The sequence below is a fragment of the Amblyraja radiata genome, chromosome 4 (genome assembly GCF_010909765.2).
Source record: "Amblyraja radiata isolate CabotCenter1 chromosome 4, sAmbRad1.1.pri, whole genome shotgun sequence".
Taxonomy (NCBI): domain Eukaryota; kingdom Metazoa; phylum Chordata; class Chondrichthyes; order Rajiformes; family Rajidae; genus Amblyraja; species Amblyraja radiata.
The window spans coordinates 31,219,736-31,291,824 of record NC_045959.1 but is presented as its reverse complement, the minus strand read 5'-3'; the positions used below and the strand labels follow the sequence as shown (position 1 = coordinate 31,291,824).

The 72,089-nt window shown below is 43.2% G+C and overlaps 1 protein-coding gene across 1 annotated transcript; it reads left to right on the top strand.

Annotated features, from left to right (window-relative positions):
* The first annotated feature begins 20,182 nt into the window (after nt 1–20,182).
* On the top strand, nt 20,183–56,484 carry mal2 (mal, T cell differentiation protein 2). The gene is made up of 4 exons (XM_033019199.1): nt 20,183–20,557; nt 20,686–20,856; nt 52,973–53,143; nt 55,287–56,484. The coding sequence occupies exons 1-4, from the start codon at nt 20,195–20,197 to the stop codon at nt 55,356–55,358; spliced, it is 777 nt and encodes a 258-aa protein (XP_032875090.1). The 5' UTR covers nt 20,183–20,194; the 3' UTR covers nt 55,359–56,484.
* Nucleotides 56,485–72,089: the final 15,605 nt, after the last annotated feature.

Genomic DNA, 72,089 nt, shown 5'->3' with positions numbered 1-72,089 from the left:
ACTCTGATAAATATTTATGCACCAAATTTTGATAACCCCCAATTTTTAAAGAAAATTACGGATATAATAGATGAGTATAATTACCAAAATGTAATATTTGGGGGGGATTTTAATTGTGTTATAGATACATATTTAGATAAATCAATAAAAGTAAGGAAGAGTAAGGAAGAGTAAGGTTAAATCTAAAACTAGTGAATTTTTAAACATATATATAAAAAACACTAATATAACAGACGTATGGAGAATAGTCAACCCTACGGGAAGGGAATACTCATTTTACTCAGCGGTACATAAAACGTATTCGAGAATTTATTAATTTTTAGTGGACACAAAATTAATTCCTTATATGATTAACCCTAAATATCACAATAGTATTATTTCTGATCACTCACCATTGACCTTTACTTTAAAACTAGAGGGAACGCCAGGTATAAAATCGTTTTGGCGTTTTAATACACAGTTAATTAATAATCCACAAGGTTATGAGTATTTAAAACAACAAATGAAATTCTTTTTTGATACAAATGAGACACCAGGCATTTCACCATCTTTATTATGGGAAACTTTTAAGGCATTTATACGTGGAGTTATAATCTCATATCAAAGTTACCAAAATAAAAAGAACTCCATAGAACAAGAGACTTTAGAAAAGGAAATTAAAATATTAGAATTAGATAACGCAAAAGACCCAACTATAGATAATCATAATAAGATCACATTATTGAAATTTAAACTTAATCGAATATTATCGGCAAGAGTAATAAGATTATTTCAGATCACAAAACAGGCACAGTTTGAATTTGGTGATAAACCACATAAACTTCTGGCTAGACAATTGAAGAAACAGGAGAAGGAAAAGACGATTACTAAAATCAAATCAGAGAATGGGGAACTATTAACGTTACCCCAGGAAATTAATAAAAGGTTTGCCCAATTTTATCAAAACTTGTATACGTCTAAAACTAAAATAGAAGACAATATAATTATAGATTTTTTAGATAATTGTAATCTGCCAAAATTGGATATTTTGGAACAAGAGGAATTAGGAGCACAGATCACAAGGGAAGAAATAAGTGAAACAATAAAAGAGCTGAAAAATGGGAAAACGCCAGGACCAGATGGGTTTTAATAATGAATTCTATAAAGGTGTCCAGGAGTTAATGGTACCACGGTTATTTAAGTTATATAAATATGCCTTTACCGAAAATAAATTACCAGAAACATTAGCTCCTAAATACAGATCAGAAAATTTTAGCATGAACTTTAGCAAGAAGATTGAGTAAATACATTAATAAATTGATAAATCCGGACCAAACGGGGTTTATACCTAAAAGACAATCATCTAACAATTTGAGATGCCTTTTTAATATAATGTATTCATACAAAACGGAAAAGGAAGACTTGTCAGTTATATCTATGGATGCAGAGAAAGCATTTGATCAGGTAGAATGGCAGTATTTATACAAAGTACTCCAAAAATTTAATATGGGAGAGAATTTTATCAGATGGGTTAAATTACTATATGATAAACCAATGGCAAGAATACTAACTAATAATATATTATCTTCAAAATTTCAATTATCGAGGGGCAATAGGCAGGGCTGTGTTTTATCACCCCTGCTATTTGCACTTATGATAGAGCCGCTTGCTGAAAGGATAAGAAGACATTCGGATATTCAGGGATATAATACTAAGGATACTATTAATAAAATATCACTATATGCAGATGATATACTTTTATATATTACAAACACCCAAACGAGCATCCCGAATTTATTAAATCTAATAGAGGAATTTGGCTCTTTCTCCAGTTATAGAATAAATTGGAATAAAAGTGAAATTATGTCATTAAAACCCCAGAAAGCGAATCACCTATTAAAATTTCCATTTAAAATCGCAACGGAAAAATATAAGTATTTGGGTATTCAAGTTACTAGAAGATATAAATCATTATTTAATGCTAATTTTACTTCGGAGTCACGTGAGTGACTACGTGAAGAACCCGCTCAGTGCGCAGGCGCGGCATTACGCCAGCAGTGCAACAGCGGCTGCCACGGGAGTTAGGCTCTCCCGTTACAGATGAACCGGACCGTCAGGTGAGTACCCTGAGGTCGGGTTTTCTTTTACAGGTGAGCCTTTTTCTGCTTGTGTTTTTTACAGGCAGAGAAAAAGGCTCTGGAACAAAACTGTCCCCCGTTTTCCCGTTGGGGAGGGGGGCAGCAACAGGCGGCAGGAGCGTTACCCGGTGTTCCGTAATTCCCCGACACCGTGCCGAGGCCAGCCCGCTAGTACCTGAAGCAGCGGGCTGGACGCATAGCCACTCGAGAGGCATCCGGCAGGTGTTCCCGATGTCGGACGGGACGTCTCTCCACCCGCACGGGGGGAGAGAGAGCCGCCTGAGCCGCTGGAGCGGCTCACGGAGCAGGTGCCTGCGAGACGCGCTGCTTGAGGGGCGCTCTCGCTACTACAAGGCACAAAAGCTCCAGAAGAACCTGTCCCCCGCTCGACTCCAGCGGAGGAGCGTTCCATTGCAGGGGGGGCAGCAACAGGCGGTAGGAACAATTACCGGGCGCTCCTCTATCCCCATCACCGCGCCGAGCCCAGTCCCGCTAGTGCCTGAACTGCGGGCTGGATGTCTAGCCATCCGAACAGGCATCCGGCCGGTGGCGTCCGATTCGTCGGACGGGGACATGTCTCCACCTAAATGGAGGAGAGACAGCCGCCTGAGCTGCATCCAACAGCAATTGGAGCAGCTCCAGCGAGATGCGCAGAAAGAGCGCTCTCGCGGAGGGAGGTCAGGCACCCCCTCCACAGTGTTTCATGCACTGCCCTCTGCTCCCTCATTACTGGAGGCTAGCATTGGTGACCAGGGCTGGGCTGGTCTGGAACAGGGGCAGGCGGACAAATTCGGGAGTATGCCAGGGGTGCAGGAACATGAAGAGCTGTTGGGTGTGATGGACCGCTTGTAGCAACCCCACGGGCTGGAGCATCGCTGGAACCAAGAATGGCGGCCAGCATCAACCATTACTGGAAAAGGTGCTCGCTGAGGTGCTGAAACACAGCACCAGAAAACGGTGAGGCCCTCAAAGTAAAAAGTGTCAACAGCCAAATCTGGGGGCATGTGGGTCACACATCCGGACCCAAGAACTCAAGCTACAGCGGATCCTAAGGCTCCTGACGTCGGCCATCACAGCCTTTGCTCGTTCCGTGGAGACCACGGAGATGGATACCTGCCAGCAGGATGTGCTGGCATTAATGTGTACCACACAATTTGAGATCAACAATCTCCGGAGGGAAACATAAGACCTGCCCTCAATCCCAAATTTGCTGGCTTGTGTAAAGCCCCAGCTGCGGAGACGGACGCGCTGCTATTTGGGAAAGATTTCAATAAAAAACTGAAGGAGATGCAGGAAGCATCAAAAACCTTCGGCCTAATGAGGGCAGGCCCCGGGACGAGCAAACCAAGACCTCCAATACCCAAGCGGCAGCACCCCACGGCATCCACCAGTCGACGTCCGCAATATGGGACTGGTGAACGCTTGGGGTCCGCACATTATCCCCAAAGATCTTTTAGATCAGGGCCCGCAGCGGACCCTCTGGAAAATGCGCCTCCCCCCAACATCGCCAGCACGTCAGAACAAAATCTTCAGGAAAATGAAGAAACAGAATCGCCAATAACCATGGAGGTAGGTGGGTCTGGTCCCTACCAGCATATAGAGAATAAGGGTGCTTTATTAACAGGGGGGAGATTACACTTGTTTAAAGAAGCATGGGGTATGGTCACGAGTGACAAGTATATACTCAACAACATTACAGGATATAAAATACAATTCATGTCAGAAAAAACGCCGCCAGTTCAACAATGGCCCCAAAGGGTATTTCTCCCTCCATCAAAGAGAAACGTGAGGGACAATCTGAACTGGTGAGACTTATCACAAAGGGGGTCATCGAAAAGACCAAACATGAACCTTTGGAACTTGTATCGAATATATTCACTAAAACCAAAAAAGATGGTGTCTGTCGCATCATCATTGACTTAACATCACTAAACAAATTTGTTAAGTATATACATTTCAAAATGGAGACATATGTTACTGCCAAACAACTGAATTCCAAAGGACACTTCATGGCAAGCATTTATCTTAAAGATGCTTACTATCTAGTACCCATATACAAGGATCATCGCAGATACCTAAAATTTATCTGGATGGTACAAAGCATTGCCCTATGGGCGAACTTCAGCCCAAGATTATTCACCAAAATATTGAACCCAGCCATGGCAATACTAAGAAAACAAAAACATATTGTCATGGCATATCTGGAGGATATTCTGATAGTAGGGAAAACGATGGAATTGGCTGTGGCAGCAGTATCAGCTACAAAACAGCTCATCGAAACTCTGGGGTTCGTCCTACATCCAGATAAATCTAAGTTGAAGCCATCCACTATCATGGACTACCTGGGCTTCACAATTAACTCAGTCCATATGACTGTTACCTTGCCAAAGGCAAAAATGGTTGAATTAGCACAATCATGCAACAAACTAATGGTCAACGAGCGACCAACTATTCGACAAGTAGCAAGAGTAATTGGGGAAATGGTAGCAGCATTTCCGGCTACACAATTCGGACCTTTGCACTATCAAAAAATTTACAGAGAGCAAAGGTACGGGCAATAAAACGACATACAGGTCACTATGATCGTGTCATGAACTTACCCACTGAAGCAATATCAGAGCTACAGTGGTGGGCAGAAAACGTTTGGCATAGTTTCAGCCCTATCTTTATCACTAACCCTACTTTAGTTATTCAAACAGATGCCAGTGCTCAAGGCTGGGGAGCGACTAACTCCATATCCAGCACAAGTGGTAGATGGACTAAACTAGAGTCATCATTACTACTTACACTGGGCATTAACTATCTAGAGATGTTGGGCGCCTTTTATGGTTTAAAAGCATATGTGTCTAATATGCAGCACTTGCATGTTCGGTTACAAATTGATAAATACTACGGTGATGGCTTATATTAACCATATGGGTGGCATAAAATCATTATCATGCGACAAATTGGTCAACATGATTTGGCAATGGTATGTCGAAAGACATATTTGGCTATCAGCTACTTACCTACCAGGTAAGCTAAACACCCATGCCATGAGAAAATTAAACGCCTGGGTTGCAAGTTTGAACAGACCTTACCTGGAACTGGGATTGTCCAAACAAACCATCACCACCATGTCGGCATCCCTTCGAACATCCACCAAGAGGCAGTACTTAACCAGCATCAAAAAAGGGAGAAGTACTGCCAGGAAACATGGACAACATACGCAACAGCTACAGCCACCAACATACTGGAGTTCCTGGCCATCTACACCACGATGTAGGGATCAGCTACAGTGCCATCAACACAGCGCAGAGTGCTCTTTCTGCTTATCTCAAACCAGCGCCAGGACAACAGGCGATGGGATCCCATCCACTGGTGGTAAAACTGATGAAGGGCATTTACAATATCATGCCCTAAGCCCAGGTATACCCATATTTGGGATATCAGTGTGGTCCTGACATATCTCAGGGAATGGCCACCAGCCAGATCCCCCGGCCTCGAGCAAGCTACACTAAAGACGCTCATGTTGATGGCACTTGTATCCGCTCAGAGGGTCCAGTCACTACACCTATTGCGACTGGACAACATGATCACAGCTCCAGACCAGATCTGTCGTTATCCAACGACTGGTCAAACAGAGCAGACCAGGAACACCTAATCCAGTCGTGGCTTACCCACCAGAACCACGGTTATGTGCCATGACCCACCTACTATCCTACATAGACACAACCAGAATATTCGAGGGAGATGAAAAGCCTTGTGGGTCAGTCACAAAAACCTTATGGTGGGGTACGAGCCAAACCATTGCGAGATGGCTCAAGCAGGTGCTAGAAACTGCTGGGATAAACACTAACATGTACAAATTTTATTCCACCAGGGCAGCATCCATGTCGACGGCTAAAGAATGGACATGCCTATAGACCACATCCTGGCTACAGCAGGATGGTGGGAAGGGAAAAGACCGTTCAGAAATTTTATAATAAGCCGTTGGCAAAACCTGGTTTATTTGCAGTAAAGATTTACGAACTGCAAATATTTAATTTAAGCCCAGGGGAGCAACTTAATTCTTTGTTGTTATTGTTTAAAAAATACCATTGTGTTTTTCTACAAATAGACTCATTGGTTCATTACGATAACACTTCCTCCCTCAAGAACTTCGGCAGTGAGTGAAATGAAACTGTTACACGGTTTGAAATCACAGAGCTTTGAAATCTTCACGTAGTCACTCACGTGACTCCGAAGTAAAATAGTAAGATTAAACGAGAACTTACCAGTTTGAAGTTTGATCTGTATTTTATGAGGAGTTACGATGAGGGATTACGTGCCCTCCGCTCCCACCCTCATTATATGGATCAAACTAATAAATTGATGTCTCCTTATCTTTACTATGTTTACTTCAAAATAACTGTGTCTATCTGTGATTCCACACCGCTGCTTGGAAGTATGCCGCGCCTGCGCACTGAGCGGGTTCTTCACGTAATCCCTCATCGTAACTCCTCATAAAATACAGATCAAACTTCAAACTGGTAAGTTCTCGTTTAATCTTACTATTTTATACCATTATTAAATACATTTGATTCACTGATTAAATTTTGGAGAACGCTCCCACTGTCACTAATCGGCAGAATAAACTCTATAAAAATGATAGCGCTACCACAAATAATATATTTATTCCAATCTATACCGATATATATACCAAAACACTTTTTTTTTTAAATTAGACTCGAATATTTTTAATTTTCTTTGGGATTATAAAGCACATAGAATTAAAAGAAATCACTTGTGCAAACCCAAAGAGGTGGGGGGGTTTGCATTACCTAATTTTCTATACTATTATTGGGCAGTACATATCAAAAATATAATTTATTGGTTGGACAGTTCTGCTCAACAGTTGGAATGGATATGAATGGAGAAAGAGGATTGCGCCCCCTACGATCTAGGAGCGATCATTTTTTCCCCAATAAAGCTGAATAATATGATATAAAAGAAGAATCCAATTATACAAAATACAATACGAATCTGGAAACAAATAAAATTAACTTTAAAATTAAGAAATTTATCAGTGTTAACACCAATAGTGAATAACCCAGTATTTAAACCATCTGGTATGGATAAAACATATAAACAATGGGAAAAAGTGGGAATTAAAAAGGTAGGTGATTTGTATGAATTGGGAAATTTATTATAATTTCAACAACTAAAATCAAAATTTAAATTGAATAACTATCAATATTTTAAATACCTACAGGTGTGTGACTTTATGAAGAAATATATACCAAGATTCCAAAGTATAATTTTAGACCCACTGGAAGAAGTAATGAATATCAAAGCGGAGTCAACAAAATTAATATCATACTTGTATAACAGTATTTTAAACATAGAATTACCATCAACAGAGGCAATTAAAGAAGACTGGGAAAAATAATTAATTATAAAAATCTCAAAAGAAACATGGGAAAAATATTTGATACATATACATAAATGTTCGATCAATGCTAGACATAACTTAATTCAATTTAAAATATTACATAGATTATATTATTCCAAAACTAGGTTGAATAAATTTTATCCAAATATTTCTACCATTTGTGATAAATGTCTTTCTCAAAATGCCAATATTACGCACTCATTTGTCTCTTGTTCAAAACTTTATAAATTTTGGTGTGATATATTTGATATATTCTCAAAGCTATTTAAGACAAAAATGGAACCTAACACTGAAATGATTATATTTGGAGTAAGTGGAGATGGGAACAAATTAAATACACACCAAAACTCATTTTTCAATTATGGGTTAATAACAGCAAAAAACCTATACTTAAATTTTGGAAAAATGCTAATATACCAACATTTAAAATGTGGATCAGTAATATGCTGGACACAGCACATTTGGAAGAAATGAGACTCCTCCTAATAGACAAACAAGACCTATTCTTAAGGAGTTGGTCCCCATTTATTGATTTCTTGGATTCATGAAAACCAAGTTTCAGGTATGGGTGAAAGATGATTTAGAATATTAAAAAAAACATCTCACTGTGGCAATGGAATAATCTCCCTCCTGCTTTCCTTCTTCACTTATTCCTTCTCTTTCACTTTTTCTTTATTGGTTTTTCACCCACGCTCACTAATCTATTCTTCACTTTTCACAACCTCTTTTTCTTCTCTCCTTTCTCACTTCTCTCTTTAAAAAAAAAAGGGAAGTTGTACAGAGAATGTAATATGTTAACATCGTTTTTATACCAATGCATTGTACTCACTTCTAATAAATAAAATATAAAAAAAAAAAAAAAAGAAGTTGCAAAGGGACTCGGGAGTGCTGGTGCAGAATTCCCAAAAAGTCGAATCGGTAGTAAGGAAGGGGAATGCAAGAGGGGAATTTTGAGAGGGCTAGAATACATAAATAGGGATGTAATGCACTTGATGAGGCACTGGTCAGACCCCATTTGGAGTATTGTGAGCAGTTTTGGACCCCATATCTGAGGATGGGTGTGCTAGCGTTGGAGAGTAGTTTTACGAGAATGATCCCAGGAATGATTAGGATGCATGTCTGGGGTTATGAGGAGAAGGCAGGAGAATGGGGTTGAGTGGGAAAGATAGAATGGCGGAGTAGACTTGATGGGCCGATTGGCATAATTCTAGAACTTATAAACCAAGATTAAGGAGAATCCAAAGAGATTTTATGTATATTGAGGGAAAAGGAATAACTAGTGAGAGGACAGTACCTTCAAGGACCAAAGAGAACATCCATGTATGGAGCCACAGGAGATTAGCAAGGTCCTCAGTAAGCCTAAAGGGCCTGTTCCACTTTCACGACCTTTTTTACTCGTGGACATTTTTTATCATGCTAGAAAAACGCCCCGACCTACTTGATGCCACGAGTACCTACGACTAGCATCACGGCCTGCTACGACCTGCCTACAACCATGCTGCGAGTACGAGTCAAGGGCAAACTCGGCAGGTCGTGAACTAGGTCGTGAAAGTGGGACAGGCCCTTAACATCTGTAATTGATAAGGTACTCAAGTTGATTCTGAAGGATGAAAGACTGGAATAGTCAGCATTATTTTGTATGCAGGAGATCATGTCACATGAATTTGACAGATTTTTTTAAAGAAATAAGACGATCTATAAAGGCAAGATGATAGACATGGTCTCTGCCGACTTCAGCAAGGCCTTAGATAAGGATTTGCATCATAGACTGCTCTGGAAGGTTCAATCCTAAGGGATCTGGTGAGATCCAGTTAATTTGATACATAAGATAGACAAAAAAGCTGGAGTAACTCAGCAGGACACGCTGCATTTCTGTAGAGGGGTGGGTGACGTTTCGGGTCGAGACCCTTCTTCAGTCTGAAACATCACCCATTCCTTCTCTCCAGAGATACTGCCCGTCACACTGAGCTACTCCAGCTTTTTGTTTAAACCAGCATCTGCAGTTCCTTCCGACATAATTTGATACATAATTGGCTTGATGTTAGGAAGCAGAGGGTGATGGTACAAGGTTGTTTTTGAAAACTTTAAATTGTGACAGGTGGTGTGCCTGAAGGACACATTTGAAGCTGGTTTACTGAAATAAAATGTGAATTCCCATGAAAGTGTTTTCGCCGTTTCTGTTTTGAATGCATAATAAATGATTTTGACACCAGACATGTTTAGTTTGCAATATTTGTTTGTAGTAAAACAGTAAAACAGTTGGCATTTTGACAAAGAACAGACAAGTCTTGTCCAGGAGCTTCTCTAATCCCAGGTCTGTTCCGCCAAGTTACACGTCACAAGTTAGCTGAACATTTAATTAGACTGCTCCAACCAGTGCCACAACGCCATCTGCTAATAACACACAGGCACTGTTCCCCAGGTACTGTTTCACACCAGTTTGCTGTGATGTAGTCGCACAGGGATTATGAAGGCTTCTATCAAGATTTCAAATCTTTGCATCAGAAAACTAGCATTAAATGTTTGGTGATGAATCAGTGATTGACTGTTTTGCTGCCTGCTGTTGGACAGCATTAAGAAGAATATGGGACTGCCCTGAGCAAAGGGGGCAATCGGGCAGATGCTGATTGACACAGCACAGCGGTTAGCTATTTGAAATTCTTACTTTGGGCTTTGTAAAGAATTGAAAACTATGGTTCCATCTTGAATTTAGAATTTGGGCAACTAACTGTGTTTGATCTGAACCTTAAGCAAATTATATTTATTTGAAACCCAGAGATTTGTGAATTTGTGGAATTCTCTGCCACAGAAGGCTGCGGAGGCCAATTCACTGGATGTTTTTAAGGAGAGTTAGATATAGCTCTTACGGTGGAGCAGCGGTAGAGTTGCTGCCTTACAGTGAATGCAGCGCCGGAGACCTGGGTTCGATCCCAACTACGGGTGCTGCCTGCACAGAGTTTGAACGTTCTCCCCGTGACCACATGGGTTTTCTCCAAGATCTTCGGTTTCCTCCCACACTCCAAAGACGTACAGGCTTGTAGGTTAATTGGCTTGGTAAATGTAAAAATTGGCCCTAGGAGATGTAGGATAGTGTTAAAGTGCGGGGATCGCTGGTCGGCGCAGTCCCAGTGGGCCAAAGGGCCTGTTTCTGTATCTCTAAACGAAACTAAGCTAAACTTAGCGCTAACAGAATCAAGGGAGAAAGCAGGGATGGGGTACTGATTTTGAATGATCAACTTAAATCAATTCATATTGAATGGCGGTACTGGCTGAAAGGGCCAAATGGCCTACTCCTGCACTTATTTTCTCTGTTTCTAAAAATTCACAAAAATGTAAGTGTGAGGGGTTTAAATGAAAATGTTGCTGCCTACAGTGTTCTGACAGAGCTGATCTTGCAGCCATTGTGGAACATACCCAATTGTCATTGAGTTGATGAGCATGGACTAGGTTGTGTGATGATCACATAATTCACTCTCCCAGGTCATCTCCCAGGCACCAAGGTGAAAACCTTCCTTCCTTGCTTCATTGAAAGCAGTTGATGGCTGACCTACAAAAGCACATTCCAGTCCACAAGGCCCAAAAGAATAATTAATAGCAAATACCGAAAAATATTAATGATTAACTGAAAACAAATAGTGAACAGCCAGCAAGGTTTACTTATTTCTTTACTCTTTGAAAAGAGCTATCTCTGGACAATGATAAATCATTCCTCCTTGCATACAATATGCCATGTTGCTAACTGACAGTTCAAAAAATGCTTGAAGGATCAGAAGGTGTAACTGTACCTTAGGCCCAGTGTACTTTCAACATGATGATCTCAGCAGAATTAGCCCACACTAATAATGTATTCAATGCTAAAAGGGCTTGGTGCTGTGTCATCTTAATGTGTCTTAATGCTAAAAGGGCTTGGTGCTGTGTCATGGAGCAAATTCCACATAGAAACATAGAAAATAGGTGCAGGAGTAGGCCATTCGGTCCTTCGAGCCTGCACCGCCATTCAATATGATCATGGCTGATCATCCAAATCAATATCCCATACCTGCCTTCTCTCCATACCCTTTAGCCACAAGGGCCACATCTAACTCCCTCTTAAATCCAGCCAATGAACTGGCCTCAACTACCTTCTGTGGCAGAGAATTCCACAGATTCACCACTCTCTGTGTAAAAAATGATTTTCTCATCTCGGTCCTAAAAGACTTCCCTCTTATCCTTAAACTGTGACCCCTTGTTCTGGACTTCCCCAAAATCGGGAATAATCTTCCTGCATCTAGCTTGTCCAACCCCTTAAGAATTTTGTAAGTTTCTATAAGATCCCCCCTCAATCTTCTAAATTCTAGCGAGTACAAGCCGAGTCTATCCAGTCTTTCTTCATATGAAAGTCCTGCCATCCCAGGAATCAGTCTGGTGAACCTTCTCTGTACTCCCTCTATGGCAAGCATAGAAAGCATAGGTAAAGCAATGTTCATGTAAAAAAGCTGGAGGAACTCACTATTGTCACCTATTCCTTTTCTCCAGAGAAGCTGTCTGACCCGCTGAGTTGCTCCAGCTTTTTGTGTCTATCTTCAGTTTAAACCAGCTTCTGCAGTTCATTCCTGCACAAAATTCATTTAAAGTCACTTTTAAGTCAAAGTTTAGCATTTTGCAATGCTTAGCTAAAAAGTATTTGTTATAGTTTAATTGCTGTTTCTTGTATAAGTAATTTGGTCCATTTACCCACCATCACTCTCACTCCCCACCCCACTAATGAGTATGCTTTAGTCACCAAGACATTATGTTTCTCAATTCATTATGTCACTCCACACCAAAGATCCTATAGCGGAGCTGCTATAAGATCTTTGCTCCACACCCCATTACCCGTTTTAAAACCAATCTTCAAATTTGACTCTAATGGGCCTGTTCCACTTAGGCGATTTTTCAGCAGACTGCCAATCAAAGATCTTATAGCGGAGGATCTTTGCTGCCAATGACTGTCAGTTGCCTGAAAAAACGAGAACTGGAACGGCGACTGTCAGAGTGGAGCACACACACATCGTAAAGGCAGGGGCCAGGGCAAGCGGGGAGAGGGGGGGGGAAGAAGGAGTGGAGTCATCTTTTAAGAAGCCAGACAACATTTAATAAACCAGAGATACACAACTGTGAAGTTCGTCGGACATTTAACATTACCGGTCGGTTATCCTTAGTTCTGAAAACTGCTTACGTTTTATTTCCCCAATGAGCCAATGAAAATGGCCAATCAGCAAAGGCGATTAAATAAAACTACCTACGACTACCTACAACTACATGGCGACCCCATTACAACTGCACCTACGACTAGCGGGCAAAACAATCAGACGTGATGATAGGTTTAAGAGAGCTGGCAGCGAGGTGGAGCCAGATATGAGATGGAGCCGAACGTCACAGCTGATGTGGAATCTGATGATACAATGCAGATGATATGAAGATAGGTGGAGGGGCAGGTACTGTAGAGGAAGCAGGGAGTCAGCAGAAGGAATTGGATAGTTTGGGAGAGCTGGCACAGAAGAGGCAGATGGAATACAGCATAACAAGGTGTGCGGTCATGCACATTGGTAGTAGGAATAAATGTATAGACTATTTTCTAAATAGGGAGAGAATTCAGAAATCAGACGTGCAAAGAGACTTGGGAGTGTTGGTGCAGGATTCCCAAAAGGTTAATTTGCAGGTTGAATTGGTAGTAAGGAAGGCAAATGCAATGTAGGCATTCATTTCAAGAGGACTAGTAAAATATAAAAACAAGGATGTAATGTTGAGGATTCATAAGGCACCGGCCATTTGAAGTATTGTGAGCAGTTTCGGGCTCAATATCTGCGGAGGGATGTGTTGGCATTGGACAGAACCCAGAGGTAGTTTATAAGAAGGTAGACACAAAATGCTGGAATAACTCAGCGGGGCTGGCAGTATTTCAGGAGAGAAGGAAAGGGTAACATTTCGAGTCAACACCATTCCACAAGAATGATTCCAGGGATTATTGGGTTTGATGAAACTTTGATGGCTGGGCCTGTATTCGCTGGAGTTTACAAGGATTAATGTTGGGGGGGGAATCTAATTGAAAGCTACCATACAATGAAAGGCCTAGATAGAGCAGATGTGGAGAGAATGTTTCCACTAGTGGGTGAGTCTAAGACCAGAGAACACAGCCTCAGAATAAAAGGATGTACCTTTTGAAAGGAGACAAGGAGGAATTTCTGCAGCCAGAGTGAATCCATAAAATCCATCCGTGGAGGCCAAGACTTTGGGTATTTTTGATTCTTGATGAGTAAAGGTGCCAAAGGTTACGCGGAGAAGGCAAAATAATGGGATTGAGAGGGAACGATAGATTGGCAGAATGGACTCAATGGTCTAATTCTGCTCCTATGAATTGTAAATTGGAAGGCTCTGTCTGGAGAGCTTTAAGAAACTTCAAAGTTCGGGTATAGGAAGATAGGCCATTACTGGATACTTTCCTACTTTGTAGATAAATTAAATGGCACAAAGTAAATAAATCACACCCATCAGAACAATGTGATTCCTTAACTGTGTGTACACTAGAGCAAACTTCAATCACACAGTTTATTAATATAAGCATATTTACATATTTTTCAATATCACGTTTTTCAACAGGTCTATTTCAAGTTGTTTCTGAATAACATATCTATGCCTTAATATTTTACCATTATTTTGAATCCATGACTCAGATTGTATCCATAAACAGGCAAAGCTCAGGAGCTATTCAGTTTAAGAAATATTTAACTCTTGAAGCAACTTGTTCCTTCATCCCAGAATCGACCTTTATACTACTAAAGGGACTCCTGCCCCACTTTCACGACCTAATTCACAACCTTTTTTACTCGTGGACATTTTTCATCATGCTAGAAAAAAAGCCCCGACCTACTTGATGCCACGAGTACCTACGACTAGCATCACTGCCTGCAACGACCTACCTACGCCCTCCTACAACCTCGTGACGACCATGCTGCGAGTATGAGTCCAGGGCAAACACGGCAGAGGTCGTGAATTAGGTTGTGAAAGTGGGACAGGCCCTTAAAGAGAAAGGTGCTGAAATTATTTTTTCAGGCAGTCTCCAGTTTACAGCAGGATTCTGTGCCCGAGAACAGTTTGTAACCCAAAATGTTTGTAAGTTGGAAATAAGCAAAAGCAGTGTGTTCACAGAAACAACTGAGATGGGAGAGCAGCCGCAGGTGGCCTCTCTGATCCTGTAAGTGACCGAATGAGACTTCTTGTTCATCTAGCCCAGTTCTGCTTGGCTCAACCCAGCCAGCCCCTGATATTTAGGACTTGGAAGGGGGAGGGGAGGGGGCCGAGGAAGAGAGAAGTTACCCGGAAATGCCCCGTTTCTTCCCGTCAGGTGATGCCTGCGGCATCTGACAAATTCACTTCCATCCATCCCAGCAGACTGCCAAATGCTCACTTGTAAGCACAAATTGTCCATAAGCAAGTGTTCATAACCCAGGGAGGAAACAGTACAATAATAGAGGGTGAACATCAGTGGTCCCATCTAATGAGTTCAGTAGATCACCTCTTCTCTAAATCATCTGTATAAGGACTGATCTCCATTTCACTGTATGTCAAAGTCCTCATCAACAATCATAAGGTCATATAATAGGAGCAGAATTATGGCCTTCAGCCCATCAAGTCTACTCCACCATTTGATCATGGCTGATCTTTCTCTCCCTCCTAACCCCATTCTCCTGCCTCATAACCCCTGACACCCATACTAATCAAGAATCTATCTATCTCTCCCTTAAAAAATATTAATTGGCTTGGCCTCCACACCCTTCTGTGGCAAAGAATTCCACATTCATACCACCCTCATGATGAAAACATCCTAACCAGAGATGCACATCACATCCGGCCATTACATGTTATTGGAATGGGCATGATGAATGGTGGTGGGGACCGGGCAGGGATTAGAGTAGGGGTGAGTTACAGGGGTTATTATTGTTTTCAGCAGGTAAAAATTACTATTCCTAAGAAATATTATTAAATTGAAAGACATTCCATGGTTGTTTTTGTGTTCAGATCTTCAAAATAATATTGTACGAATCAAAACAAATTACTGTTGATTCTTCTTGAAGATATAGACAAAAAGTGCTGGGGTAACTCAGCAGGTCTGGGGAAAAAGGATGGGTAATGTTTAGGTTCCTCCCCCTCACTTTCAACTGCCCAACTGATCCCAATTTTCAATGTCCTGCCTACCTGTTGATCATTTCATCCTTTTCCCCTTTTCTTCCACGTGATTATTGAAAATAATCACAATATTCAATCAATTGTCACAATTAAGAGATATAGGACTTCGTGTGTATGAAAGTGGGTCAGGCAACACAGGTAGGGGAGATATTGGGGATGATTAAAAAAATGGAAGGTGATAAAAGGGAGTGGAGTTATCCTATCCTACCAAATGGAGATCAAACTGTAATCTCAAATAAAGACAAAGCAGAACTAATGGTTAACACTTTTAGTAGGGTTCACAGCTCCCGCAACTTATCAGATGAAGGAAGAAGAGGTAGGGAAAGAACAAGAGGTAGGGAAAGAACAAGAGAGGAAAATGTTGAGGCCTTACAAAGGAAAGGTATCACAGAGGACAAGTACAATATTCCATTTAATTTGGGGGAGCTAAAGAGAGCTCTGGCCAAGTGTAAGAACTCAGCCCCAGGGAAGGATGATATTTGTTACATAATGATAAAGCATCTAAGTGAGGAGGGACTCCAAAAGATACTTGCACTATATAACAAGGTGTGGGAAGAAGGGCGAATACCGGAGAGGTGGAAGGAAGCAATTATTGTGCCTATTAGAAAACCAGGGAAAGATGCAAGTAAGCCAGTAAATTATAGACCTATAGCTTTAACAGCACACATGTGTAAACTGATGGAAAGACTGGTAAATGAAAGATTAATGCATCTAATGGAAGAAAAAGGTATAGTGGCTAATTATCAGTGGCTTTAGAAAAGGGAGAGGTACTAATGATCCAGTTCTGTGCTTGGAAGATGATATAAGGAAAGCACAAGTCAAAAAAGAATCTGTAGTTACCATATTTTTTGATGTAGAGAAGGCTTACGATATGTTGTGGAGAGAAGGTCTTCTAATAAAGCTGCATTTAATGGGAGTAGGAGGAAATATTTTTAACTGGATAATGGATTTTCTCAACGGTAGAAGTATCCAAGTTAAAATAGGGTCAGACATCTCTAGTAAATATGTAGTCGAGAATGGAACTCCCCAGGGAAGTGCGATAAGCCCGATCCTATCCTCAGTCATGATCAATGATATATTTGCAAACATTCAACCAGAGATGGGGCGATCGCTCTTTGCAGATGATGGCAGCCTATGGAGAAGGGGGAGGAATATAGATTTTATCGTGGAAAAAGTACAGCAAGGGATAGCCCAGGTGGAAGAGTGGGGAGGGAAATGGGGTTTTAAATTATCTATAGAGAAGACAAAGACAATGGTTTTCACAAGGAAGAAAATTAAAGAGGATGTCCAGTTAAAACTGTACGGCAACAATTTGGAAAGAGTTAAAGATTTCCGCTTCCAGGGAGTTCATTTTGACTCGATTAACATTGAGGGTCCACATTACAAAAGTAATTGAAAAATGAAAAAAAGCCAACAATGTAATGAGATGCTTGACAGGTTTAGAGTGGGGAGCAGATGTATTATCTCTTAAACGTATTTATGTATCACTGATCAGATCCAGACTAGAGTATGGCAGTATAGCTTATGGATCAGCATCTAAGTCAGTGATGTCCGAGTTGGACAAAGTCCAGGCGGAAGCTCTAAGAGTCTGTATAGGAGGTGTACGGACGTCACCTGTATGTGCACTACAGGTGGAAACTGGGGAGATGCCATTGAGACTGCGCCGCAGACAACAATTGGCTAATTACTAGCTAAGCCTTAAGGGTCATGGAGAGAACCACCCAACAAAACAGGTAGTACAGGAGTGCTGGGAGAGAGGGGTGGCTCAGTCTGGAAGCTTCGGCTGGGTTGGAGGAGTTGTGGCAAGGGACATGGGAGTAGAGGACAAAGAGTTCTGCCCTGCAGTATTGTGGCCATCTGTGTCAATATGGTTACTAAACATCCCAAAAGTTGATCTGGAGATATGGGAGGCAAAAAGGAGGAACAAAAATTCAGACCTAAAGACAGAATATAATAGCCATATAGATAATAGATACAGGGAACACCTCTTAATTTTCACAGATGGATCAAAGGATCCAGTAGCTGAAACAACAGGGGCGGCTGTGGTAGTCCAGGGGATGAATGTTGAACTTTATAAAAGAACAAACAACTATTTGACAGTATATACAGTGGAACTGTACGCTATTTTGATGGCAGTTCTGTGGATGGAACAGGTGCAACCATGTAAAGTAGTAATATGTAGCGACTCATTATCTGCAATCCAGAGTATTGGGTCTGGTGCATCCCATAGGCGGCCTGACTTAGTTTATGAAATCCTGCTACTATTAAGCCAAGTGACAAGGAGGGGCAGTGACGTGACTTTGTTGTAGGTCCCAGCACACATTGGTGTTCTAGGGAATGAAAAGGTGGATAAATTGGCAAAGGAGGCTGTAAAAAAAAGAAACATAGAGGTAAACTTACAACTATCCAAATCTGAAGGAAAACACATTGTGTGGAAGAAAATAAATCAGGAATGGCAACAATACTGGGAACAGGAAACAAAGGGGAGACACCTCTATTCGCTACAAAACAGAGTGGGCATTACAGCAAGAAGAGGGGGGGACAGGAGGGAACAGGTAGTATTAACAAGACTGAGGATAGGACACACTCACCTGAACAGCACATTAAAAATATTGGGAAAACACCCTACTGGGCTGTGTGAGGAATGCCATCAACCAGAAACAGTTCAGCATGCCCTAGTTGCATGTAGGAGATATGAGACAGAAAGAGGATTTATGATCATTGAAATGAGGAAAATTGGATTGACAGAAATATCAGTAAAGAACATTCTAGAGTGTGGAGGGAAAGGAAAAGGAATAAAGTTGTTGTTTGATTTCTTGAGGGCCTCTGGGCTTATAAAAAGGATCTAATATAAAGACACGAGTACTGTGGAATGAAGCCAGAAGGTGGCAGCAATGCAACATTGCGGATGCCGGCTGCCGTAAAACTCCAAAGAAGAAGAAGAAGAAGCAGAAAGTGGGTCAGGCAAAATTATATCAGTGTAGGAAAGAACCGCAGGAATGGGAGACTTTTTAGGTCGAGACCCTTCTTCAGACTAGTCAGGGGAAAGAGAAATGAGAGATATAGACAGTGATGTAGAGAGATATAGAACAAATGAATGAAAGATATGCAAGAAAGTAACCGTGATACTGGAAACAGGCCATTGTTAGCTGTTTGCTAGGTGATAACAGGAACCTGTGTGACGGGTGGGGGAGGGATGGAGAGAGAGAGGGAGTACAGGGGTTACTTGAAGTTAGAGAAAATCAATATTCATACCACTGGGCTGTAAGCTGCCCAAGCGAAATATGAGATGCTGTTCTTCCACTTTGCGATTAGCCTCACTATGACGTTGTAGGCGGCCTAGGACAGCAAGGTCAGTGTGGGAATGGGAAGGGGAGTTAAAGTGTTTGGCAACAGGGAAATAAGGTAGGTCCAGGTGCACTGAGCGAAGGTGTTCAGCGAAACAATCGCCCAGTCTACGTTTGGTCTCTCGCCGATGTATAAGAGTGCACATCTTGAACAACGGATACAGTAGATAGACACATAAATCTGCAGTAACTCAGCGGGACAGTCAGCATCTCTGGAGAGAAGGAATGGGTGACGTTTTGGGTCGAGACCTTTCTTCATACAATAGATACTGGTTTATACTGTAGATATCAAATGCTGGAGTAACTCAGCGGCACAGGCATCTCTGATGAAAAGGAGTGTGTGCCTTTTCGGGCCGAGACCCTTCTTTAGACAGGTCTCCGAACCTTCTTCTGAAGAAGGGTCTAGAACCAAAACATCACCCATTCCTCTCCAGAGATGCGGCCTTTGCCGTCGGAGTTACTCCAGCATTTAGCGTTTATCTTCACGATAATTCAATTCCTGGTTCATTTAACGTCCAATGCACTGCAAACTTGGATCCGAGCTGTCAACAATAACATCTAACTACTGCTCTTCCCTGGTTACCGCATACAACTTATTTTTCTGGTAATTATAACCAGGTTATTTAATTCTAAAATCGTTATCGTTTCAAACTATCCGTTTGAAAGTGATACCAGCCTTCACCCGACTCTCAGTCTGAGGAAGGGTCTCGGTCTGAAACATCACCCATTCCTTCTCTCCAGAGATGCTGCCTCGCCCGCTGAGTTATTCCAGCCTTTGTGTGTCTATAGCCAGTGAAATAAAGATGATTCGACTTTACAAACGTCAGCAAGGACAACGTTCGTGTTTACCTTTCTCCTCAGAACCACCGTCGCAGACTTGGTGACTGATTTAGACACAAAATGCTGGGGTAGCTGAGCGGGACAGGCGGCATCTCTGGAGAGAAGGTACTTTTCGTGTCGAGACGTGTGGACATAACACATTTGACGGAGTGACGCCTTCGATTATTTTTCTTTCTTTCTCTTTCTTTCTTTTTCTTTCTTTCCCTCTCTCTGGCCAACTCTCAAAAGAGGCGTGAATGATTGCATTTTATTGCTGCCAATTAAAAAAAAGCATGATGACAATAATAATACAACTACTACAATGCAGCAATTGCTGCAGTTGCCCCACACACAGGAAGTCAGCGCCGTGCGGCGGGAGGAGCGCTGCAGGTGTTCCCGGGCCATTGCCGCCGTCGCCGCCGCTGCTGCTGCCGCTGCCGCGTCGCGGGGAGTGGCTGCACCTGGCCGGGTTCCGCCTCACGTCACGCCGCCTGCTCCCCGGGGCTCCTCTCACCTGCACCATGTCGGCTCCCGCTGTAAACGCCAACGCCAACACCAACCCTAACTCCGTGTCTTTCCCGGCTCCGCGGGTAACCCTACCCCTCGGCATACCGGTGCTACAAACCTACTCCGGTGTATTCATCTGTTTGGAGATAGTGAGTACGGCGGTTGATTTATTCGGCGGGAGGGCGACTCTGGGACTGGGCGGCGGCACCTGTTTACTCTCGCATTTTAACAATCCCCCCTCCCTCTCTCTTTCCCCCTTTTTCTCTCCACGACAAAGTTGTTCGGAGGCCTGGTGTGGATTCTGATCTCCTCGTCTAACGTGCCGGTGCCTCTGTTGCAAGGATGGGTGATGTTCGTGTCGCTCACCATGTTCGTGTGCTCTTGCCTCTACCTGTCGGTGTATCTTTGCGGGCTGGCCGACCGGGTGGACACAGACTGGAATATGGTGGTGAGTAAGCGTTGCCTGTCCTCACCACAGCCCGGCATGTCCCGAGAGTCCGTCCCTGCCATTGTCAATTGCGAAATCTCAGCCTACTCGCTACTGGAAGGTGTAGGGCGGAGCCAGCTTCTGGTTACCTGGTTGAAACCTCGCCATCCACCGGCCGCCCTTATCCCTGCAACCCAGCGTCTACACTAGAGCTTGAAGATCAACCTACCTTTCGTTAGTGTGTAGGAGGGAACTACATACACCATGCTGCCTGCCCCGCTGACTTACTCCAGCATTTTGTGGCTACCTTTCGTTCGTAGCTTGTTTAAGTTTAAGTGACATTGCGGGAAACCAGAGAGGAAATTGCTGGAGACCTGGTTGAAATTTATGAGTCGTCCTCAAATACAGGAGGGGTGGAGGGGTGCCAGAAGACTGGAAGGTGGCTAATGTTGTGCTTCTTTTCAAGAAGGGCTGCAGAGAAAACGCTGGGAACTATAGGCTGGTCTTAACATCAATAGTTGGAAAGTTACTAGAGAGTATTCTGAGGGACAGGTTATACAGGAATTTAGACGGGCAAGGGCTGATTAGGGATAGTCAGCATGGTTTTGTATGTGGGAGGTCGTGTCTCACAAATCTGATGTGACCAAAAAGGTTGATGAGGGCAGAGCTGTAGATGTTGTATACATGGACTTCAGTAAGGCGTTCAACAAGGTTCTGCATGGTAGGCTGCTCTGGAAGGTTAGATCGCATGGGATCCAAGGAGGGATAGCAAAATGGCTCCATGGAAGGAAGGGTGCTTCTCAGACTGGAGGCCTGTGACTCGTGGTGTGCCTCAGGTTTCAGTGCTGGGCCCACTGCTGTTTGTCATCTACATCAATGATTTGGATGAGAACAAACGGCAAGATTAGCAAGTTTGCAGATGATACAAAAGTGGATGAATTTGCAGATAGTGAAGGTGGTTGTGAAAGATTGCAGCAGGATCTGCATCGATTGGCCAGGTGGGCTGAGGAATGGTTGATGGAATTTAATACAGAGAAGTGTGAGGTGTTGCATTTTAGGATATCTAACATGGGCAGGACCTAGACAGCGAATGGTAGGCCTTCGGGGAGTGTTGTTGAGCGGAGGCATCTAGGAGTGCAGGTGCATGGTTCCTTGAAGGTCGAGTCGCAGGTGGATAAGGTGGCCAAAAAGGCTTTTGGCACATTGGCCTTCATCAGTCAGTATAGAGTTGCAATTGTATAAGACGTTGGTGCGAACACATTTAGAATATTGTGTTCAGTTCTGGGGACCATGTTATAGGAAAGATATTGTCAAGCTTGAAAGGGTTCAGAGAAGATTTACTAGGATGTTGCCAGGACTAGAGGGTGCGAGGTAAAGGGAGAGGTTGAGTAGACTGAGTCTCTATTCTTTGGAACGCAGGAGGATGAGGGGTGATCTTATAAAGGTGTACAACAATAGCATGAGAGCAATAGATCGGGTAGATGCAAGTGGTCTCTTGCCCAGAGTAGGGGAATCAAGGACCAGAGGACATAGGTTCAAGATGAAAGGGAAAGGAATCTGAGGGGTAACATTTTCACACACAGGGTGGTGGGTGTATGGAACAAGCTGCCAGATGAGGTAGTTGAGGCTGGGACTATCCCAATGTTTAAGAAACAGTTAGACAGGTACTTGGATAGGACAGGTTTGGAGGCATTGTTTCCACTTTGAAGGAAATGACCCAAAATTCGTGAAATTCGGGTTGTCTTCGGGTAATTTCTGGGAAATAAAATAATTTCGGGAAATTTTCGCATCCGGCCCGCGGGATGATTTTGGGGGAAGTAAGTATATTTACGACCATCCGCACCTGCGCAGTTGGGGGCGACCCGGCAACCGCGTCACAATTGAAAATGGTGGCGGGGACGCAAAATGACGCCGTCTCCCCGCGCGCGCGCAGTGGGCCCAGATCACCGGTTTCACTACATCGCCTCATGTCTGGTTGAGTGGGGCTGTGGAATATTGCGTTGGGGAGGGGGACTCGGACCTAACGGGTCCACACTTGTTATATCAGGGGTGTCAAACTACCCGCAAAGGGGTCCAATCAGGCCCGCGGGATGATTAGGGGAAAATAAAAGGAGTGCCTGCTTCTCCGGGCCCGGGGCTGCGGTGTCTGCTCGCGGGGTCCATCGCCTCTATCCGCTGTGTCGGAGCCTCGCCGCCGGTCAGCTTGGCGACCAGGGACCGAGTCTGCTGCCGGCGGTCCGGGGAGACCATTCTCCTGTCGCCTGGCGGGAGTGGGAATGACCGACTCTGCACCCAGTCCTGGCGGCCGTGACCCCGACACCAGACGCCGCTCCGGCCGGGCCCCCACATCCTCCGCCCACACATTCACAGCCCCCCCACCCCACCGTGGCCCTCCATCGCTGTTAGGGAGAGAGAGGGAGAGAGGAGGGGGGGGAAGAGAGAAGGGGAAAGAGGGGAGAAGGAAAGAGCGGGGGGGAGGGGTGGAGATGGAAAGAGGGGGGAGGGAGCCGTCACAACCAGGTAGTGTAGTTTGAGGCTAACTGTGTTCATTGTCTGAGCTTGATTGCTGTGTTGTTAACATGTGCCTGCGAAAGAAAAACAACAAATAGCACGTAGGAATCATTTTTGAAAATTTCAGGAAATACCATCAATTTCCAGGAAATTTGGGATTCTATTTCAGGGGAAAAAAAATTGACGTGTGGAAGCATTGTTTGGAGGGATATGGAGAAGCGCAGGCAGGTGGGACTAGTGTAGCTGGGACATTGTTGGGCCAAAGGGCCTGTTTCCATGCTGTATCACTCTATAACTCTATGACTAAGTCAAATTGTGGTTATCTGTACTTGGTGATATTGTTGGGGGCGACAGCCTCTCCTAAACTCCTTTATTTCTGTTTCCTTGACTTGGGGCGAGAAATTGGTAATATTAAAAAGCACAAATTGTTGAGACAACTTTATATTATTGATGAGACAAGTTTATTATTCAATTACATATTATTGAAGATACAAATCTGCCTGGGCCTACCCGATCTCCTGGTTGCCAAGCACTTTAAATCCCATTCCCACACTGATCTTTCTGTCCTGGGCCTTCTCCATTGTCCAAGGGTGAGGCCAAATGCAAATTGGAGGAACAACACACCATATTTAGCTTGGGCAACTTGCAACTCAGCGTTATGAATATTGATTTATCTAACATCAAATAACCCTGGCATCCTCTCTCCGTCCCCCCCCCCCCCCCACCCACCCTAGGTTCAAAGTTGTCTTGTTGAGTCTCATTGTCTGTAACTCGTTTTCACCCAGCACACAGCTAAGCCTGTTTCCTTTATCATCTTTACTTTTTTGAATATCTATGATTCATTTGTTCTATATCTCTCATTTCCCATTCCCCCGACTCTCAGTCTGAAGAAGCGTCCAGGCCCGAAACGTCACCTATTCCTTTTCTCCAGCGATGCTGCGTGACCCGCTGAGTTATTCCAGCTTTTTGTGTCTATCTTCATATTATTTTAGACAGGAACTGCAGATGTTGGATTCGAGCAAAAAAAAAAAAAACAGAGTTCTGCCTAACTCAGTGGGTCAGGCAGCATCACTAGAGGCACTGGAAAGGTGATGTTTTGGGATGTGCCTGTATACCTTTTCCATCAATTTGTCTTCTCTCTCAGCAAGAATGTGAGTGGGAAGAAAGAGCTGATTGGCACCAAGTGTGCAATTGTGTTTGTTCAGCACAAGCCACTTTAATCTAATGGTAGAGGAATATTAGCTGGTTAGGGCCCTAATCTTTCCTGATTCCTTGGGAATTATGTCTTGCTGTAAATTAATTATCTACCAAAATATTGCATTTTCACAAAGCATTTTATAGTAAACTAGACCAAGGGGGACCCGTTGGGTCCCGTCCCCTCAACGCGCGGTTGAGGGGGGGGGTGTGTGCCCTGTGGCGTCGCATGCATACTAACCACCCCCCACACTCAAACCACCCCCCTTGGTATTATATTAATATTATTAATTGCCTCCTTTTACACCATCCCTGCCCAATCCACTGGCGCATAGCCCCCACCTCGCAGGTGTGTCTAAAGAGGGAGGGCGGGGTGGGGGGGGATAGAGAGGGCAGAGACAGTGAGAGTGGGGCAGAGAAAGAGTGGGGGATGGGGAAGGGGGGTGGAGAGGGGGAGGAGAAAGGTAGGAGGGGAGAGGGGGGATGGAGGTGGAGAGGGGGAAGAGGGAGGGGGGGAGGGCGAGGGGGAGATAAGGGGGATGGAATGGGGAGAGAGGGGGGAAGGGGGGAGAGCGAGGGGGGGAAGGGGGAGAGGGGCTAGTGTGCATTGTGCGTCGAACTCGGAAGCGCTCGGAATGTTCTAGAAATGCTAGTGTGCGTTGTGCATTGACCAAAGCTCTCAGCAGCTCTCGGGAGTTCTTGGGAAAGCCGAACCGAGGCGCTAGCGTGCATTGACCTCGGAAGCGCTCTGAAGCTCTCGGAAGTGCCTTCGGAAGCACTCGGGATCTGCAGAACAGAGCCCGCTTCCTTGTTCTTTCTGCGTCTTTTGAAGAACGGGAGGGGTGGTGAGGGGGGAGGGTGTTGACGCCACTCACTACGTGTGGAACTCAGGGCAGCAGGCCGCGAGGAGCAGAACCATTGTAGCTTTAAAAAATCTCAGATTTGTGAACAAATGTAATAGAAAACTCAAGTAATAATGAATCAAAGTGTCAGATGAGGCGAGTTTCGAGATCATGAGGTAAATCCCTATCGGAATATTAACAATTTCACCATTAGTGCGTCATGTTTTCGAGGAGATGTGAATCACAGAAAAATACACACACTTACACTTTGAGTTTTTATAAGTATACTAGACCAAATGCAGACCCGCTAACTACCCCCCTTGATATTGTATTAATATTATTAATTTGCTCCTTTTACCCCATAACTGCTCTCTCCACTGATGCATATCCCCCAACTCGCAGGCGTGTCTAGAGAAGGAAGGGTGGTAGAGAGTGGGAGCAGAGAGAGAATGGGGAGAGACAGAGAGAAAGTGGCAGACAGAAGGGCCAGAGACAGATGGAGAGGAGGAGGAAAGGTTGGGTGGGTGAGGGGGTAGGGTGGGGGAGGAGAGGGGGAGGAGCGAGAGAGGGAGAGGGGGGAGGGGAGGGGGAAGGAGGGGAGAGAGAGGGAGAGGTGTGAAGGGAAAGGAGGGGGAGAGGTGGGGGGGAAGGGAGGGTGGGGAGGGGATGCGGTGGAGGGAATGGGGTAGGGGAGGGAGGGCAGGAGGAAGATGGTAGGGGAGAGAGGGAGAAGAGTGGGGAGAGAGGGGGGAGAGTGGGGAGGGAGGGGGAGATGGGGTAGGGGAGAGAGTGGGGAGGGATGGGGAGAGGGGTAGGGAGAGGGGTGGGGGCAGTCCATCTATTCCCCACTCCCTATCACCCCCACTCCTCTCCCTCTATTCCCACACTCTCCTTCCTCACCTCTCAGTCCCTACTCTCCCTCAAATGCCAGCGCGCGTTGGGGGGGGGTGTTGACGTAACTCGGCCTCGCGACGCCCGCAGCCGTTGATAACTGCCAGCTGACAACAGCCGCTTAAAGCCGCTAAGGCAAGACGCGTTCGCCCAGGAGCGAGCGTTCACAGCAAAGAAGCACCGGCTTCTGACTCTCTGGATATTTCTGCGCATTTAATCCACAGGGACGGGGCCAGGGCGCAGGTGGGCCTGGATTGGTGGGCATGTGGGCATTGTGACGTCAGCAGCTGGTGAGCGGCGTTTATATTTTAAAAATAAAGTTTTGTGAACAATTCTATTCAAAATCTGGATAAATAATTGACAAAGGAGTGGATTTCTGAACTCATAAGTTAAATCCCTACCGAAATTGTAAAAATCTCTGCGTTGTTGCGTCTGGTTTTCGAGGAAATACGTTTCAAAGGCAAAATGCCACACACCCACACGCACACACACACACAGTTCTAAAAGTATATAGATTGGTATTTCGAGAGAGAGAATACAATTTCCGTCACTGCAATGACATCATTCACTCTAGATTTTCAATCTGACAAACCGTTCCATTCAATTACACTTACATTAGGAGCCATCACTGGGGATAGACTATCGACTGATATCTATAGTGAACATCCCGCACTACATCTATTATCTGCACTACACCTCTTCCCACCCTGGCTCTTGTAAAGATGCTATTTAGACACATAGGCAATAGGTGCAGGAGCCCTTTTGCACACCAAATCCATACTGCCCCTTGATCACCCATTCACTCTGTTATCCCACTTTCCCAGTGCTTCCAAAGCTTGTCGCTATTTTATGTAGAGAAGAATGTAAGAAACTTGTCATTATCATTATTTGTCGTTGAATTTTCCATCAAACACCAAAATTATAGATTTTTGTGTTAGATAGATGAAACACTTTACTGTCAGATTCTTTTTTGTGCAGATTTAAATGACTGCCCATGTGCTACCCTATGCAACTTTAGAGACTGCAGAGAAAAAAAAGTTGCAATTCTCTTGCCTTGTAATTATTTAGTAAACCCTGGAGGGAAGTGTATGCATACTGGTTGAAGGCAGGGCCATTCTTGAAATAAGCGTGTCATTCAGTTGCACAAGGGGCACCAGAGGGAATGATGTGATGCCCGTATACTATCTACCTCTTTGGTGACCCTCGGACTACCCTTGATCGGACTTTGCTGGATTTACCTTGCACTAAAGGTTATTCCCTTATCATGTATCGATACACTGTAAACAGATCGATTGTAATCATATATTCTTTCTGCTGACTGGTTATAACGCTACAAAAAAGCTCGGTACATGTGACAAAACAAACTAAATCTTCAAAAAAGGCAGCAAGTAAGAATCTGAAGATAAATATTTTAGAAAGGACACTGGAAAAGATGCACCTGGCTTTCAGATAATGGCAACTTTGGACTCAAAAGTCACTTTTTAGAAAAAAAGCTATCAGACAAATTATGAGAATGCTAAAAGCAAGCAAACGTTTACTTTTGTAATTTAATTTTATAGATCTGATTCATTATACTTAGAATCAGTTATTTAAAAAAAGTTATAGATCAGTCTTATAGCCCTGTCCCACGGTACGAGTTCATTCCAAGAGCTCTCCCGAGTTTGCTCCGATTCGAACTCTGAGATTTTCGGTAATGGCTACTCGTCGGTACTCAGGGCTCTCGTGGACATTTTTCAACATGTTGAAAAATATTCACGAGTCTTCCCGAGCTTACCTGCCATTAGCGAGTCTTCCCGAGTACCTGCCGTTAGCGGTTCGAGCCACTAAGAGACATCCCTGAGCTCTGACGTACCCGCTACGTTCATTCTCCGTGCTTACCACGAGTTTGATTTTTTTTTTAAACTCGGGAGAGCTCTTGGAATGAACTTGTACCATGGGACAGGGCTTTAAAGGCTACTAGACCAAGTGCAGACCCGTTGGGTCTGTTCCTCCAATGCCCGGTTGCGGTGGGGGGTTGGGGGGGTGGCATGCGGTGTCACACGCACTAACCACCCCCCATACACACGCTAACTACCCCCCCTTGATATTATATTAATATTATTAAGAGGGGGGGGGTAGAGAGTGAGGGCCCAGAGAGAATGGGCGGGGAGAGAGAGGGGCAGAGACAGAAGGGCAAGAGACAGAGGGAGGGGGTGGAGGGGAGGAGGAGAGGGAGGGTGGGGAGAGAGAGATGAGAGGGGAGGATGGAGGGGGGGGAGATAGTGGAGGTGGTTTAGGGGAGGGAGGGCAGAGGGGGAGAGAGAGGGGGGGAGAAGGGAGGGGTGGAGAAGGGTAGGGCCGCTCAGCAGCCGTCGCCCTCAGAGTCAGCCTCAGCTCCTTGGCCTCGCATCCTCGGCGCATCCTCTCTGTACCCCCGGAGCCAGCCGGTTATCTCCGGGTCGTCACAGAGGACCGATTCCCGAATGCTTCAGTGGAAGAGAGCCGGGCGGCAGCAGCCGTTGTCGCCGCGCAGGGCACGCGATGAGAAGTGGCTACGGTGGCCATTACTCCTCTAGATCTTTGGTCTGCAGCACAGTGGGAGGCGAAAAAATGACGGGGGGGAGGGAGTGTGGTGCAAAGTGCTCCTGCGCGTTGAGAGCATCTACTTTAATTGAGTGCGGGGAGGGCGGGGCGGTGCCGCGAGCAAGGGCATTGTGACGTCCGCAGCTGCCGCAACGGTTTGATTTTTTTTTTAAACAGTCCGTTTTGTGAACAACTTTATTACAAATCTGGGGAAATAATTGATCAAATTTAGAGAGGAGTCGATTTGCGAAATCGTAAGTTAAATCGCTACCGAAATATGTAAAAATCTCAGCGTATTTGTGTCTGGTTTTCGAGAAAATATGTTTCAAAGGCAAAATGACATACACCCACAAACACACACACATAAAGTTTTAATAGGTATATGATATATTTAATACATAGTTTTGGCTATACAAGCATAAATTCATGCAATGGGTCATATTTTAAAAAGCCATAATTTGCCGCGTTCTCCTTTGCCAGTAACATTGGTTGCATATTTTAGAATGGATCAGTAACACTTTAAGAATTATGTGCATTATTTTGTTTGTCGTTATTCCATAAGGTTATATTCTTAATACTTTGAACTTTGGCTTCATTGCTCTTGAGATTCTACCAAACTTTGTCCAGCATCATACAAATTTAAAGAAACGTTATCCAAAATGAAATGTATTATGGTGCACTTGAAAGTATCATGTACAGTTCTGGGTAAGGATTGCAATTTCAGTTGTAATATAAAATGTGTTAAATATGTTTTTAGCACCCATGACCCATTGGTAATAAAGGAAACAAGTTTGGACTTGGCTATGGTGACGAACTTTAAAAAAACGTCTTGATGAAGTACTGGTGGATTTGATTGTGTAATGTGGCAAGCGCATACAAAATGTGGCATGGAGATCTATATATTTCCAATTGCGCTTGTATCGATACATTTAAATGTTTGGATTGTTTAAATTTCTAGGCTTTTCATGTTCAAGTAACCAAATAGGAACTAAGATGAATGCCAATGGTTGTCATAAAATTTAAACTGGGGTTAAGGTGTGCAATAAGCAAAATTCTGAATGTTGTTTATGGGATCTTCCATTTTACATATTCTCTGCAACTCTGAACCACTGGTCCAAATATTGTGACTGTGAATGAGTCACTGGAGACAAAAGCTGATAGATGCATGAGGTCTTTATTCATCACAACAAGCAGGCATTCTTTCGGAGACACTCGGTAAAATCTCCCAGAACTGAAAGAATTCAGTTTTTATGCTATAAACAACAAAGATAACAGCAGGTGATAAAATACAATTTAGGTCACTGCAATGACATCATTCACTCTAGATTTTTAATCTGACAAATCGTTCCATTCAATTACACTTACAATAGGAGCCATCACAGGACATAGACTATCGCCTGACATCTATTGTAAATATCCCGCACTACATCTGTTATCTGCAGTACATTTCTTCACACCCTGGCTCTGGTAAAGACGCTATTCCCTACTCTCATAGATACATACACAATAGGTGCAGGAGTAGGCCATTCGGCCCTTCGAGCCAGCACTGCTATTCAATGTGATCATGGCCGATTGTCCACAATCAGGACCGCATTCCTGCCTTTTCCCCATATCCCTTGATTCCGCTAGCCCTAAGAGCTATATCTAACTCTCTTTTGAATGCATCTAGTGAATTGGCCTCCACTGCCTTCTGAGGCAGAGAATTCCACAAATTCACAACTCTGGTTGAAAATGTTTTTCCTCTCAATTTCTCCGTCTCGCCAAAGCTGCTCCCAAGATGAGGTGTTCCATAGTAGAACATCTGAGTTTAGTTTAGGGATGCAGCACGGAAACATGACCAGTGATCCCCACACCCTGACACTATCCTACACTCGCACTGGACAATTTTACAATTTAACCAAACCAATTAACCTACTAACCTATACATCTTTGGAGTGTGAGAGGAAACCGGAGCTCCTGGAAAAAACTCATGGGGCAAACGTAGAAACTCCGTACAGACAATACCCGTGGTCAGGATTGTACCTGGATCTCTGTCACTGCAACTCTACTGCTATGCAACTGTGCCAGTCATTCTTCAGGGAACGTGGGTTCCCCCTTTCTGTTATAACTGAGGCCACGCACATCTCCTCTGTGTCCGGTATTTCTGCTCTCGCGCCCGCTACCCCAGCTACAACAAGGTTCCCTGAGCTCCGACGTGCCCGCTACGTTCATTCTCCGTGCTTACCACGAGTTTGATTTTTTTTTTAACTCGGGAGAGCTCTCGGAATGAACTCGTACCGTGGGACAGGGCTTTAAAGGCTATATATTTAATACATAGTTTTGGCTATACAAGCATAAATTCATGCAATGGGTCATATTTATAAAACCATCATTTGCCACATTCTCCTTTGCCAGTAACATTAAATTGGTTGCATATTTTAGAATGGATCAGTACCACTTTAAGAATTATGTGCATTATTTTGTTTGCCGTTATTCCATAAGGTTACGTTCTTAATACTTTTAACTTTGGCTTTATTGCTCTTGAGATTCTACCAAACTTTGTCCAGCATCATACAAATTTAAAGAAACGTTATCCAAAATGAAATGTATTATGGTGCACTTGAAAGTATCATGTACAGTTCTGGGTAAAGATTGCAATTTCACTTGTAATGTCAAATGTGTTAAATATGTTTTTAGCACCCATGTGAGATTCAGTTTTAGTACCCATTGGTAATAAAGGAAACAAGTTTGGACTTGGCTACGGTGATGAACTTTAAAAAAACGTCTTGATGAAGTACTGGTGGATTTGATTGTGTAATGTGGCAAGCGCGTACAAAATGTGGCATGGAGAACTTCGACATCCAACACTTGCGCCACCTCCTACGTGATCCCACCACTAATCACATCTTCCAATTTCTGTACATCGGCGAGACCAAATGTGGACTCGGCCACCGTTTTGCAGAACACTTGTACTCCGAGTCTGCAGAAGCCTACGGGATCTCCCAGTTGCCAACCATTTCAACACCCCGACACATTCCCGTATTAACCTTTCAGTCCTGGGCTGCCCCAATTGCCATAGAGAAGCCACACACAAATTGGAGGAACAGAACCTCCTATTTTACTTGAATAACTCACACCCAGCGGATTGAACATTGAATTCCCTAATTTTAAGTGACTTCTACTAACACATTCCTTCCCCCCCCCCCCCCCCCCCCCACCTCCCCTCCCGCCCCTTCCTCCACCCTAGTCGTTTAACCAGTTCCACAGTTCACCACATTGTATCCCACTTGAGATCACACTTTCCCTAGCCAACAATTAGCCTACCACCTGAGGAAGGGTCTCGACCTGAAACATCACCCATTCCTTCTCTCCAAAGATACTGCCTGCCGCTGAGTTACTCCTGAATTTTGCATCTATCTTCGGTTTAAACCAGCATCTGCAGTTCCTTCCTACACAATTGGCCTACCAGATCATTCGTGGCCAGCCCTGATTTGATCTGGTCTTTTCTCGCCTCCCCCCCCCCCCCCTCCTCCAGTTGGTCTGAAGAGAGTCTTAAAACATCACCTATCCTTTTTCTCCAAAGTAGAGAGAGGCAAATAAATAAATGATGGATCTTTGTCCCAAACATTATGGAGAGCACTATATCCACACAACTTCTTGGATGCACTGTAGAAACAAAGAACTGCAGATGCTAGTTTATACAAAAGATAGACACAAAGTGCAGGAGTAACTCAGCAGATCAGGCAGCTTCTCTGGAGAAAAAGGAAGGGTGAGGTTTTGGGTCAGGACTCTTCTTAGATGTGGTCCTTGTGGCTAAAGGGATCAGGGGGTATGGAGAGAAGGCAGGTACAAGATACTGAGTTGGATGATCAGCCATGATCATGTTGAATGGCTGTGCTGGCTCGAAGGGCCGAATGGCCTACTCCTGCACCTATTTTCTATGTTTCAGACTGAAAGTAAGGGGTGGGGGGGGGGGGGGGGTGACGAGCTGGAGGTGAGAAAGATTAGAGCGAGTGACAAAGGGAAACTCCCATTCCCACTCTGACCTTTCTGCCCTGGACTACAGGAATGAGTTCATACGCAAAGTGGAGAAACCACACCTATTTTGCTTGGCTTGCTTATAACTTAGCGGTTTGAATGTTGAATTCTCTAATTGTGAGTAACTTCTACAAGCTCCTCCCTCCTCCTCCTCCACCCTCCCTTCCTTTACTCTAGGTGCTTAACCAGTTCCATGGTACACAACTTATCCCTCTTGAGATCTCGCTTTCCTTTAGCCAACAGTTGGACTACCAGGCAAAGTTATTTTGTGGATGGCCCTGGTTGGTCGTGGTCTTTTCTCACCTCCAACTCTTCACCTTCCCCCCCCCCCCCCCCCCCACCCATTACTTTCAGTCTGAAGAAGGGTCCCGACCCGGAACATCACCCATCCTTTGTCTTCGTAGATGTTGCCTGACCTGCTGAGTTACTCCAGCACTTTGCGCCTATTCTTGGATGCACTGCTTCTTTAAGTTGAGGTCCTGCAAATTAATTTCAAATTAAATAGCACTCATTTTGTTGGTCACGTCCCAATCGGCTTGCAGAATAACTTTAATAATGAACTCCCAACATAGATTTAACAAACTCTTAACAGCCTTTTTACTCACTCACCCTGTCCATTCTCTCCTCTACAAATTAAGGTGAAATGACAAGATGCCACAACTCGCGCAACATTTTAAAAAGTTCAAACCACTTCCAAAAATGACGATCTCAAAGGTCCTATTGTCAAAACATGTAAAAATACAATCATGACCAAACTAAGGAAACCTCTGAATTTTTAAGGCTTGAAAACAAAGAATGCTGGCAAATGCTAAATGATCAATGCCGATGAGTTGGTGAGTAAGTTTGCTGATGACATCAACATTGGAGGAGTTGCAGGCAATGCTGTCAGAAGATGGGTGGAGAAATGGCAGATGGAGTTTAACCTGAGCGAGTGTGAGGTGATGCACTTTTGGAAGTTGAATCTATGGAGAGAATATACAGATAATGACAAGACCCTTAAAAACAAGACCCTTAAGAGCATTTATGCACAGAGTAATCTTGCAGTACAAGTTCATAGCTCGCTAAAAATAGCAGCACATGTAGATAGGATGGTTAAAAAGGTGTATGGTATGCTTGCCTTCATTGCTAGGGACATTGATTATAAGAGTCAGGAAGTGTATGGTGCATACAGGACTTTGGTTAGGCCGCAATTATAGTATTGCATGGTTGCACCACAGCAAGAAAGATGTGGAGGCTTTGGAAAGGGTGCAGAGGAGATTTGCCAGAATGTTGCCTGGGATTGAGAGTTTCAGATACAGGGAGAGGTAGGATAGGCTTAGACTGTTTTCTCTGGAATGTCGGAGGTTAAGGGGAGACTTGAAAAGTGTATAAAATTATGAAAGGCATAGATAGGGAAGACAGTCAGAACTTTTATTTCCCAGGGTGAAAATGTCAATACTAGAGTCAACCAAAATTCAAACAACTTTAAAAAAAAAAAAAAAAAAATTCTTATTCCAATCCTTGATCTTTGTTACAATTAAAACGTGTTCGGCTTGGCTTTGGGGGTTAGGTGTCCTACTGTAAACATTTAGAACATCTAATCTTGTAGAGCCTTGCTTGCTCTAATTTCCAGGATTCCTATTTCTTAGGCACAGTGAGATTCTTTGCTTGCATACACAATGTACACAAATAGCGGCCACCTACAGCGCTGACAACGTTACAAAGCACGCCGGCTCCCCCTTTTGTCCCCCCCTCCCACCACAGCAGTTCCCCCACGCTGGGTCCCCATCGTCCTTTGTCCCCCCCCATCCCCCCATTGTACATCTTTGGCTGTGGATATTTTTAAGGCAGAGATAGATAGATTCTTGATTAGTACAAGTGTTGGGGATTGGAGAAGGCAGGAGAATGGGGTTCAGAGGGAGAGATAGATCAGCCATGATTGACGATGGACAGAATGCCCTAATTTTGCTCCTATCTCTTATCATCTTATGCTGCCTGTCTCGCTGAGTTACTCCAGCATGTTGTGTCTATCTTGGGTGTAAAGCAGCATCTGCAGTTCCTTTCTCCACTTTTAATTTCAAAACTGGTTGGTGCTTGTGATTTGCATTCTCCTCTGAACGTAACATTGAATGAGTACAATGTGCTCATCTCGGGGAGAAGACTTCAGTTCGGCTAGGCAGTACTTGCCAGCAGTGACCTACTTGTTTATCACTGACAAACAAAGGGGATTACAAAAGGTCTGTTCATGATTAATTCCATTCTTTTTCCACTTCCAAAATGTGAACAATCATGGGCTTGATCCACTGTGTGTGTGATATAATGTCATTACGTGGTTGAGTCAGAGGGCATGCAGCCCGTGAAATGGTTGTGAAAAAAGTTTGACAGCCCTCAGTTTGCCAGCTGCTGAACCAATGACTTTGGACGTTGGCTACCATCAGAAGCACATTAATGCAAATGCAATGTTATATTTAAATGTAACTTTGACTGTATTTAAATTTATATTAACAAATATTTGCCAATCTCCTTTGGTATGATCCTTTAAACTGTACAACTCATTTCCCCCCCCCCCCCCCTTAAACTGTACAACTCCTTCTCCTTCTGCCGTGGGGTAGACTGACTCCCCTCTCTCCCCCCCACCCCCCCCCCCACCCCCCCCCCCCCCCCCCCCCAATCTTTGCACATCCCCAATCCTTTCCGCTCGTCACTTTAATTTCATGTTTCGTGTACCTTGTTGTGTTTAATGACTGTTGGCAGACCAATTTCCCTCCTGGGATAAATAAGGTTCTATCGTATCGTATCTGTTCCTCCATAGAAATTACGACTTGATAGTTTTGTGTGAGATTCCGAATGCAACACCTGGCAGATTTACACTCTGGGAAAACTCTGAAGTGACCAACATTCCAGTGCATAGAATAATTTAAAAACCTACAAATGCTGGAAACACTGGGTCAAGTTCAAGTGAGTTTATTGTCATGTGTCCCTGTATAGGACAATGAAATTCTTGCTTTGCTTAAGCACACAGAAAATAGTAGGCATTTACTACAAAACAGATAAATGTGTCCATATACCATGATATAAATATATACACACATGAATAAATAAACTGGTAAAGTGCAAATAACAGAAAGTGGTTGTTAATAATCAGAGTTTTGTCCGAGCCAGGTTTAATAGCCCGATGGCTGAGGGGAAGTAACTATTCCTGAACCTGGTTGTTGCAGTCTTCAGGCTCCTGTACCTTCTACCTGAAGGTAGCAGGGAGATGAGTGTGTGGCCAGGATGGTGTGGGTCTTTGATGATACTGCCAGCCTTTTTGAGGCAGCGACTGCGATAAATCCCCTCGATGGAAGGAAGGTCAGAGCCGATGATGGACTGGGCAGTGTTTACTACTTTTTGTAGTCTTTTCCTCTCCAGGGCGCTCAAATTGCCGAACCAAGCCACGATGCAACCGGTCAGCATGCTCTCGACTGTGCACCTGTAGAAGTTAGAGAGAGTCTTCCTTGACAATCCGACTCTCCGTAATCTTCTCAGGAAGTAGAGGCGCTAATGAGCTTTTTTGATAATTGCGTAAGTGTTCTCGGACCAGGAAAGATCTTCAGAGATGTGCACGCCCAGGAATTTGAAGTTCCTGGGTCTATGGAAAGAGAAGCATATAACATTTTAGGTTGGGGATTCCAGTCTGATGAAGGTCCTGTAACATTAACTGCTTCCTGTGCATCTGCAGTATTTACATTTTCATTCACAGTGTACAGTGTTCAGCAAATTCTGGGCTGCATCTCAGAGTTCTAACCTTTATGGAGAGAATTGTCAGCAGTTGAATTTCTATTTTCCAGCAATTTTGTACATCAAATTTCTCATATATGGGAGGGGGGAGGAGGGAGAGGGAAAGTATGAATTAGACTGTTGTGGGTTTTGGGATGTTCTAGATAGATCCAGCACTGATATGTCGAATAACCTCCAATCTGCCGTGACAATTCTGATACTAATCTGTGAAATGGAAGGCAATTGGATTGTGCTTAATGCCAACCTTGATGGTATTGAGCAACTATGTGGATAATACCTGGACTTTATTTGTTCAACAATCTTTAATTGCTCTTTTAATTAGTTTATGGTCTTCCTAAGCAATTAAACACCCAAGACAAATCCAAATTGAATATGCAATTGTTGACTCACTTGTTATTGTCAAAGTGAGAGGGGCAAGGCTTAAAGGAGATGTGCGGGACAAGTTTTTGTAAATTCACGGTGAATGGTGAGTGCCAAGATTACGCTGCTGGAGGTTGCGGAGGTAGATAGAACAAGGGCATTTTAAAGTTTTGGATAGGCACGTGGTTTTGCAGGAAATGGGGGGATGTGGATTATTTGTAGGCAGATGAGGGTTGGTCGGCCTGTCATGTTAGGCATAGAGATTGGGCCGAACTGCCTGTTCCTCAATGTACAGTGGGGGGGAAAAACTGTGGTATCCAGTCAGATCATGCCATACGTGGCTACATGTAGTGCAAAAAGAAAGGAATGATGCAGTATACAGTGTATTGAAAAATAGTAGAACAATTGTAATAGATGTATATTGGACCCAGTGTGCAAAAGGTTCCCTCTCTCCAGTGCCATCTTGAATTAGGAATTAACTATCATGTGGAAATTAACTTACAAGTGAATGGGTGTGGACATGTTAATGTGTGCAATTATAACAGTAAATATCAATTGGTTCTTATTGTAAATTTACACAAGCCATGATGGGAGAACACAATCATTTGGGTAGAAGAATGGGCATTGTAGAGTTCGGTTTAGATTTACCTTGTGTGGGAGGAAGTAAATTATTAGATTAAATGAAAGTATAGTAAAGTAAAGAAATATAAAGTAGATTAAATGAAATTCATCCCAGAGTAACTTTTACATCTAGCTAAGATGGTTACCATGTTTTGTTTTAGCTGGGTAGTCCAGTGCAGTTGAGAGTTGTCCTTCATGCTGGATTCTCATTATTTATTACTGCAGTTCAGGTATTTTTCAATGGTCCCCTTGTTGAAATCAACCATCATGGATATCAGTTGACTATTGGCACCTTCCACTCTTGGTTAGGCAAAGATTCGATTACTCTATTTCCCACCTCTGCATCAGTGCTCATGTTGGCCCTAGTTGCCGCCTAATCTGAATTTGTGAAGATGCATAGAGTTTCATGCTCTGTCAACTCTCCCACTGAGTCAGCCATGCATGCCATTTCACCAAGGCTGGGCTTTCTCTCCCTGGTGGACAGAGAGAGTATTTGAAAAAGGTTGCCCCTGTCATATACGCGTTGGAACTCCCTGCAATTCTTACCTGTGGTGTTCCTCTGGTAATTTAAGAATTGCTGTCGGATATCAAGTCCATACATGAAAGTGTCTCATGGGGAGCCCATGCTCACTGACCTTTTAACGCCCAATGACCTAATATTTGCTGGATGGTGGAAAGACCAAACTGACCAACACATCAAGCCATAAGCTGACGTTGTAGCCGAGGGTTCGAAGTTTAAAAATAGGGAAGATTTGTTCCAATTGTACATGTTTTGGTGAGGTCAATGGAATATGGTGTACAGTTTTGGTCCCATTACCTAATAAAAGATACAATAACATCAGAGTACAAAGGAGATTCACCAGGCTAATTCCTGAGATGAGAGGTTGGTTTACCAAAGACCTATGTTCCTTGGCGTTTAGAAGTATGAGGGATGACTTTTCAAGATGGCGCCTGTCTGTGGTGACATGTTACCAGCAGCACAGCAGAAAGTCATCAAATACAATATTTCTCAGCTTACCTGTATAAAAGAACCAGCAGAAACAAGCGTTATAAATGACAAGCTACTAAGCATTTGAACGATTAAAGCTATTCCGATCTACTGGCAGCAACGGAGCTGCTGAGTGTAAGGGAATCCCTGACCAGGCGGAGGACCGCAGGAACAGTAAGTACTGTACCTGGAAACACTGGAGAGGCCTCCATGGTGTCTGGAAACGTGGCCGCGGGCAGGACCACAAGTCAGCCTGAAGTGCAAGGGACAATGACCCACCCCCTCTCCCTACCATCCTACTGGCCAATGTACAATCAATGGAAAATAAAGTGGAGGACTTAAGGTCAAGGCTGCTTTACCAAAGGGAGCTGAGGGAATGCTCTGTGTTCTGTTTCACAGAGACATGGCTCACCCCCAGATTCAGCCATCCAGCTTGAAGGTTTCTCCATCCATTGCGTGGACCGTACCCTGGTATCTGGGAGAGGAGGGGGCGTCTGCCTCATGGTCGACTCTTCATGGTGCTCACACGTGGCAGTTCTGTTTAGCTCCTGCTCTCAGCACCTGGAACATCTGGCGGTAAAGTGCCGCCCCTTCTACCTCCCAAGGGAATTCACCACCATCATCCTGACCGCGGTCTACATCCCACCCCAGGCAGATGTCCGTCTAGCATTGGAGGAGCTGCACGCCGTGGTCAACAAGCATCAGTCAGCTTACCCCGAAGCGCTTACCACCATAGCTGGGGACTTCAATAAAGCCAACCTGTAAAATCACTCCCGAACTACCACCAACATGTCGCCTGCAGCACCAAACACCCTTGACCACTGCTATACAACCATCAAGAATGCCTATCGCTCTATCCCTCACCCTCACTTCGGGAAATCCGACCATTCTCTGGTGCTACTTCTTCCTGCATACAGGCAGCAACTCAAGAGCGCACCCCTGGAGGTGAGGACTGCACAGAGCTGGCCTGGGGAGGCAGAGGAACAACTATGGGACTGCTTGGACTCCCAGTCAGTAGACTGGGTAATGTTCAAAGACTCTGCAACGGACCTGAATGAATTTGCCACAGTTGTTACAGACTTCATAAGGAAATGTGTGGAGGACTGTGTTCTGACAAAAACCTTCCGAGTATTTCAACCATCCGAGTCATCCAAGCCTTGGATGAACCAGAGCATCCACATTCTTCTGAAGACCAGATCCCGGGCATACTTCTTCCTCATTAACAAATATTTGAAGTGGCTAAATCTTTGAGAAACTGAGGGGAATGGATAAATAATCATGAGGAATTGAGGCCAGCATAGATCAAATGGTGAGGCATGTTTCAAGGGCCTGGCAGTGTATTCCAGCTCCTACTTGCTTTGTGTTCTGGGGGCAGGTAGGAAACTAATTGCATGTAGCTGCAGTTGGAAACTTGTGGTCCGTTCCTGACAGATTGTGATGGAAGGCTGGAGCTCTGTCATGATAGACTGGAGGCTCAAAATGTCCTAAAGGCAGCAGGTAGTACATCTAGCTGATACGTACTGTAAAAAGCAGCTACCACTTTGTGCAGAGTTCTTGTTTCCCTTTCATTTCTGAATTTCCCCAGAGGTCAACAACCTATGAAAATTGTGGTGAAAGGAACTGCAGATGTGGTTTATACCAGTCTGAAGAAGGTTCCCAGCCCACACGTCATTCATCCTTTTTCTCCAGCGACGCTGTCTGATCCTCTGAGTTACTCCAGCACTTTGTGTCTAAACTATGCAAATTGCTGAACTTAAACTAGATTACGATGCAAATCCTTTATTTCAATGTTAAAGCCACGAAGTCTAATTGGCTGCACCTTTGTGTGGGGATCTTTTGCCTATTTAATTTATTTGAATATCTCTCTCCATGAACTGTGTTCAGCCTACTAACATTGGTCTGGATCTTCTGATGACTGGCAGGTTGACTGAATATGCTGGTTGTGCATCCTGCTGGGCTGTTATTTTTATCATTGTGTGCCAGCTGTACTTCAGTGCATTGGCACCATCACTTCCAACTGCAATAGGCCTTCTTTACCCATCAATCTTGGTGTTTCACCAGAGAAAAATACTGGAGAAATGCATTCAATCAGCCTAAAGAGTAGGATAGGCAGCTGCAGTAAGATCAAGCCTCTCCACTGGGGGTAGACACAAAATGCTGGAGTAACTCACTGGGACAGGCAGCATCTCTGGGTGGAAGGAATGGGTGACGCTTTGGGTCGATACCCTTCTTCACTGGGGACCCTTGTCATAGCATCTAAGCCACAAATTTGGTATTGCATTGGTCTGTCCTGTAACTATCTGTGAACAAAGAATGCCGTGGTTTGATGGAAGCAGGTATCACACTGCCAATTCATAATTTGAGGTTCCTAGACACCATTTCCTCAAACATTTTAGAGTGCTACCTAATCTCTTATTGGGCATGAGTGAGATTCTTGCTATGCTTTTTAAAAAAAAAAAACAGGATTCAGATTTCTATCACTCAATGGACTCTAGGACATTGAATGGGCAGAAAAGTCTTTTGGAATTATGGATCTTTATGGAGAATTTAGTGTTACAGCAGTGGCCCCTCTGTATCAATGAGGTGGTTCAGGAATAAGTAAACTTGCCTGATGGACTCTAGTTGACTATTTGTAAACATAAAGCCTGTATCAGCTGACATTTGGAGTAACTGCTAGTTGGGTGTTGGAAGATCAAGCCCAATGCTGCATAAATCTCATTGTATCATTCACTTTTTAAGTGTTTATTGGATGTAGGCTACTTGTTTAAACAATAGGTGTACAATATTATTCCACACTAAATCTTTCCATTTACTTGCCTGTGAATGCTTTACCTGTCGTATTTAATTATAATTTGAATAAGCATAGTTGTTGAAAAATTAGTGGGTTAACTTGGGTTGAATGGAGATGGCGCAAATGCATTGCCAGAATGGTTTGGAATGTAAGTGCTACCTGATATTAAATACAGCCTAACAATGATTAATCAAATGAAATGTCAAGGCTGAATTATATAATTCCTAAAATTATTTATTTCACTGATTAGATGCAAGAATGTTTCTTTCCGCTCAACTGTTATATACTGATTTTGATACTAATAACTACACATTGTATTTCCAAATATGATTCTAATTCATTTTAAGGAGTTTGTGGTGTTTTTTAAAGTGCATTTTTTTAATGTCACTCATCAGGAATTAAGCTTGCATAATGGCTCAAATTAAATGCCTGATCCCTAAGCAAATCGACCATGTTGTTCCTTTAGAAATGAATTGATAACATGTCCGATCAAAGAATCCGAAGGTCAGCAATGTGGTCCTGAACTACTATCTGCCTCATGGGTGACACTTAGACTATCTTTGACCAGACGTTACACTGCACTAAACGTTATCCCCTTATGTATCTGTACACTGTAAATGGCTCGATTGTAATCATGTATTGTCTTTCCGCTGACTGGTTAGCTCGCCACAAAAGCTTTTCACTGTGCCTCGGTACACGTGAAAATAAATTAAACTGGAACTTGTGAAAATGCCACAAGTTGCAAATGGTTAATTTGATGTTGCATTGTATACCGTAAAGGTTTGCTCTGAGAAGCTGAATCTCCTGTTTGTATATTTACGCGCACTTTTCAAGCACCATTCGCCACTAACTCGCATTGGAGGTAGGCGTTTGTCATTTTGTATGGCAGTGTCCCTTGACTTTGGTAAAAATTGTCATGTTGCTTTTCAATCCTTTCCAACTTGGAAATAAAAAATGAGATTGTGTAAATTATTTAATGTATTTTGTTTGATGGGAAGATGATTAAATGTGGGATAAAAAATACATTTCTGTCTTTTGTGATGCATTTCATGACCGAAGTATCAAGTCTAAAGAGAAGCACAGTAATTGGTTACGTGGGTGTACAAAATGAACTGCAGGCTGAATTTTACATTCGTATCGATTGGTTTGATAATTCTACAGTTTGATACTTTTACAATTAGTACTAACATAGAAATAAACAAATCCTTTCAATTATCATGATCCATTCTTGATTTGAAAACATTTCCCCACTCTTTTTCAAAAATAACACGTTTCTTATTGAAACACTTATTAACATTTGTCAGTCAGTCTGCCAATTGAACTTTGGAAAGTATACACAATCTATCATCTGTGGTTGCACATTTACAATTATTGAAAGTTGGTGAATTGACAGCCACGTGAATGACCTGGGCCAGTTGCTTCTGGGTGAAAGAAAAACTATGTCAAATGTACCAAGCTTGTGGGATTCAGATTTTTCTCTCCTTCACACTTAGTTACAGATATATAAGACATGGCTAGTTTGTAATTGACTCTGTATCCACCACCATAATACCTACAGTGCCCTCCGTAATGTTTGGGACAAAGACCCTCATTTATTTATTTGCCTCTGTACTCCACTATTTGAGATTTGTAATAGAAAAAAATCACATGTGGTTCAAGTGCACATTGTCAGATTTTATGAAAGGGTATTTTTATACATTTTGGTTTCATCGTGTAGAAATTACAGCTGTGTTTATGTTAAACTGAGTACTTTTGTCAATCTAAAGTCAACTTGACTCAAACACTTGTTGCTGTTAAAATAAATTATTTATTCAGCTGAGACTAGTCTCTTGAACCTTCCAACAGAGCTGATGCTCTAGGGCAGGTCCAGAGAGGAGTAACTTTGATACAAACTCATGGCATTTATATAGGTATTAGACATTTCAGATACAGAGGGTATGACAAGCTAGTAACTAATCATCTGAGTCCTTCTGGTGATTTACAACATCAGTCACATGATCCCCCTTCCCTGGCCTCTTTACAACCTTTGTTTGCCTGTGGTATAACTTTGCTTATTTTATTTCAACACAGCAAAACCCCATTAGGCCCAATTATCAAAGACCACTCCTCAAAATATAAGATACATATATAATTAAATAATCACACGTCATACACACTTCCCAAACCAAGAAAAAAAATATTTCTATAAATCTAAACAATTTCTATGTCTAATGTTTACATTCCTACTAAGACAATACATTTCATAATTTGTTTTACTACAATTTCAGTTTGAAATACGATTACCTATGTCTTTAAAACATTAATTATATAAGTTTGCTGAATTACAGTTTCTAAGTTCAAAACCCATACACATCCAAACCAAGCATACATGGGTCGTAAATCTGTCAACTTACTTAATAAGTGTTTGGTTCCAGGATACAGCTTCATTCTTAACTTACAGCCTCCCCTTTTCCTGCTATCTCTGGGAGCTGTATTTCCAATCTATCTACAAGGCCTTTTACAAATATTACAAATGATCTTCTTCTCCAAGCAACTACTCCTCTTCACATACATCCTAATTCAACATAGCCAAGGCTAACTACAGGGCCTATTATATCTCAGCCCTGAACTATATCTCAAACTCAGCACAAACCTCACAGCTTAAGAATGTCCATAAAGAAAAGAGCAGTTGACCTCTGGCCTAAGAAGAGGCCCCTATTCAGCTATCCATTCTCCAACACAAAGTCATATCAAATACAATTTCCTCCAGTGCTATAATTGCCTCAAAGCAATAAACTAAGGTAAGAAGGTTCAGGTTCAGGCCTCCATGTTTTGATTCATCTTTGCCTGTGTGTATGTGTCTGTTTGTACTTTATTTCGTTAGGAAAACCTTAAGCATTTATTTTGCAAATTACCTAGCTTATATAAAAGTCACTATCCAAGCGGTTCTATTTATATAATATTTCCTCATTTATACATAGTCCCCCCATTTCAGGTCACCATAGTGTTTGGGACACAGCAATATCATGTAAATGAAAGTAGTCATGTTTAGTATTTTGGTGCATATCCTTTGCAGGCAATGACTGCTTGAAGTCTGCGATTCATGGGCATCACCAGTTGCTGGGTGTCTTCTCTGGTGATGCTCTGCCAGGCCTGTATTGCAGCCATCTTTAGCGTATGCTTGCTTTGGGGGCTAGTCCCCTTCAGTTTTCTCTTCAGCATATAAAAGGCATGCTCAATTGGATTCAGATCGGGTGATTGATTTGGCCACTCAACAATTGAACATTTGTTAGCTTTGAAAAACTCCTTTGTCGCTTTAGCAGTTTGTTTGGGATCATCGGCTTGCTGTAGAATGAACCGCCGGCCAATGAGTTTTGAGGCATTTGTTTGAACTTGAGCAGATAGGATGTGTCTAAACACTTCAGAATTCATTATGCTACTACCATCAGCAGTTGTATCATCAATGAAGATAAGTGAGCCAGTACCTTCAGCAGCCATACATGCCCAGGCCATAACACCCCCACCACTGTTTCACAGATGAGGTGGTACGCTTTGGGTCTTGGGCAGTTCCTTCGCTCTTCCATACTTTGCTCTTGCCAGCACTCTAATATAAGTTAATCTTTGTCTCATCTGTCCACAAGACCTTTTTCCAGAACTGTGGTTGTTCTTTTAAGTACTTCTTGGCAAACTGTAACCTGGCCATCCTATTTTTGCATCTTGCAGTATAGTCTCTGTATTTCTGTTCATGAAGTATTCTGCGGACAGTGGTCATTGACAAATCCACACCTGACTCCTGAAGAGTGTTTCTAATCTGTCGGACAGGTGTTTGGGGTTTTCTTCTTTGTTATAGAGAGAATTCTTCTGTCATCCACTGTGGAGGTCTTCCTTGGCCTGCCAGTCCCTTTGCAAGCAGTAAGCTCACCAGTGCTGTCTTTCTTCTTAATTATGTTCCAAACAGTTGATTTTGCTTAGCCTAAGGTTTGGCTGATGTCTCTAACAGTTTTATTCTTGTTTCTCAGTCTCATAATGGCTTCTTTGACTTTCATTGGCACAACTTTGGTCCTCATGTTGATAAACAACAATAAAAGTTTCCAGAGGTGATGGAAAGACTGGAGGAAAGACGAGGTGCTGAGTGCTCTCTTATACCTGCATTAAAGGGGCCTGTCCCACTGCAGCGACCTAATCCACGAGTTCTGGCCAGTTTGTCCTCAACTCATACTCGCAGCATGGTTGACACGAGGTCCTAGGAGGTCTTTGTAACTCTCCTTCATGCTCGAGAGTAGTCCCCGCGTACTCGAGGCCTCAGCTAGGTTGTGGCGTATTTTTCAACATGCTGAAAAATGCCCGTGAGTAAAAAAGGTTTCCATGGAAAAAATCAATACTTTTTTTACTCGTAGGTTTAGTCTAAGTAGGTCGTAGTAGGTCGGCATGTTAGTCGTAGGTAATCAATGGTAGTCGAAGGTAGTCGTAGATAGTCTTCAACATAGTTGAAGGGAGGTCGAAGGAGAACGAAGGAGGTCGTCTTCACTCTCCACTATTCGGTGTCCAATTTTCCCGAAGTTAGTCTTCAACATAGTCGAAGGAGGTCTTCTCCATAGTCGAAGGAGGTTTTCAACATGACATTTTTTTTAAACTCTCCTAAACTCGCCAATTAGGTCGCCGCAGTGGGACAGCCCCTTAAGGAGGCAATTAAACACACCTGAGCAATTACAAACGCCTGTGAAGCCATGTGTCCCAAACATTATGGTGCCCTGAAATGGGGGGACTATATATAAACACAGCTGTAATTTCTACATGGTGAAACCAAAATGTATAAAAATTGTCTTTATTAAAATCTGACAATGTGCACTTTAACCACATGTGATTTTTTTTCTATTACAAATCTCAAATTGTGGAGTACAGAGGCATATAAATATATGATGGGTCTTTGTCTGAAACATTATGGAGGGCACTGTAGTTGAGTTTCAGATCAGTCATTCTCTGTGTACATTTTATCAAAATTGTTTAGAAATAAGGCTTTTTATTGCTTGCCTTTGCCCATCTCTCCACTCTAATAACGTCACACCCTTCATATACTTTCCTTGATGGCCTTGAACTTAGAATATGCTTCCATTTGTAGTACACAGGATTGGAATACAAGCTTCCACTATGGGACTCCCTCCCCTCTCACCAGCTGCTACTTTTTCCTGTTGGAGTCACTCGATTCACTCTGCCATCTCCCCCCCATCCACCACCGCCTCTTCCTTTTTCCGCTGCTTTGTTCACTCTGCCGCTCTCCCTCCATCACAGCCGTCACTGATGTAATCCAAGGTGGAGTGGGGGAGGAGGTGGGGGTGGAGGGGGTGTCCGAGTGGACAATGCGAAGTCCGATTGGAAGAAGCAGTAGCTGGTGTGAGGGGGAGAGAGCCCAACAGTGACCGGGGTCGTCTTGTCGTTGGCAACGTCCTGAAGAAAGCGTTGCCGACCAGGGGATATAATGTGTACCGCAATAACAGCCGTATCAACTGCACCATGAGGCAGCCGGTGAAGAAGGGCTCACTGGTGGACCTTGTGAGCCAGGGGTAGCATTGACAGCATCGGTAGGTCCGTCTGCCACCACTGAAATCCGTTATAAAGGGGTCTGTTAAAACGAGGGTTTACTATACTTGGTTGTAAACTATGAAACATCAGGCAATTAACTTGCACAACAAGCTCCCGTGAGACGCTCTTTCATTGCTTGTTCTCAGGTTGAATTTCTGCTTTCAGCCCTTCTCCTCCTCCCCGTAGCTTTTTCTGTCAGCTCCAACCCTAGATTCAACACATCCCACTCTGCTCTATTTCAGCATTTTGAAGAGATCACCCACCTTGACTCCCTGGTCCATCTGTAGTTCGCAACTCGTCCTGCCCATGGTATGGTGCTTTCTTGTGCTACAGCAGTGGGGAGCATTCTGCCCTTTCACGTCTTCCCTTCCCACCATCTAGTGACCCAGTCAGTCTTTCCAATTTGGGTAGAACTTCACTTGCACTCCAGCTTGCAAAAGTCAATGTTCATCATTTGGCCTCCTACATTAAAGAAATGAAAAATCTGGAACAATTACCCTATAACCATATAACCCTATATAAAATTATGAGTGGCATAGGTAGGGTAGACACAACCATTTTCAAGTTGACAATGTCCAACACTGGGGAGCATAACTATAAGGTGAGAGAAAGGACGTTTTTAATGGGGGTGTGCATGGCAAGCATTTTACACTTTAATGGGGGGGTGTGGATCACATGGCCAGGTGGTGGAGGAAGATGTGATCGTGCCACTTAAGAGGGTTTTAGATAGGTATATGCAAGTGCAGTGAATAGAGGGATATTTGTACCTGTACAGGCTGACGAGACCAATTCGGCTTGGCATCATGTTCGGTGCTGACATTGAAGGGACTTTTTCTGTCCTGTCTTGTTCTATGGTCATGGAGCATGTGCTTTGTCTGCAAGGTTAACTCTGAGCTTGCATTTGCCCACCATGTGAATTTGTCATCCTATTCCCTCCCTGATCTGAGGCCATGTACATTGTTACAACATATGCTAAAGGAACAGCAGACTTTTCATGTGGGCATGTTGCAGCCTGCAGGGCTTGTATTGATTCTTTTTTTTATTTCAAGCATCAACTTTATAAACTCTATTTCAAATAAAAATGCATACAAAACAAAAGCTGTGCAAAGCTCTTCATATATCCCGGTCTAAATATTAATTAATGTCATACTTGGTATTGTTTGCATATTTCATTAAACAAAACACCCTTGCCCCTCATGGCTCCCTGGGGCAATATTTGCAAGTTGAATCGGCATGGAGGAAGGCAAAAGCAATGGTAGCATTTATTTCCAGAGGACTAGAATACAAAATCAGGGATGTAATGCTGAGGCTCCGTAAAGCGCTGGTCAGACTTCATTTTGCAGTATTGTGAACAATTTTGTGCCCCATATCTGAGCGTGGATATGCTGGCGCTATAGAGGAGGTTTACAAGAATGATCCCAGCAATGAGTGGGTTAACAAATGATGAATGTTTGACGGTGCTAGGCCTCTACTCGGCAGTGATTGATAGGTTGTTGATTAGACAATGTTTGCAGGAGTAGGCCATTCGGCCCTTCGAGCCAGCACCACCATTCACGGTGATCATCCACAATCAGTATCCCGTTCCTGCCTTCTCCCCATATTCCTTAATTCCGCTATCTTTAAGAGCTCTATCTAACTCTCTTGCAAGCATACAGAGAATTGGCCTCCACTGCCTTCTGAGGCAGAGAATTCCACAGATTCACAACTCTCTAGGTAAAAAAGTGTTTCCTCATCTCTGTTCCAAAGGGCCTACCCCTTATTCTTAAACTGTGACCCCTGGTTCTGCACTCCCCCAACATTGAGAACATGTTTCCTGCCTCTAGCATGTCCAATCCCTTAATGATCTTATATGATTCAATAAGATCCCTTCTCATTCTTCTAAATTCCAGTGTATACAAGCCCAGTCGCTCCATTCTATCAACATATGACAGTCCCGCCATCCCGAGAATTAACGTGGTTAACCTACGTTGTACTCCCTCAATAGAAAGAATGTCCTCCCTCAAATTTGGAGACCAAAACTGCACACAGTACTCCAGGTGTGGTCTGACCAGGGCCCTGTACATCTGCAGAAGGACCTATTTGCTCCTATAGTCAACTCCTCTTGTTATGAAGGCTGACATGCCATTGGTTTTCTTCATTGCCTGCTGTACCTGCATGCTTACCTTCAGTGACTGATGAACAAGGTCCCGTTGTACTTCCCCTTTTCCCAACTTGACACCATTCAGATAGTAGGTCAGAGGTTATGGGGAGAAGGCGGGAAAATGGAGTTTGGAGAGAGAGAGAGATCAGCCATGATTGAATGGTGGAGTAGACTTGATGGGCTGAATGGCCTAACTCTGCTCCTATCACTTATGAACATTAATATCCCTTCCCTTGTTTGAGGGGTGTCCTACTGCAGTATATCCCTCTGCACTTTGACCATTTCGGGCAGAGCAGTGTGTCTTTCACTGAGTTGAGCATAAGAATCAGGAAGTCATGATGCAGCCTAGGATTTGCTTTGGCCACATTTAGGAATATTGCATGCAGTTCTGGTTGTCCCATTACAGAAAGAAGGTGCAATCATTGGAAAGGGTGCAGAGGACGTTTTTCAAAATGATGCCTGGATTAGGGACCTATTAGCCACAGGGAGACAATGGACAGATTTTGACTGTTTTTTTCGGGAGGTTGTGGGAAGACCTGATAGAAATATAGGGTAGGCAGAATCTTTTTCTCAAGATAGAAATATTAAATATTCGAGAGCATTGGTTGAAGGTGAGAGGGGCAACGTTTCAAGGAGATGTGCGGAGCAACATTTTTTAGAGGGTAATGAATGCTTAGAACATGCTGCGGATGCAGATAGATTAGTGGCATTTAAATTACTTTTCAAGAAAGACCATAGATATGGATGTTACACAAAAATGCTGGAGAAACTCAGCGGGTGCAGCAGCATCTATGGAGCGAAGGAAATAGGCAACGTTTTGGGCCGAAACCCTTCTTCAGACAGATATAGATATGGATTATGGGCAGACAGATGAGACTTTGTCTTGTCATCATGTTTGAACCAGACATTGTGAGCCGAAGGGCTCATTCCTGTGCTGTGCTGTTCTGTTTTATTACCCAGGCAAAGGATTTCAACTATCAATTTAAGGGCTACATCATTTCACCATTTTAAAGAAATTGTCTTTGTTCTACTCATAGCCTTATTACACCTTCTCTGCTATCTCGATTGCCTTTCTCGATTTGGATGAAGGGTCTTTGACTTGAAACTTTGACCAGTTTCACTTCTCACAAATACTGCCTCACCTGGCAAGTTTTCTCGCATTTTTCTTTTTCTAATTGTAAAGTGTGAAGTTTCCTTCATTTATCACTTTTTTCCAAATGTCGGATCAACGTGAGGAAAAAATGTCCCCTTCAAGTCAAGTATCCTCTATTGTCATTCAGACTTTTCAGCCTGAACGAAATTTTGTGCCTTGCAGTCATAACATAGAATAAAATAACAAAACACACAATAAACACAGATTTAACATCAACGACAGTGAGTCCACCAGGCACCTCCTCACTGTGATGGAAGACAAAAATCTTAAAGTCCTTGTCTCTTCCCTCCTTGTTCTCCCTCTGCACTGAGGCGATCCAGGCCTCCGATGTTGTGACCCCGCCGGGTGATGGTAAGCATGTCCAGTGGCTGAATCCGAGCTCCGCGAATGGGCCGGTTCAAACTCCGCGGCCCAGGGCGGTCGAAGCTGCCGCCCTCCCATCCAGCGGACGAAGCTGTTTTTTGCGGGAGCTCCGGAAAAACAGGTTACCAACCTGTGACCTGCGAGCTCCCGACGTTGTCGTCCACGGCCCGCGGCCGAGGCTCCGAAGTCGGGTCGCCGCCGCAGCAACGCCACCACAGCCCCGAAGACGGGTCGCCGCCGCTGTAACACCACCACAGCCCCGAAGTTGGCCATCCTCCCGTTGGTAAGTCCTGGCTGGCTCTGCCTCCGGAGCCTCGAGGTTGGTCCCAGTTGGAGGCCGCCAGCTCTGCCATTAGGTCTCAGCGCAGAGGGAGACGGAGACGGGGGATACGACAAGAAAAGGTCGCATCCCCCCCTGAAGGAAGAGACCAAAAACTTGTTTCTCCCACCCCCCTCCCCCCCCCACACACACACATACACAACCTAAATAAACTAAAATTAACTAAAACAGGACAAAAGAAAACAACAACAAAAAGAAAAAACAGACGGACTGCAGGCGAGCCGCAGCTGCTAGGGCAGCGCCGCCACTTCCGGAAATGCAGAAGATATTCTGCATGGGCCTGTCCCACTTAGGCGACTTTTTAGGCGACTGCAAGAGACTATGCATTCGCCCCCATGTTCGCGGGTAGTTGCCGGAGAGTCGCCTTCATGGTCGCGAGGAGTTTCCGTATTCTGGTAACTAGTCGTGGCCTCATTGTGGTCACCGCAAATAATTAGTGGCGAATAGAATGAAGCCGCCATGGGGAGTGGCGAGAATTCCCGTGCCGCAGGTGGGTCGTCAGGAGATCCTAGTGGGTTGCCAGGAGGTCGGAGGTTCTTGTAGGTTGTAGCCGGTGCTGACCGGTGAATCTCATTGGGGGGGGGAAAAAAGGGTAAGCAGTAATTTTCAGAACCAAGGTCCACCGTGCTCCACAGCCGTGTATCTCTGGCTTATTAAAAGTTGTATCCACTCCTTCTCCCCCTTCTCTCCCCCCCCCCCCCCTCTTTTAAAGGACTGTGCTAGCTGCCTTAATTACAGCGCCAACCTTCCTGTTTATCGCGGTGTGTGCCTGTATCACCTTGGCTTTGCACCATGTGAATTTTTTAGACAGTGCTCACTCCGCTTGCCTTGTCCCCCGCCTGCATAACGGACTGGTGAAGGAAGCGATGTGTTTGTGTGTGTGTGTGTGTTCCACTCCGACAGTCGCCATTCCAGTTGCCGGTTTTTCAGGCGACTGCCGGCAACTTGGCAGTCGCCGGCAGTCCGCTGAAAAATCGTCTAAGTGGGATTAGTTATAACCAATCTCACCACCAATCAACATGATAGAGCACAGAATGGTACAGCATAGGAACAGGACCAAATGCAATATAACATCCTAGTTTCTATATTCCTTGGTACACAAAAATGCTGGAGAAACTCAGCGGGTGCAGCAGCATCTATGGAGCGAAGGAAATAGGTGACGTTTCGGGCCGAAACCCTTCTTCAGACTGATCACTTCACATGCCCTCCACTTCTATATTCCTTGCCTTGAGTGATGAAGGCCAGTATACCAAGAGCCATGTTTGCCATCCTGCCTATATGTGCCACTTTCAAGGAACTGTGTACTTGTATTACAATGTCACTCACTTCATCAACAGGGCCCTGACATAGATTGTCTCCTAATAAAGAATTTTTTACTTGAAATGTTTTAAATAATCATTTAGTTTTGCTTGCATTCACTGTGTTTTATCTCCTGATTACTCTTTTTGGAGTATTGTTTGTTGTTATTAGCTACCTTATTGGCTTTCATCTCATTAATGGGTAATCCGTCTCTGTGACTAAGTGGACATCATTGACTGTCTACCCTGCAATTATTGGGTATCATATGGGAGTTGCAAGTTTCTCCAAAGTTAAATGTAGCACCACTCTAAGATGTTAAATAGGCCACAGATCAAAGATGGCTCTAAAAGGATCCTTATACTTAATAATACTTGTACTTAAAACTGAAGAGCACCAGAAACTTTGCCCTTTTCTAAAACTGTTGGCAATCTGGTAATGTGTAGTCTGCAGAAGGGTCTCGACCTGAAACGTCCCCCATTCCTTCTCTCAAGAGATGCTGCCTGTCCCGCTGAGTTACTCCAGCTTTTTGTGTGTAATGGCTTTGGTTTAAACCAGCATCTGCAGTTCCTTCTTACTCAATGTGTAGTCGCTATCTATCTCAAACTTGTATGCTGCCAGCATTTTTATTTTTGCAGAATCTTTTCGTCAACTGATTACGACTTTGGTCAAATTTATAATTGTTGGATTTGATGCAAAAGGCTATTGGTGGTAATTGACGTATTCCTAAGACTCTTTTTTTAATTACAGGACTTTGTCTATCACATCATCGCCTTTGTATTCTACTTTGGGGCATCACTGCTTGAAGCTGCAACAACGTCTGCGGCTGTAGATCCTGGAAGCATTAATGCAACCTTAGGGAGAGCTAAGTTGATAACTGTTCTAGATTTTCGACAGTACAGTATCAATGTTATTGCTACGGTAAGTTTTCATCTGCATTTTTAACTAACTAATACAAGGTTCAGAAGTTAACTCTAATCAGAATTGCAACCTTAATTATTTAATGAACAATGAATCTAGCAGGAGTATAGAGAAAACCAGAGAGCCACAGTGCTGCAGCAGTAGAGTTGCTGCTTTGCAGCGCCAGGGACCTGGGATCGATCCTGACTATGGGTGCCGTCTGTATGGAGTTTGTATATTCTCTCTGTGACCGAGTGGGTTTTCTCTGGGTGCTCTGGTTTCCTTGCACATTGCAAAGACGTGCAGGTTAATTGGCTTCTGTAAATTGTCCCTAGTGTGTAGGTTAGAACTAGTGTGCAGGTGATTGTTGGTCAGCACGGACTTGGGGAGGGAGGCTGTTTACACGTTGTATCTCTAAACTAAACTGAATTTAGTTGAAACGGTGCAGCTGTTCTCATCCTGGAAGTCTTTTTTTTGAAGCCCTTCTAAATGCGGGTAGACGATCAACTACGCGTAGCTGCTGAGATTCCTTTGCTGCTTCTGGTCAAATGTCCCAGTGTCTACAATTTGCATGAACTATAGATTATTCCTTCAGATGGATGAAAGTAACCTACATTTCTTACTGATAAGGTGGTATTTCATATGACTTTTTTTAATGTTGAAACCAGAGGAGGCCACTCTGCCCATTGAGTCTATTGCCAGCTTAGAGCAATCCCATACCTCCAATTATTTCCATGTACCTTATCACAGACATGTTGCCATGTTGGTTTACCGTTACCTCTTCTGTGGGTGTCATTTATCAAATTCGCAACTCATTGTTTTGACCACACCCCTCCCCATCTCTAAGTTCAACCGTGTGTTATCTCAAGTTTATTAAATTGGCCTTGCTTTACTACCAAAACTGGATCCACAGGGCTGCATTGTATTTACTTTTGGGTATTTAACATGTCGTGGTTTTGCTTGTTGGCCCATCCCTATTTTGTTTTGGTCTACCATTAGTGGCCAAGAGTCTGAGAGTCAAGAGCTCCCACATCCTGTCAAATGCCCCTTAAAAACCTATATCTTTGACCAAACTTATTGCTCCAGGATAATGTTTATTAACGGCTGCAGCACATGTTTCCACTTAATGACCACAGCTTAAAACTCCTTTGTGAATAATAACACAGCCACTTGACATTCTTGTTATATCAGAAACTTCCGCACAAAAGGTGAAGGATGTTCCCTACTGAAGTAAAACAGAAGAGAATGTCAGTTGTAATCAGAATCATCATGAAGGTGGTACTTGTAATCAAGGTGAAAATAGATTACCTGTGACTATGAGTGGGAATGTCTCTTGTGCAAGATATGCTGGGATAGATCTGAAAGGAGGAATTTTAGAATGGAAATTGGACATGGTTGAAATCATCTTAAAATGTTTACTTGAAACATTAATCAAACTGGCAAGAAGTAGTTGTGTCTATCCTTGCAAAATAGTTTTCTCAATTAATACCTTGATTGCAATAAATGATCATCTTGGTCTGCTGGGTAATTTTTTAACAAAAGTAACCATCAGTTTGATTTCCAGTCAAGTGTGCAATAGAGATTGTGTGGCACTTTTCTATTCTCTAACAGTGAGGGTGTGACACTGTTCCAACTAACCGCAACTTTCTGCTGACCTGGCCGTTTGTTTACAAGTTTCGGCACGGTTGTATGGTGGCATCAGAATGTCTCCAGGCATTACGCAGGGGCATTGCCCAACAAAACCTGACTCAAAGCCTGACAAGGGCTGTGAAAAAGGATTGTTAAAACACAAATGTTAGAGTATTTTGAAATAGAACATTAGGAAGGGAGTTGCCGATTTTAAGATTAGGCAACTGAAGGTAACGCAGTGATGAAATAATTAAAATAGATTTTCAAGAGGCTGATATTAAAGGAGTCCAGAATATAGGTGTGTGTAACTGAAGATAAGTGGGTTGGAGGAGTGGGGAGCATGCATGGTACTATGGTTATCAACCAGTCTCTGGTCCTTAAAGGTTTGTTCAGTGATGTGTTTACTGTATATTTTTTAAGTACAATTGCAAGCAGATTATCAAATGGAGAAATGCAATTCATACCTAAAATGAAACCGTAACAACTGCAGCATTCCGATTTGGTCAGACTTTTTTTTTTTATCATTCTGTTTCAGATATTTTCATTTGTCGTTACCCTGTGTTATGCCTGTAGTCTGACTCTTGCCTTGAGAAGATGGAAACTGTAAATCGGTGCCCATGAACTATATGGAAAGATAGAGGTGGCTGGATTCATTTCGCTGACACACCACTTGCATTGCTGAAAGACTTCCCAAGACCAAGGGTGGTCCTTCAAAGGCCAATACTGTTTTATACTGGAGTGATTTTGCAGCAGTGTCTTTTGTTAATAAATTAATAACATTTTTGTGATTATTTTCAGTGTTAAGATCTAAAACTTGTGAAAGAATAAAATGGATTCCAATCTGTCGGAATGTTCAGTGTGTTTCTCAACAGTTATAGGTTACACAATATATTTGATTGCAGTATCAGAGTTTTTGTACAGTAAAAGATTTGGGGTGAAGGGAATAAAAAAAATCCCAAGGACTGAAATCATGTTTATCTGCTTCCGTAAACACTTCTCTTTTAAATGTAATCATTTTCATTAGTGCTTGTGAATTTTCATATTGCATAATTTATTTACATTATATAACCTTTACACTCTTGAGATTCAGTACATTAAATGGATAAATATGAAGTATTGTGAAACGTCGAAATTTGTTTTTATTAAATCCCAGTTATTTTAGTTTTCTTACACTTAATATATCAGGAGCTTTTTGTTATGGAAGAAATAGCCTTGTATTATATGTGCTAGTTAAAATGAAGATTTTTCTAAGTAGGTCAGGGAGTTTTGGATATATTGATAATTCTCTGATCAGTAGTAATGCGGAAGAAGAGATTACTATTTTTTTTCCAGACAGTTATGATTTCATAATTGGTGATTTGTATTTTTACTAACAAAACAGTGTGATTTGGTTTACCACAGATATTTATCTCGGTTTTCATTGGGTATTTTTTTTTGGTTGCTCCAATATTTGCTCCAATAGGAAAACTGTCATTTGACATCAGGCTGCTGATTCATAACTTCAACCATCTCGGAGCAAGTATTAATCCGATACCAAGTAATTAATCTATCATACACTTCAGTTTGGTCAATTTCGCAAATACACTTTTGCAAATCATCAACACAAGCTAAATATTCCCTAATTTGCTATCTTGCTTTCCAATGGTATACATTGTGGTTTTCTTGATTCTGACGTCTAATGTTTATCCTAGTTTTTTTTTAAGTAATTGCACTGAATAAAGGTTGTAATCTGACATTTTCTGTTATTTGAATTGTTTCTTTACTAGACTCTTATCAGAATGAATGTTTTATAGATTTTATAAAAAATATAACCTACCAGTACATACTGGTTCTCAATAATTTTGTTGTTTATTTTGAGGATTTGCAGTGGGATTAAAAGCTATCTGGAAATAAAGGAGTGGATGAACAAACATTCTTGAACCTCTGATCCATTCCCCAGGCATGGGACTGGACTTGGTGGAGGTGGGAGTTTTTTTTGCTTACAGGTAAACCAAAGCTAATAGTACCTACTGCCGTTTATAACATTAAGTGTAATTACCGGACTCATGCACGTGTAAAGATACAACATATCTTTATTAAACACTTACAGCATGGGATATGCAGTACGTTACATGTCCGAGCTGCTACATCTACTGCCTGACATAGGCAAGTTCTTAATATTATAAAGCATGTACTAGGCAGGGCTACTACTAACAAGCACTATGATTGGCTAACATGCTATAGCCGATCTACATCTCTTCTTGTAGAGAATAAAATAAACTACGGTGCCTTAATCAATATAGCGAGGGGATGCTAAGAATATACTAGCAAGATTATACAAAATCGCCATATCTAACGGGTGGCCTGCAAACCCGACCAGCACTCGTGCGGTAGGAGACCACCTCACCTTCTTTTGCGGGAGAAAAAACGGGATTCGGGAGTGGGGACACCACCGGCGTCCCGGCGGGCCTGGTGGGAGTAGCCATAGGCGAGCCAGGTGTAAACCAACGCGGGGAGCCCGTGGCAGAAATAACGGCTATTGGTGGAGTAGCTGAAACCGATGTTGGAGCGAACACGAGTGGCTGGGCATCAGCACCTGGAGTTGCAGGACGCGGTTCCCTCACTGGAAGGATATGTTGACGGTTGCGTCTGTAGATGACTCTGTCCACTTCGACCAGGTACGAACGTGGGTCTTTGAACAGGCTATAAATGTGTCCCAGTCGTGTATGTCCCTTGTCAGTTTGCAGGCAAACCACTAGTCCACGTGCGAGTGGTTTCAGCGGCTTGCTGGACTTGTCGTAGAAACGCTTCTGTGTGTCACGTTTGAATTGTAGCTGCTTCTGCACCGCGGGTAGAAAGCGGACGTGCGGCTGCAGCTGCTGTTGAGAGACAGGCAGGGGTGCACAGGTCTGGCAAGACATTAGTCGCTGGGCAGGAGAGCCTAGGATGTTGTCCCGTGCAATGTTTCGTAGATTGAGCAAGTCCAGGTAAATGTCGGATTTGGCAAGGTAGGAACGTTCCATCTTTCAGCAAAGTTCTTAAATGCTTGGCTGGTGAACTGCCTGCCATTGTCAGTCTGAAGACGTGCAGGGGACAACATCTTAGGCTCTCCTGCCCAGCGACTGACACACAAAGACACGGCATGGTCCTGGTACCCGCAGCACTAAAGGGCTTTTGACACACTTGTAGATTGGTTTATGCATGACAACCAATCATAATAGACTAGCATCACTAATCCCACTTCTGACACGCATTAGTAGACCGCCTGATAGATATGGCGAATTTGTTTAATTCTTATGACATGTGTGCTCACTATATTCACTCTTTAGGGGGAAGGATGTAGATTGGTTTATGCATGACAACCAATCATAATAGACTAGCATCACTAACACCACCTTACTGTACCATTTATATTAACACCCACTTCCTCTACTGCTCAGTTCTGGAAGCAGTCAGGATGCTCTGACAACTAACAACCTACTGTACTGCTATAGCTTGCGTAAAGATTAAAGATGATCTTGGATTATATGTTGTGTGACTCTCTTGTTTACAACACTCAAACTACAATTGGCCAGCGCACCAACACTGTCATATTTCGATCTAAAATTACCGGTCACAATCACATGCGATGCGTCCCAGTACGGTCTAGGCGCAGCATGCCTACAGACCATTACCGACGGCGGCGACAAACCAGTTGATATGCATCCCACTTCTGACACCATGTAATTACCGGACTCATACACGTGTAAAGATACAACATATCTTTATTAAACACTTACAGCATGGGATATGCAGTACGTTACATGTCCGAGTTGCTACATCTACTGCCTGACGTAGGCGAGTTCTTAATATTATAAAGCATGTACTAGGCGGGGCTACTACTAACAAGCACTATGATTGGCTAACATGCTATAGCCGATCTACATTAAGGATCGAGATTAATTCCGGGTTTTCGTTCAGTATTCATTCATTTGATGTGGATGTCAGTAGAAGGTTTGGTTTATTGTTTTTGTCTAGCTACTTAGGTTGTGATTTGTCACAATTAACTACTACGATCTGTGAAGATACCCATGTTGTGTAGAATTCTTACCCAACTACATTGAAGAACCAATTCTTCCAAGTTAAATGATGTTTGATGTAAAGAAACTCTGATGATACAGTTTAATGTAAAAGAGAGATTATTTTCTTCTACCGCCAGCGTCAAACAATACCTGGCAAATGTGGTGAGGATGTGCTACATGAAGGCTCAGAAAGAAAGAATTAACTGGTGTAGACCTTTAGTCTCATTTGAACCAGCTCTACCATTCATAATCAGGGTTAACCCTCGGCACAATATTCTCTTCTCTTGACCTTTGGAAATCTAACTGTGTTATTGGAAATTTTGAAAAGTATGAGGATGAGTAGGTTATAATCTGATTAACCTTAGAGCTCACTTACAGGGAAAGCATGATAGGAAAAATGGCCAACATAGAATGTTAGGATGATAATAAATAGAGGTGTCAATGCATTTAGCCTTCACAGCTACCTTAATTAAAATAAACATTGTGGGTTGTAAATAGCTAGAAACCCAACACACTTTGTCAAAAAGTAGGTTTTCCTCATCTATTGAGGCAGAGGGGTGGGAGATTGCAACCTTCACGTGGTCCGCCCTGTTTCGATAAATGCAATCAACCCGGCGTGAACAATCAAATAAGATCAAATAGAACAAGTAGTCCGACAACTTTAGGCTGTGCACGCCATACGCAAGAAGAAGAAGAAGAGGAGGCAGAGTTGTTTGTAGTTCTGTCTAGGTTCTTATCTGTTGCAACCTTGTGATTACAGCTGTCCTTTGTCACTGTTTGGCAAGCAGGACTCCCAGAAGTTAACGGATAGCCTATTTTAATAAGTACACCCCATTAGTTCTTCCTACATGGATATTAACATCTATGGTATCTATTTGTTGCATTTATGGGAGAGAGATTTAAAAAATAGCTCTAAACAGTTAGCTATAATCTTACGTTTCCTGTTATTTTTAAAATAAAGGCTACTTTGACTTTGACTTTGACATACATATAGCCCTCCCTCAGAGGACGTCAAGAAAGGCTTGAGAGTAAAGATGAGTTTTATGTCTCGACTTAAAGGAGTCGAGGGAGGGGGCAGTTTTGATGGGAAGAGGGATGTTGTCCCACAGTCTAGGAGCTGCAACCGCAAAAGCGCAGTTGCCCCTGAGTTTATGCCTAGACCGCGGGATGTTCAGTAACCTCAAGTCGGCCGATCTGAGGGACCTGGAGGTGGTGTGGTGGGTAAGCAGACTTGATGTAGGTGGGGGCAAGCCCGTTAAGGGCATTGTAGACATAAAGAAGGATCTTGAAATTTATTCGGAACCGCACAGGGAGCCAGTGGAGAGAGGCCAGGATCGGGGTGATGTGGTCCCTTTTTCAGGTGCCCGTCAGGAGTCTCGCTGCGGCGTTTTGGACCAGTTGCAGGCGGGACAGGGAAGATTGGCTGATGCCAGTGTAAAGGGAGTTGCAGTAATCGAGGCTGGAGGAGATAAATGTGTGGATTATCTTTTCAAGGTCATCAAACTGGAGGAATTGTTTTAATTTTGTTGCCTTGCAGTCCTACATATAGTAAAAATGACAAAACCACACAATAAACACAAATTAACATCCACCACAGTGAGTTCACCAGACACCTCCTCACTGTGATGGAAGGCAAAATTCTTAAGTCTTTGTCTCATCCCTTCTTATTCTCCCTCTGCGCTGAGGCGATCCAGGCTTCAGATGTTGTGACCCTGCCGGGCGATGGTACGTAATGTCAGTCCCGCGGCTGAATCCAAGCTCCGCGAACGGACCGGTTCAACTCCGCGGCCCGGGGTGGTCGAAGCTGCCGAAGCTGCCGCCCTCCAGTCCAGCGGACGCAGCTGTTGTTGCGGGAGTTCCGGAAAAACAGGTCACCAGCCTGCGAGCTCCCGACGATGTCGTCCACTGGGCCCGAGGTCGGGTCGCCGCTCCCGCTGCCCCAGCTCCAAGGCCGGGTCGCTGCTGCCGCTGCCGCCCCAGCTCCGAGGCCGGGTCGCCGCTGCCGTCGGAACACCACAACTCCGGAGTCGGACCGCTGCCGCTGGAACGCTGCCCCAGCTCCGAGGCCTCTGCACAGGCGGAGACGGGGTATACGACAAGAGAAGTCGCATCCCCCCGAAGGAAGAGACCAAAAACATGTTTCTCCCCCCCACCCACACACATACACAACCTAATAAACCGAAAATTAACTAAAACAGGACAAATGAACAACAACAAAAAGAAAAAAACAGACGGACTGCAGGCGAGCCGCAGCTGCTAAGTTGTGGTATCAAAAGAACAAGGTTGAGGAAAAGAAATAAAAAGGAAAATATGACGACTTTACTGGACATGATCGGTGAAGGTGTAAGATGTCAGGTACTAATGTGGTGGCATAAGACATTGGGGACTTGCTGCGAAGGTAATGTAAGATGACAGGTATTAAATAACACAGTGGCTTGCGTGAACCATCAGCCTCTGGCGCAGTGAGACATCGGCCTCTGGTGCAGTGAGACATCGGACTCTGGCGCAGTGAGACATCGGACTCTGGCGCAGTGAGACATCAGCTCTGGGGCCGTGAGACATTAGCCTCTGGTGCAGTGAGACATCAGCTCTGGGGCCGTGAGACATTGGCCTCTGACGCAGTGAGACATCAGCCTCTGGCGCGGTGGGACATCGGTCTTTGGCGCAGTGAGACATCAGCCTCTGGCACAGTGAAAAATCAACCTCTGGCACGGTGAGACATCGGCCTCTGGTGCGGTGTGATAGACACTAGCGCGGCTTGTGTAGGTGAAAAATGTAAAGGTGGTTTAAAAAATAGTATAAAATATCAATATTTGACGTACTGAGGATGACTACTGATAAGAAAGGTGCTGACATTAAATAGGGGGGCTGAGGGATCCATTGTACAAACTACAGTCGACTGTAATAAAAAAAGTAATGGGGAAAGTTGTAGAAAAAGGATATAATCTGGAAGCATCCCGAGCTGAGAAAAAGCTTGCTGGCAGGGACAAGAAAAGAGACATGAAAATGAAACCATTATACTTGCAGCCATTGCAAAGAACCAACAACAAAAGGTAAAACTATCACAGGTAGTTTACCTGTAGGAAAGAACTGCAGATGCCGGTTTAAATTGAAGGTAGACACAACATGCTGGAGTAAGAAGCATTCTGAAGAAGGGTGGGGTGGAAGGTTGCAACCTTCACGTGGCCCGCCCTGTTTCGACTAATGCAATCAACTCGACGTGCACAAACGGAAGATCAAATAGAACAAGTTGAGGAGGAGGAGGAGGAGGAGGAGGAGGATAGAAATTAGGTGCAGGAGTAGGCCATTCGGCCCTTCAAGCCTGCACCGCCATTCAATATGATCATGGCTGATCATCCAACTCAGTATCCTGTACCTGCCTTCTCTCCGTACCCCCTGATCCCCTTAGCCACAAGGGCCACATCTAACTCCCTCTTAAATATAGCCAATGAACTGGCCTCAACTACCCTCTGTGGCAGAGAGTTCCAGAGATTCACCACTCTCTGTGTGAAAAAAGTTCTTCTCATCTCGGTTTTAAAGGATTTCCCCCTTATCCTTAAGCTGTGACCCCTTGTCCTGGACTTCCCTAACATCGGGAACAATCTTCCTGCATCTAGCCTGTCCAACCCCTTAAGAATGTTGTAAGTTTCTATAAGATCCCCTCTCAATCTCCTAAATTCTAGAGAGTATAAACCAAGTCTATCCAGTCTTTCTTCATAAGACAGAGAAGAAGAAGAAGAAGAAGAAGAAGAAGAAGAAGAAGAAGAAGAAGAAGAAGAAGAAGAAGAAGAAGAAGAAGAAGAAGAAGAAGAAGAAGAAGAAGAAGAAGAAGAAGAAGAAGAAGAAGAAGAAGAAGAAGAAGAAGAAGAAGAATTATTATTATTATTATTATAATGATGATCATTATTCCTTGTAATGATGTAGCATTGAGGTTCCGCATTTAGTTGTTTCAATCAGCACACGTATTTTCTACAAAGCTAATGAATAAAAGAAAAGTAAATCTTCAGATTCATGTTGACTCAGCATTAATGTTTTCTAGTCTTCATTTGAGTCTGAAGAAGGGTCGCGACCCAAAATGTCACTCATTCCTTCTCTCCAGAGATGCTGCCTGTCCCGCTGAGTTACTCCAGCATTTTGTGTCTACCTTCAATTTAAACCGGCATCTGCAGTTCTTTCCTACAGTTCAGTTTAGTTTGTTGTTGCATGTAGCGTGGTGCAGTGAAAAACTGTTTGTTTGCATGCTAACCAGTCAGCAGAAAGACAGTTTCGGCCCGAAACGTCGCCCATTTCCTTCGCTCCATACATGCTGCCGCACCCGCTGAGTTTCTCCAGCATTTTTGTGTACCAGCAGAAAGACAATACATGATTACAATCAATCCATTTAAAGTGTATAGATACATGATAAGGGGATAACATTTAGTGCAAGCCAGCAAAGTCCAATCAAGGATAGTCCAAAAGACATCAAAGAGGTAGATAGTAGTTCAGCACTGCTCCCTGGTTGTACGAATGTCTGTGAGAGTCAGCATATTGCATGTGGCATGGCAACTTGCTTGTTAATTTTGGTAAGTATGAAAAGAGGTAGAAAAAGTGAGAGTAACGGTTGTTAGATTGTTTCTGGGAGAATGTTGAATGAGTCCAGATGGAATAGGATGTGACTGGATGATTATGCACCTCTGTGAAATATATTTGTAGTATCCCTTGTGTCTTACAGAAGTTGTGTGAGAGGGCCTCTCCACCCCAATCATCTTTTATTGTTTGGATATTTGTTAAAAGCTTTCAATGTGGAAATTAAAGGGCCTGTCCCACTTGGCCGTCATTTACGCGACAGGCCGGTAGTGACTGACGCGCAACGGTCGCGCTCGTCATCATGCGTCCGCAGAGCCATCTGGAGCGCATGAGGTCATTTGAAGATAGACACAAAATGCAGGAGTTACTCAGCGGGACCGGCAGCATCTCTGGAGAGAAGGAATGGATGATTTCGGGTCGAGACTCTTCTTCAGTATGTTACTCCATATTTTGTGTCTATCTCCAATTTTCTTGGCCCCGCTCTGGCAGTAGGAGTGGGGGTGGATCCGGATCCGCAACGGCCCTGAGCCCCAGGCCGAGCTCGGCGATCATTTGCCTGCTTCAGCTGCTATTGGAGGTGAGATGTTGCGTCGCGCCAGGGTCTTGGGCTTGTCCCACTTTGGCCGTCAGTTACGCGACAGGCCGGTGGCGCGCGAAGATTTAGTGCAAGACAAAGTCCACACTCCTCCACGCCACTCCATGCGCCCGTCCCACGCGCTACCCACACGTTACCCACACGCTAGCAGGTCGCGTAAATGACGCGCGAATGACGGCCAAGTGGGACAGGCCCTTAACTGTTTATTCTTTGTTTTCTTGCAAAGGTTTTAATGAAGGAGAGGCAGTTTTGTTTTGTCTTATCTGTGTATTTTCAGTTTGTTTTATTACTAATTTTTTCGTTCTGAATTGATTTCGAAGACACACCCGGATTCCGCACTCGCCATGTGGAATCCAGGTTAAAGTGTAAGAAATACGAATGAAAAAAAAATCACATGTGGTTAAAGTGCACATTGTCAGATTTTATTAAAGGCCATTTTTATACATTTTGGTTGCACCATGTAAAAATTACAGCTGTGTTTATTATGAATTATGAATGTGTCTATTCCAGATATGAGATGCCAACATTTCAGAAATAAATTGGCATTTGGAGATATTGTAATTAGTATACTGTTTTTACCAGGAATATGACATCTTTATTTTGGAAGATAAATTGGAACAATTGGGGAATAATCTTTTAATAACAATGTATTTCTGTAGGTTTTTAAGGATATTAAAAGAATTACAGATTACTGATTTTGAGTTCACAATTTTTTTTTTTTGATTGCTTGCTTTGCTTTGCTTTTTGATTGCTTTGATGTAATCACAATGGGGTGGAAGATTGCAACCTTCACGTGGTCCGCCCTGTTTCGACTAATGCAATCGACTCGACTTGCACAAACGGAAGAACAAATAGAACAAGTTGTCCAACAACTTTAGGCTGTGCACGCCACACGAAAGAAGATGTAATCACAATTTCCATCTTGCGAAATGCAAACAAGCAGCCAGGATTCCTGTCTCCGGGAATGCAAATGTGTAAGTGCTTGAAGTTCAGCAGGTGTCTAGTAAGATGCAGACGAAGGTCCACACTGTAATCTGCAGGTCAATTATGTCAGACCCTATCTTACAAAAAGAGGATTTTTAGAAAATCTTGAGGGAAGACAAACGGTCTCGAGTGAGAGAGAAAGCCGATTGTGTGGAAAAATAAATTTTGGCATTTGCAAATATCCAGCAAACCCTGACCTGCTTCCCAGCATTGGGACTCCCAGATAGTGTTAAAATGGCAGGAATAACATGTGCCTTCAACATGAGAGAGATTGCTAAATGGAAAGATTGGACTCAGTTGAAACAGTATTAACCATAGAGGAAGTCTAGGACTGACAACTGGCAATTGGCTGGATTTGATTCTATTTGCATAAGTTCTATATATAAAGGGGGCTTTTTTTGGTTGGCTGCCACTGACTAGAGGAGTTCCACAGGGGGTCGATGCTGGGGCCGCTACTCTTCACGTTGTATATTAATGATTTGATAATAATGATAATAAAACAATTATCGATTTCTAAAACCGCAACCTATTTTTAGTCGAGGCCGGTTTTAATCATGATGAAAAAATAGCAGCAACCTAGATGAAGCCTCGACCATGTGGAAACCACTATCGACCATTAGGGAGAGTGACCAAAACCTCAGGTGACCTCGTGGAAACCTTGGGTGGCGGACAAGATCCCCAGAGGTTGCTGTTTAGGTGTCCTAAGTGGGACAGGGGCTTAACTCCAGCACTTTGAGTCCTGTAGTGCATCAACGATCATCTACAGTGCTCTGATTCAACTATATAGAATGATTACTTGGTTATAGTGGACATTCAGCAGTAACGGACACCCCCCTCCTCCCTATGGTCCATTATAATGAGGGTTTACTGTCATTGATTCACATCCACTGCAGGTTTATTAAAGCAACATGCCATTCTTTACCCACCCAAAGGCAGAATTTCCTCACCTGCTTGGCTCAGTGACTCACAAAATAAACTGACTGTGTCCTTTAGATTCAATAGACCAGCCCACGGTACTGAGGGCACAGCATGTACACACTCTACAGTAATGTTATAGGAGGTGAAAGACAATATTTATTAATGTCAGCAAATTGTTAACATTGATCATCATTTAAAGGTTACAGAATAACAAAACTGAACACAGAATAATTTGTTGGCAGTTTTATATCATTAGAATATCACAGTAAAATCACAACAATGGTTGACTGTTGTGTAAGCTTCCATGGGGTTTAATTTCCCAACATTTTCAATGCCAACAGGAAATTTGGCTCCAACATTTACAGTAAGCCAGCCTGAATTTGGAAAGTTGCAGCAGGGAGTGGAAGATTATCTAGTTATTGAGTTACAAATTTATAGTTAAAAACAAAACTTCAATTTAATTTGTTATGCATAAGGTCTTACCAACCATTGAAGTCAGAGTAACCGGCCTATTGTTTCTACTATTCTGCGTTGCTCCCTTCGTGAATAGTCAGAGTAACCGGCCTATTGTTTCTACTATTCTGCGTTGCTCCCTTCGTGAACAGTGGGGTAATATTGGCAATTTACCAATCACCTGGAACCACTCCTGACTAGTGATTCCTGACTAGTGATTCCTGAAATATATAATGCCCTCCATAATGTTTGGGACAAAGACCCGTCATTTATTTATTTGCCTCTGTACGCCACAATTTGAGATTTGTAATAGAAAAAATCACATGTGGTTAAAGTGCATATTGTCAGATTTTATTAAAGGGTATTTTTTATATATTTTGGTTTCACCATGTAGAAATTACAGCTGTGTTTATAAATAGTCCCCCCATTTCAGGGCACCATAATGTTTGGGACACATGGCTTCACAGGTTTTGTAATTGCTCAGGTGTGTTTAATTGCCTCCTTAGTGCAGGTATAAGACAGCTCTCAGCACCTAGTCTTTCCTCCAGTCTTTCCATCACCTTTGGAAACTTGTATTGCTGTTTATCAACACGAGGACCAAAGTTGTGCCAATGAAAGTCAACAAAGCCATTATGAGACTGAGAAACAAGAATAAAATTGTTAGAGACATCATCCAAACCTTAGGCTTAACAAAATCAAGTGTCTGGAACATCATTAAGAAGAAAGAGAGCACTGTTGAGGTTACTAATCACAAAGGGACTGGCAGGCCAAGGAAGACCTCCACAGCTGATGACAGAAGAATTCTCTATAATAAAGAAAAATCCCCAAACACCTGTCCGACAGATCAGAAACGCTCTTCAGGAGTCAGGTGTGTATTTGTCAATGACCACTGTCCGCAGAAGACTTCATGAACAGAAATACAGAGGCTACACTGCAAGATCCAAACCACTGGTTAGCCACAAAAATAGGATGGCCAGATTGCGGTTTGCCAAGAAGTACTGAAAAGAGCAATCACAGTTCTGGAAAAAAGTCTTGTGGGCAGATGAGATGAAGATTAACATATCAGAGTGATGGCAAGAGCAAAGTATGGAGGAGAGAAGGAACTGCCGAAGAACAAAAGCATACCACCTCATCTGTGAAACACAGTGGTGTGGGTGTTATGGCCTGGGCATGTATGGCTGCTGAAGGTACTGGCTCACTTATCTTCATTGATGATAAAATTGCTGACGATAGTAGCATAATGAATTCTGAAGTGTATAGACAAATCCTATCTGCTCAAGTTCAAGCAAATGCCTCAAAACTCATTAGCCGGCGGTTCATTCTACAGCAAGACAACGATCCCATACACATTGCTAAAGCAACAAAGGAGTTTTTCAAAGCTAAAAACTGGTCAATTCTTGAGTGGCCAAGTCAATCACCCAATCTGAACCCAATTGAGCATGCCTTTTATATGCTAAAGAGAAAACTGAAGGGGACTAGCCCCCAAAACAAGCATAAGCTAAATATGGCTGCAACACAGGCCTGGCAGAGCATCACAAGTGAAGACACCCAGCAACTGGTGAAACTTCAAGCAGTCATTGCATGCAAAGGATATACAACAAAATACTAAATACGATTACTTTCATTTACATGACATTTCTGTGTCCCAAACATTATGGTGCCCTGAAATGGGGGGACTATGTATAAACACTGCTGTAATTTCTACATGGTGAAACCAAAATGTATAAAACTGGCCTTTATTAAAATCTGACAATGTGCACTTTAACCACATGTGATTTTTTTTTCTATTACAAATATCTAATTGTGTAGTACAGAAGCAAATAAATAAATGTTGGGTCTTTGTCCCAAACATTAAGGAGGGCACTGTGACTATTAATGCCTCCACAATCTCTTAAACTACCTCTTTCAAAACCCGAGGGTGCAGTCCATCTGGTCCATGTGACCTATCCACCTTCAGCCCTTTCAGCTTCCCAAGCACTTCCTCCTTAGAGATGGCCACTCCACGAACCTCCACCCCTGACTCTCTGAGTGGGGAAAAAATGACAAACATAGAATGTTAGGCTGATAATAAATAGATGTGTCATTGTATTTAGCCTTGACTGCACAACAATTAAAATAAGTACTGGCGGTAGTAAATAGCTAAAAACTCTGCTGAAAAGCAGGCTTCCTTATCTATTAAGGGGGGGATAGTTGTTTGCAGTTCTGTCTAGGTTTTTAATCGTTGCAACCTTGTGATTACAGATGTTCTTTGTCACTTTGTTTAGCAGCAGGACTAGCAGAAATTAACGGACAGCCTTTTTAAAATAAGTAGACCCCCATCAGTTCCCTACAGGGATATTGACATCTATGGTATCTATTTGTTGGATTTATGGGAAAGATTTTCAAAATAACAGGAAACACAAGGTTAAACATAACTCTCGGTAAAGACAAAGATGAACGGTTACATTGATCAATGAAGATTTATTTCAAATGCACGTAGCCATTGTGTCATGAAAATATTAAACGCTGTAAGTACAGTGTATCTTTGAAACACTTTTGGTTTTCTCAGAGTCTTTCAGAGTGTTCTCTCAGAGTGCATACTGTTGAGGCTTTCAATGAACCGACTTGTTCGATAGACTCGACACCGATCTACAAGCTGTTTTATTTTGTGTCTGTGCCCATCTGAGTAAAGCCAGATACATGGTATGGGTATAGTGCAAAATCTCCTCCTACAATCAGCCTCAAGTATATTCATTGACGTGGACTCCACTGCCCTTGGTGCTAGAGAATTCCGTGTTTGCCACCTGCTGAATGAAAGCTTTTCTCCTTTAAGACCAAATTCTCTTGCCCTGTGTCCCATTACCTTTTGTTCCAATTATCCACCTCCTCTCAGGGTAATTATCTAATCTCTTGAGCCCAATCAACTTTTGGTTTCAATAAATCCCTATTTATTCTTCTAAACTTTAAATCTAATGATGAGTAGATCTATAGGTCTAGTTGATCCAATCTCTCATTGTATGACATGTTCTGTCTTTCCGGAAACCAGTGTGGAGAAGCTTTGATCCACTCACTGTATGGCAAGTAAATATTGAATATGGGAGGAGCACTACACACAGTAGTCCATGTTGTGAAATGACCAACATGATGATTGGGCCTCATTGAAACTTACCGAATAGTGAAAGACTTGGATAGAGTGGATGTGGAGAGGATGTTTCCACTAGTGGGAGAATCTAGGACTATCGGTCATAGCCTCAGAATTATAGGATGTTCCTTTAGGAAGGAGATGAGGAGGAATTTCTTTAGGCAAAGGGGTGATGAATCTATGGAATTCTTTGCCACAGAAGGCTGTGGAGGCCAAGTCGATGGATCTATTTAAGACAGAGATAGATAGATTCTTGGTTAGTGCAGGTGTCAGGGGTTATGGGATGAAGGCATAAGAATGGGGTTAGGAGGGAGAGATACATCAGCCATGATTGAATGGTGGAGTAGACTTGATGTATGGCCAAATGGCCTAATTCTGCTCCTATCCCTTATGACCAAAGGGCAGTATAATTGTGGCATGACAGCCCCTTGAAATAACATTGTACATTTGTTATTGTTTACTGTTGGAAACGTTTATGTCACATTTATTATATGCATAAATAAGGTGAGTAGCAAGGAAAGCCTTGCAGCAGCATCACTGGCACATACAGTGCATTGAGAAAGTATTCAGACCCCTTCACCTTTTCCACATTTTGTTACATTACAGCCTTATTCTAAAATTGGTTACAGTCATTTTTTTATCATCAATCTACACACAATATCTCATAATGTAAAAGCGAAAACAGGTGTTTAGTAATTATTGCAAAATAATTAAAAATAAATAACTGAAATATCACATTTACGTAAGTATTCAGACCCTTTGCTGTGACTCTCAAAATTGAGCTTTGGTGCATCGTGTTTCCATTGATTATCCTTGAGATGTTTCTACAACTTGATAGGAGTCTACAAGTGGTAAGTTAAATTGATTGTACATGATTTGGAAAGGCACACACCTGTCTATATAAGGTCCCACCTTTGACAGTGCATGTCAGAGCAAAAAACAAGCCATGAAGACGAAGGAATTGTCTGTAGACCTCTGTGACAGGATTGTGTTGAGACACAGATCTGGGGAAAACATTTTTTGGAGCATTGCAGGTCCCGAAGAGCACAGTGGCCTCCGTCATTCATAAATAGAACTTTGAAACCACCAGGACTCTTCATAGAGCCTGGCCAAACTGAGCAATCGGGGGAGAAGGGCCTTAGGATAGAGACTAACTAATATATTCAGGGAGGTGACCAAGAACCCGATGGTCACTCTGACAGAGCTCCAGAGTTCCTCTGTGGAGATGGGAGAAACTTCCAGAAGGACAACTATATCTGCAGCACTCCACCAATCAGGCCTTTATTGTAGAGTGGCCAGACAGAAGCCACTCCTCAGTTAAAGGCACATGACAGCCCGCTTGGAGTTTGCCAAAAGGCACCTAAACAAGATTCCCTGGCCTGATGAAACCAAGATTGAACTCTTTGGCCTGAATGCCAAGTGTCACGTCTGGAGGAAACCAGGCACCGCTCATCACCTGGCCAATACCATATCTACGATGAAGCATAGTGGTGGCAGCATCATGCTGTGGGATGTTTTTCAGCGGTAGGAACTGGGAGACCAGTCAGGATCAAGGTAAAGATGAACGGAGCAAAGTATAGAGAGATCCTTGATGAAAACCTGCTCCAGAGTGTTCAGGACCTCGGACTGGGGCAGACATTCACCTTCCAACAGGACAACGACCTAAAGCTCACGTCCAAGACAACACAAGAGTGGCTTTGTGACAAGTCTGTGAATGTCCATAAGTGGCCCGGCCAGAGCCCGGACTTGAACCCGATCGAACATCTCTGGAGGGATCTGAAAATAGCTGTGCATCGACACTCCCCATCCAACCTGACAGAGCTTGAGAGGATCTGCAGAGAAGAATGGGATAAATTACCCAAATACAGGTATGCCAAGCTTGTAGCGTGATACCCAAGAAGACTTGAGGCTGTAATCGCTGCCAAAGGTGCCTCAATAAAGTACTGTGTAAAGGGTCTGAATACTTATGTAAATGTGATATTTCAGTTATTTATTTTTCATTATTTAGCAAAAATTTCTAAACACCTGTTTTCACTTTTTTATTGTGGGCTATTGTGTGTAGATTGCTGATAAAAAAAAATGAATTTAATCCATTTTAGAATAAGGCTGTAACGTAACAAAATGTGGAAAAAGTGAAGGGGTCTGAATACTTTCTCAATGCAGTGTAAGTGAGGACAATACAACGTTATTAATGTATGTATAAATTATACATTACAAGATGGTGAAAGAAAAAACCCCAGCATTTCATCTTTCAAATTCTGCTTGGCAATGACATCCATAAGCAGATAGTACTAGCAAATCACAAGGAATCTATTGGAAATGTGTTTAATTGGAAATGTTATGAACATATGAAGGTTAAACTGTTGGGTATAAATGCAGGAATAGCAAGATGGATTCAGCAGTGGCTGAATGGGAGAAGCCAGAGGGTAATGGTGGATGGCTGTTTGTCAGATTCAGATTCAAGATTCAATTTTAATTGTCATTGTCAGTGTACAGTACAGAGACAACGAAATGCATTTAGCATCTCCCTGGAAGAGCGACATAGCAAATGATTTGAATAAATAATAATAAGTGATAATAAGTGTCCGGGGGGTGGGGGGGGTGATTGGCAGTCACCGAGGTACGTTGTTGAGTAGAGTGACAGCTGCCGGGAAGAAGCTG

Bases quoted from the DNA above. Each gene is read 5' to 3' on its own strand.
- mal2 (XM_033019199.1), top strand. From the start codon at position 20,195: ATGATGACAATAATAATACAACTACTACAATGCAGCAATTGCTGCAGT. The intron at 20,857-52,972 runs GTGAGTAAGCGT...TTTTAATTACAG, and splicing joins ACACAGACTGGAATATGGTG to GACTTTGTCTATCACATCAT. The intron at 53,144-55,286 runs GTAAGTTTTCAT...ATTCTGTTTCAG, and splicing joins GTATCAATGTTATTGCTACG to ATATTTTCATTTGTCGTTAC.